Genomic DNA, 72,089 nt, shown 5'->3' with positions numbered 1-72,089 from the left:
CATACAATGATCAAATACCCATCCCTCCACCAGTGCCCATTTCCCCCCACCCCCCCTCCCACCCTGCCTCTGTGGCAGGGCAACAAAAAAAAAAAAAAAAGAAGAAACCCTCTTTCACTGTTGGTGGGCATGTCATCTGGGTCAATCTCTACGGAGAATTTTATGGAAACTTCTAAAAAAGTAAGAAGCAGAGCTTCCATATTATCTAGTGATCCCATTTTTCATTATCTATCCCAAAAATACAAAAGCAGTAATTTTAAAAAAAGACATGTGCATACCTAAGCCCATTTGCAACACTAAATCCATTAGCCAGCATTTCTCACACACACACATATCACTTAATCACTTAACTTCCTGTTAGTCGTCGATTTGCTTGAGTGGGCGCCAGTAATGTCTCCATTTGTCCCTGTCACTTGCTAGTGTAGCCCAATGGCATCTGTTCGCTCTGGGATCATGAAGAGCCTCAAACCGATCGTTCGTGATCTTCACGAAGAAGTCTGACCATCTGGTAGGTGGGCGGCCACGTGGTCTTTTGATATCCCGTGGAATCCAGTCAGTAAGAGCTCTAGTCCAGCGGTCGTCTTTAAATCTCATTATGTGACCAGCCCATCTGATTTCTGACACCTTGGCAAATGAGACAGCATCCCTGATTCTTGATCGTCGATGGATGTCGGAACTCCGGATTTTTTCTCTCATTTGAGAGAAACGTGATATTCCAAGCATAGCTCTTTCTATTCTTCTTTGGGAGACCTGAATAGCATTCTCATCTTGTTTGCGTAGGGCCCAGGTCTCTGAGGCATATGTTAATGCAGGAAGAACAGTGGAATCAAAGAGATGTGCCCGGAGCCGGAGGTTCTTCGTCCTCTTAGCTATTTCTTCGACGTTCTTGAAGGCGTTCCAAGCCGCTCTCTTCCTCCTGCTCAGCTTGGGTGCCAGGTCATTTGTCATGTTGACTTCTCGACCTAGGTACACATAGCTGTTGCATTCGGAGATGGTCGTTCCATTGAGAGCGAATGGGGTGTCAGGAACGACGCTGTTTCTCATAAACATTGTCTTTGTAAGATTCAGCTGTAGTCCTACCTTTCCACACTCGTGGTCAAAGTCGGCCAGCATTTGTGCCGCTTGGCTGATGTTTGGTGTTATTAAAACAATGTCATCAGCAAAGCGGAGGTGGTGTAGTTGCCGACCATCTATCTTCACTCCCATTCCTTCCCATTCCAGTCATCGCATGATGTTCTCGAGGGTGGCACTGAAGAGTTTCGGTGAAATGGTATCACCCTGCCGAACCCCTCTCCTGACATCAACGATCACTTCTTTGTAGAATGGTGAGATCCTGGTAGTGAATCCGCAATACAGCTCACGGAGGATCCTGATGTATTGGGCTTGAATGCCCTGATTGGCTAGGGCTTCAATGACCGTTTCTGTCTCAACAGAATCAAAGGCCTTCTTTAAATCAATGAACATTAAACAGAGCGGCATCTTGAACTCCCGAGAAACCTCAATGAGCTTGGTTATCGTGTGGATATGGTTGATGGTGCTGAATCTTTTGCGGAACCCATCTTGCTCGCATGGTTGTCCTTCATCTAGTGTTCTGCCAATCCTATTTAGGATGACTCGAGTGAACAACTTGTAGATGACAGACAATAGGCAGATCGGGCGATAGTTGCCAATGTCATGGATGTCTCCCTTCTTGAACAGTAGTACGGTCCTGCTGGTTTTCCATTGGGACGGAACCTTGCATTCAGACAGGTAGCGAGTGAAGAGCCGAGCCAGTGTATTGATGAGTACTGACGGCAGGTTCTTCAGGTTCTTCAGGTGTTCAGGTCTGACCTTTTCTGGGCCAGGTGCTGTTTGTTTCTTTACCGACGAAATGGCATGTCGGATTTCGGAAGGGAGAACGTTGGGAACAACATATCCATCCTGTGGAATTTAGTATGTCAGCAAGTGGACACACACATACATATACATATATAAATACATATATACATATACATATGTATATACATATACATACGTGTGTATATATATACATACACAGAGCTATGAAAAGGTGAATTCTTTCTATTTCCTGTAACTAGAATGGAAGTGGAGGACATCATATTAAATGAAATGTCAGATGAATAATCTTACACATAAATGGCACACAGAGAAATAAAACAATGGAATAGACAACATTGAATGAGGATAAATACTTGGTCTTTGACTATGAAACTAAATTACCAAGATGTAAAAGGAAGTGTGAAGAAAAGGAAGGAAGAGGTGGTCTAGAAGTGATTAAAGAACAGAGGTGGAGAGACTTGAACATTTTGGTGGTAACCAAGAAAGTTAATACTGTTGTAACCATGTTTCTTAAACTTCAAAAAAATTAGGTGGGTTTAAATAGAAGAATCCTATTTTAAATATATAATATCATTCCCATTTTCCTTCTATTAAATATCATTTAATTCTATTGTCTAAACTTGCGGTAGGGTGTTTGCCTTGCATGCAGCTGGCCCGGCCAAGCTGTGTTCGATTCCTCCGGCCCTCTCAGAGAGCCTGCAAGCTCCTTGTGACATATTCAATATGCCAAACACAGTAACAACAAGTCTCACAATGAAGTTGTTACTGGGCCTGCTCGAGCAAATCGATGAACAACTATAGGACAGTGCTACAGTGCTACAGTCGAAACTTGCATTGACACATTAGACATGAATCCAATTTTATCAGAAATCCCCTTATTTACTTATTACTAGATACTGATACATAAACCCTAAAGTTGAAATTAATGTGTTTGTTACACATTCCTGTGGTTTTATAGTGATGATTACTGACAAGTTATGTGAGAAAAATCAAGAAAAACTGGTAACTTTGACAATAAAATTTCTTTTAATTAACCTTTCCCAAGTGTCCCTATAAATACACGAATGAAAGCATCAGTTTCATGCCAGGTACTTCCAAATACTTCTGAAGCCTCCAAGAACCTGTCATTCTATTAAGGTAATTTGTAAATCATAAAACAAATCTTATTTTATACAGCATTGGCGTATGGGGAATCACTTCCTACATCTTTCCCTCAATAGTTCAAAATAACACCTCTATTTTTAAGAGACAAAATGGCATTTGTTCGATTTCTGGTGATAGTTTTAGACCCCTAGAAACATAGTCTACTTATGTTTTGTTATGCTTATTCACATTGAAATCTCTTAAAAATGTGATAATAATTTTGGTCACTTATTAATGAGGATTTATAGTCTTGTGAAGATAATTTCCAGGAGAACATAACAAAGCATCTCATTTTAATTATCAAGGAATGTTTATAGTGTGGGAAGTTAAGAAACATAATCAGGGTTATGAAGGAAAGAGGAATAATTTTCACCATGAATTGCACTTAACAACCAAAGACTTGATTAAGCAATTAAGAAAGACCCAATTGTATTTCTAATTTGGGTCAGTGTTTAATTGTCTTCAAAAAAATCAAATGGGCTGCGACAGGAACGATACTACAGCAGGTAAGGTGCTTGCCTTGCACGAGGCCAGGGGGGTTCAATCCCCAACATCCCATATGGTCCCTAGCACATGTCCAGGATTGGTTCCAGAGCCAGGGCCCAAAACAACAATAAAAACAGATGTGCCTAATTTTATGATTTAGATTTATTATATCAATTGAGTAATTTTAATAGCATGGTTGTATTAAAAAATGAATTGTTAAATATCACGAATCACGAATCACAACCATCCTGTTATTCCTCGATTGCCTTGAGCAGGCCCCAGTAACGTCTCCTTCATCCTAGCCCTGAGATTTTTAAAAAAGTGCTATGTTCTAAGCTCTTTAGGAGAATGAGACCCATCATTGTTACTGGTATTTGGCATATTGGGTATGCCACGGGGAGTTTGCCAGACTCTGCCCTGTGGGCAGATTACATTCGGTAGCCTGCCAGTTTGACCAAAGTAGAAATGAAATAATAAGATGTCATAAGATTTTAAATATAAAATCATCTTAATATCTTCAAAATGAAAGAAAAATGAGTTAAAAATAATGATTTAAATCCTCCTATAACTCTCTATAGTCACTGTCACTGTCACTGTCCTCCCATTGTTCATCAATTTGCTCGAGCGGGCCCAGTAACATCTCCACTGGAGACTTTTGTTGTTACTGTGTTTGGCATATCGAATACATCACAGGTAGCTTGTCAGGCTCTGCCGTGCAGGCGAGATACTCTCAGTAGCTTGCCAGGCTCTCTGAGAGGGGTAGAGGAATCGAACTCGAGTCAGCCATGTTGGCTGCGTGCAAGGCAAACGCCCTACCGCTGTGCTATCACTCCAGCCCAGCTCTCTATAGTATATTTGAAAAATAAAAATTAATAGTGGTAAAATGCCATAAGTATCTTACACACTCCCCTGAACACTGAGTCCTAGAACTCTCTCCTGGCAATGTGTCAGAGTTCACTTCTATACAAGAGTAATCCATATGCTTACATTTGAAATCAGAATGGAAGGAGGTAAAACAGATTTGGTCACCTAACACATGCTTTGCCCTAAGAACATCCCTATTAGTAGAAACAAGAAGTTTACAAGAGTTGATTCTGAGTTGTGACTAGGGGCACCAGAGGACTCTTTTTCTCTCTTCAAGGAGAGTCCTGAATATAAGTCAAGGGTCTTTCATTTGTTCAGCAAATTTTGTTTATATCAGGAAATCAAAGTCACACCGTAGGATATACTTTCTCTAAATACATGGGCAGGAATTCATTGTTAATGAGCAGGTGAAAATATTTCATCCAGAGGGCTGGAGAGATAGCACAGTGGGTAGAGCATTTACCTTACACGCGGCCAACCCGGGTTTGGTTCCCAGCATCCCATATGGTCCCCCGAGCACCGCCATCACTAATTCCTGAGTGTATGAGCCAGGACTAACCCCTGTGCAATGTTGGGTGTGACCCAAATAGCAAAAAAAAAAAAAATTCCATCCAGGAAAAGAGGATTGCCCACTTTATGACTTCATGCTCATACCACGGATGGAAAAACAACATCCTTGGATGTTCTATTATTAAGATTTGCACTGTTCTCTCTAAAATAATTTGATACCAAAGCACCACAGATATGATGACTTATGATGCTCTGTGCTCTCTTGCTATTGAATCCTTAAGAAGGTAGTACAGCAATTCACACATGATCTTCCAGAATATTAAAATATTAGGGAAACATACCAAAGCAATGGGTACAGGAAAACATGGCTTTAGGCTCATTCTTGCCTATTTAGTGTTACCCCTAGGTTGTTATTCCAATAAACATCCAAGGACAAATTAAGTACTTCCCTACTCAATCCCTATATTAACTTTAAGGTGGGCCTTCACTCCTCCTCGGTTTGTTCAGCTGCTACCAACAGAGTTTGTGATATTTCATTCTGAAAGAGATGTAGTGAGCGAAAGTTCCTACTTTATCTAGATTCTCCAGATACAGATACTGGAAGCCCAAATTTACTCAAATATGTTCACGAATGTCCAGAAAAAAATTAAAAATTTAAAGCACTAAAATGGGCAGGCATGTTTTATCAGAATATGGCACATTCTTCTGCCCAAGACATCAGCATTTCTAAACATTGCAATAAATCAGAATCTGAGTGGGATTTGATGCAGTGGTCTTGCAGAGGTGGTTCTAATTTGCATGCAGATGAAAAGCACAGTGGATGGCAGTGGACTGAAAACAATACAAACAGGGAACTCCCCCACCTTCCTTGCCACAGACACACTCTGGATGGAAAGCCTTAGGTCCAGGGCCCTGTGGACTCCTCCTCGCGGACCCCAGCCCCAAGATCAGGGAGTCTCACAATCTGATGTTAGTTCTAATTCTCCAATCCCAAAATTACTGTATTCACTAATTTGAAATTCTGTAGCATTATGATACTGACAGAGTTTCGACCTCCATCGAAGATCGAGAATCAGGGATGCTGTCTCATTTGCCAAGGCGTTGAAAACTAGATGGGCTAGACACATAATGCAATTCGGAGACGACCGCTGGACTAGAGCTGTTACGACTGGATTACACGGGACGTCAAAAGAACGCTTGGCCAACCACCTACAAGATAATTAGACTTCTTCGTCAAGACCTTGAATGAACAGTTTGAGGCTCTTCATGTTCCTGGAGCAAGCAGATGCCACTGGGATACACTACCACGTGACAGAGACAAATGGAGACTTTACTGGTGCCTGCTGGAGCAAATCAATGAGCAATGGGATGACAAGTGATACAAGTGATGATACCGATACACTATGTCCTACTCTTTTTATGTTATTATAACAAAACTATAGTTTGTCTTCTAAGCAATATAAATGTTCATTTCACAGTTCTGGAGAATGGAAGAATAAAGTTAGGGTCCCAACATGGCTGGGGGTGGGTGGGCCCTTTCTCCCATTTGCAGACTTTATATTTTCAAATAGCAGAGAAAAGAAGGAAAGAGAAATGTCTCTTATAACTCTTCTTTAGGGGTTGGGAGCCACACATGGCATGTCCAGTGGTTAGTCCTGACTCTGCACTAAGGAATAATTCCTAGAAGTGCTCGGGGTGGGGGAATAAGGGTGGAGGATGGGCATATGGAATGCCAGTGTGAAATCCCTACTTGGTGTGAAATCCCTACCTGCTGTACTCAGGCCCCTTTCCTCATTCTTGTAAGTAGACTAATCCTATGATTAGGATTCTAGGATATGATCACATTTAATGGTAATAATATCACTAATATCACTTCTCTTAGTAGCACAATAGGGGATATGATTTCAACCTATCAGTTCTGAGGGGGACATGAACATTTATTTCACTGTCCAAACACACTGTCTTCCCATTGTTCATCAATTTGCTCGAGCGGGCCCAGTAACGTCTCCATTTTTTTTTGAGACTTGTTGTTACTGTGTTTGGCATATTGAATATGTCACGGGTAGCTTGCAACGCTTTGCAGTGCAGATGAGATACTCTCAGTAGCTTGCCGGGCTCTCCAAGTGGGGCAGAGGAATCGAACCTGGCTTGACCAGGCTGGCTGCATGCAAGAAAAACACCCTACTGCTGTGCTATCACTCCAGACATTTATTTCAGAAAATTATAATAACCAAGGGCTGGAGCTATAGCACAGTGGATAGAGCGTTTGCCTTACATGCAGCCAACGTGGCCGACCCAAGTTCGATTCCTCCACCCCTCTCAGAGAGCCAGGCAAGCTACCCAGAGTATCTCGCACGCATGGCAAATCTTGGCAAGCTACCCGTGACGTATTCGATATGCCAAACACAGTAATAAGTCTCACAATGTTACTGGCCCACTCGAGCAAATCTATGAACAACGGGAGGAGCGCGACCATGATATTAACCATAAATGCATGCTTATGGATGCAGAATATAAAAGTATAACACTTGTCACACCAAAAACATAAGGTAAGAGTGAGAGAAAAGTAACAGGTTAATGCCTTAATTAGTTTAAAATTGATTTCAGTTCTTTCTTTATATCTCATATAATAGTCATGATAGTATAAATCACCACAAGAGGAATTGACAAATATATAAGAAAAATAAAAAAGAAGATTAAAATAATAAACAAAATACAAATAAAGATAGTAAGAAGAAAAAATAGGGATAAAATATTGGCAGGGAAGTTTGTAAATAATAATAATATAGCAAATCCTTGCCCATTGGTGATTAATTATAAATGCATTAATATCACTAGTTAAAAAATAAATAGAAATGCCCTGCCACAGAGGAAGGGTAGGATGGGAGGGATGGGGCGTGGGAGGGATACTGGGATCCGTGGTGGTGGGAAATGGGCACTGGTGGAGGGATGGGTATTTGATCATTGTATAATTGAAACCCAAACACAAAAATTTGTAAGTCTGCAACTGTACCTCATGATGTCTCACTAATAAAAATTTAAAAAATAAAAAAAATTTTTAAAAATATATTGGATTAATTTATACACTGGCTTGGCTCATCACACTCCACCTTTCTGAATGCAAGGTTCTGTCCCAACAAAAAATCAGCAGGTCTGTACTACTGTACAGGAGGGGAGACATTCATGACATTGGCAACTATCGCCCAAGCTGCCTTTTTTCTGTTGTCTACAAGCTGTTCGCTAGAGTCATCCTGAATAGGATTGGCATAACACTAGATGAAGAACAACCATGTGAGCAAGCTGGGTTCCAAAAAGGATTCAGCAAAATCAACCATATCCACACAGTGACCAAGCTCATTGAGGTTTTGCCAGAGTTCAAGATGCCACTCTGTCTAATGTTCATTGATTTAAAGAAGGCCTTTGATTCTGTTGAGACTGAAGTGGTCATCGAAGCCCTAGCCAAATAGGGCCTTCAAACTCAACAAATCAGGATCTTCTGCAAGCTGTAGTACGGATTCACCACCAGGATCTCTCTGTTCTACAAGGAAGTGATCATTGACGTTAAGAGAGGGGTCCGGCAGGGTGATACCCTTTCACCGAAACTCCTCAAAAACGTCATGCGATGACAGGAATGGGAAGAAATGGGAGTGAAGATACACGGTCAGCAACTATACCACCTCTGCTTCGCTGATGACATAGTTCTAATAACACCAAACATTAGCACAAATGCTGACCAAAATAATGAAATAGATGAATATAATTTTTTTCTTTTGATCCATTTCCCTCACCTGAAGAATTTTGGGAATAGACTACAAAAATGAGGTCATAAAATAGTGGAAGACTGATTTAAAAAATCATGTTTAAGGTATCTGGGCTTTACTGTTAGAAATCCAGAATTTAAACTGCTACCACTGATTGGTGAGTCACTCCTGCTTTTAAAAACTTAAACACACAAATTTAATGTTCAAGATTTCTTTTGTATTATAATTTTATCACTTGGTCAACATGATGAATTCAGACAGTCTCTCACCCTGTTCGTTCCATTCTAGGCCATGGGTCCCGATGTGGAGTTCTTCGGCTGATCTTCTCAGTCCTATCTTGGGATTAAAATCACTGACAATGATCTTGTAGAAGGTGTAGTCTTCTTTATAGAACTTCTTCAGCTCCATGTAGAACTCTATTTCTTCTTCATCATAATTGCATGTTGGTGCATAGACAATGAAGATAGAAACTGCCGGCAGTGAGCCACATTTATTCAAGTGTAATCATCCAATTTGGGTTGTTAGGCATTCGAATGAATCAATGCTCATGTCCAAGTTCATTTTGACGAGGACACTGACACCACTGATGCCTCTTTTGTCGCATGTTCCGAGGAACAGTTCTCCAGTGTCAAAAATGGTATGATGTGATTGATGCCTTCTCGTCTCAGTCAGACCAATGATGTCGTACTTGATCTTCTGCACTTGCACCATCAGGTCCTTGATGGATGCATCTGATGCCAGTGTTTCATTCATTCATTCATCATCCTGTTATTTGTCGATTGCCTCGAGCAGGCCCCAGTAACGTCTCTTTCATCCTAGCCCTGAGATTATATTCAAGGCTCTTTAGGAGAATGAGACTCATCATTGTTACTGGTATTTGGCATATTTGGTACGCCACGGGGAGTTTGTCAGACTCTGCCCTGTGGGCAGGCTACATTCGATAGCCTGCAAGTTTGTCCAAAGTAGGAATGAGATAATAAGATGTCATAAAAAGATGTCATGATAAGATGTCACGCGGCCGCAAATGCGGCCGCGCGGTTCCAGGGGCTGGATTTTATAGTCTCTGAGTCTTGGCCGTTGATGGGATTACACGGCGCCAGGGGGCCAGGTGGTGGGTGTGACCCCCGCCTACTGGAATTTGGAGGATCTGGGTGGAGGATGCTCGACTCCAATTCGAGTAGGCTTGGAGATCTCAGCCCCGGAACCTGCGTGGCTTTGTCCCTCTGCCAGTACCTTCATGTGTGCAGAGAGTGGTCTCAGCATGATGGTGGCTGGTCCTGGAGGTCTTCGGCTGCCGGAGCCCTGGTCGGGGCGGGGAGGAAAGCTCAACCCGCTCCCTTCCAAGGGACCCGGCTAGGAACAGCCAGGCGCAGGGGCAGGAGACTGCACTGGTCTCATCCAGGGGATGGATTTTATAGTCTCTGCCAGTGTACGTGCACTGAAAATACAGACACTTTAGTCCTTCTTAGTTTGGCAGCCTAATTCGGCCCTGAGATTTTAATGGGATGACCAGTGATACAAGTAATTTCATGATTAGAGAACATTATTCTATTCCCACCCCCAAAATAAGATTAAGTAATAGAAAGACAAATTGTGCATTCACTTTAATCTGGTTTTATTTTTGTTTGGGGGATCACACATATCTGTGACCAGGTACTACTCTTGCTTCTGAAGTCTGTGATCACTTCTGATGAGGCTCAGGGAAATATATGTGATGCTAGGTGTTGAATCTGGCTTAACTGCCTGCAAATCGAGCGCTTTACTAGCTGTACTATCTCTCCATCCCATGTGCATTTATTTTAATATGCTATTAAACCTTGGGTTACTCTTTGGAGACAAGTTAATGACATACATACAAACAGTAGGAGATAGGTGATAAGCCCAACAGACAGGAACATAACAATTAGTCATGTGATTAAGAAAGAAATCAGTGTTTCTAGAGGTGGCCTTAGACATGGGAAAGGGAGAAAGGCAGCTTTTTCCAGGAGGAAAAGACATGAGGTAACTGGGAATAAGTGAGCACAGGGAATGGCTTCAGCCAGTGTCTAGAAAAGGAAGTTAGAGAGAGGTGAATTACAGAGCAAAAACAGGGGCATTGTGGCCAGGGGAACTGTCCTGGGACAAAGGGGGTTCTGGAGCTATCCTGCTAGACCTAACTTGGGAGATGTGTGTGCACAGGAGTATATGCTCATGTGTACATGTACATGTGGGCACGCTTGCAAGAAAAGTTCAGCCTTACATGTTAGCCCTATCTCTTTTACCTAAAACTGGAACAATTGTATGTTACAGAGAATTTTTTTTTATTTGAACAGAAAGGAAAGTGATGATGTGCAGAAACTAGAGCACAGAAGAGATGGACTATGGGCAAGGAGGAGGTGAATTCTGATCCATCAGCCCTGGGGGTAATGGAAGAGCATTTGACACTTTTCGAAAACTATAAGCCTGATTTAATTTTGACTTATTTGAAAATATGAAGGAAAATTAAGGTGATGATAACTATGCAACAAACTAACCTACAATATATTTATTTCCCTGAAGCCAGTAAAGTCATGTTTTTAAATGTGTGTGTGTGTGTGCTTGTGCACGTGTGCATGTGTGTGTGTGTGTGTGTGTGTGTTTGGTTGTTTCTGTGAAGGAAGAAATCTGGAAAGGCAACTATGTCTCAGGTCCACAAAAGTCCTATTTGAGCTCTTCTCGTGAGGTTTTGTGTCTTATTAAAACTGGGGAGACATTCAGGGCCAGAGGGGACAGTCTACATTTAGACACTAATAAGAATGGCTGTGCAATTGTCCTAGATTATGATTCAGAAGCTGGGCTGGAGATGGGAGAGCACTTGTCTGCATGTGTGAGGTCCTAGGTAATTTTGTACTTGCAAACAAAAGAACCAAGAACTGGATAATTGGAGAAATGTCATATCTGCAAAGGATCATAAGAGCACTCTTCCCCTGGGAATACACAGACACACAGATACACACACACACACACACACACACACACACACATACACACACATGCCAAGTGCATAGTGAGGGAAGCCAAGAAAGTGATTTTGAAATCTGCTCCGAAATCCTGCTGAGCCAGGCAATACAGATCTCTCACTTGCAGAAACCACATGAATATCACCTTGATTACAAACCACCGTGATAAAAATATCATAGGATGGCTTTTACAAAAAACTCCAAGTTATCTTTTCTTCCTTATCTCCTGAGATAAAAATCAGAAGAGAATTTTGGTTAGGTAGAGGAAGGGATTTGCAATGAAACATTTTTTAGGGGATAAGGTGGTATATTCTAACATGAGTACCAAGAATAGTGTCAGGATCCAGAATTAAAGATTGATTTATTTATATCTTAGAAGATAGTCACAAATATTTGTGACAAAGGGTTTTATATCTAAAGGGTTTTTATTGCTATAACATGAAGGTTGTGACCTCATCACTTCTTCCTGATTTTAAAACTGTGATCACATCTTTCAGTCTTATTTTCTATTATTACTTACCAGGAGGCTTTACCACTCCACACATTACTTGATTCATTCTGGCACGGAGGGTTTGTGGGGGTGTATACTTTCAGCCATGCAGGATTGGAATCCAGGACATAGAATTGGAGACGAATGATTCACGAGCTGAATTTAAGTGTAAAGGGCACTGTTTGCAGAAAGCCTGCACAAAACTGGAAGGGATTCATTGGCATTGCAGAAAAAGCAAGGGAACAGGATCTAAAATCAAAAGAGAACAAAAAACCAAGCATGTTCGATAAAATCAAACCTGTTCCTCTTTAGCGATACAGTTAAACCCCCACAAAGTGGAGAGCAGAGTGATAAAGACAGCACGTGTCACTTACTTGTCTTACATGTGACTGACCTGGGTCTAATCCACAGTACTCCATATGGTCCCCTGAGCACTGCCAGAAGTGACATCTGAGTTTAGAACCAGAAGTAAATCCGGAGCACTGCTGGCTCTGGACAAAAAACAAAACAAAACCCCCTCAAAAGTGATGACTCTCCTGCTTGCTGCTGTCTGTCCACCCTCCAGCGGCAAGCAGGTACAAGAGGTAGAACAAGCATCATCCGGCTCTTGTTACCTGCATCCCTTTGCCAGGACACAGGCTGCACAAGGAGACAAGCACCACTGGTGTTTATAAATACCTGACATGTATTTCCTAAGTAGCAGGCACTGTTAGTCAAAGTGGCAGACAGACATGCTGTGCTTTCTATTTTTAATAACTTCTTCTGCCTTCTACGTTGCACTACCTGCTCTCTCTTTTCAAATAACGTAAGACTTTTTAAAGAGACTTTGAAACTTAGAACTTTTGGACCAGTTTCTCCAGTCATGAAAATGGAAACTGTCTCTAGATCACCAGGATTCACGGATGATCCTTACAACAATCCACAAAATGTTTTTGTCTTGTGCCCACACTTGTCCCTAAGAGAGGCTAAAGGTTAGGTTGCTGGCACAGAACAGGAAATCTAGCACTGGTGTCATTGAGGGCTGCAGAATGACAACTGGCTTCTCCTCGTGGGTGGTAGGTTTGAAGAAGTACAGAAGAAAATAGTTGAGTTTTTTAAGCTCTTGAAGGATTGTGCAAGAACAAATTGATATTAAATCTTCTTATTACACTAGGCCAACATATTTTTCATTTACCAACCAGCTATGCGCTTCACAGATCTATCTCCATCCACAGAGCCAATTAACTTTTAGTTCCTTGCCTTCCAGGTTCTTGAATAGAGGAGGGCACTGAAAAAGAACAACAGAAAGAGTTAAGGAAAAGGAATATTTAATGATTCCCCTGCTTTTATATTGCATAACTATTTTCTCATTAAAATGTTAATTTTTAAATGATCCTCATTTATAAATTGTCCTGCATAGTGCATCATGACTTATCACAAATGTTCCATCCCTACCCATTTTGCTTTATTCAGCAGTAGCACAAGCTTTTAACTTTTACTAGAGTCCTTAGAAAGTTAAAGTGAAATTAGAAAGTTAAAGTTGGAAATTCAGTGGGTTTCCCTGGAACATTATCATACCATTTCTATGTTTGACAGGTTGAAAAGCAGTAGAAAATTAACTAAACACATAGGATGATTTGTATGGTTCATATAAGCTTTAATGAGGAAATCTTAAAGACTCCTTTACAATGAGTTAGTTATCCATCAGTTACTACATCTCTGTGAGAGAGGAACCTGGCTTAGAATTCTCAGGTCTCTCCTGAAGGGAAGCTCCTTAATTTCTTTAAAGATTTAAAACTTCCATTTGAGTAATATTACTGAATGACCAGTGGTTATTTTCACCTTATGGTTTTTGTCACTTCTCATTGCCAGTTAGTCCTCTGAATTTATGAAGTGCCCATTTTCCAATTGTACATTTAATTACTTAGCGGGTAGTAATAAATGCTAGGTGTATAGTCTACTTTCAGCCTGAATCTCCCATCCCATCCTGAATGGACCCTTCTAGCACCCATTACTTGTTGGTCCCTTCTCTATCTGAGCTGCCTTTCCCCCCAGCATGTGAGGCCAGCTTCTAAACTGTGGAGTAATCCTCCCAGTACTTATCTCCACTGTTCTTGGATGTTAGTCTCCCATTCTGTTACTTTATATTCCACAAATGAGTGAAATCTTTCTATGTCTGTCCCTCTCTTTTTGACTCATCTCAATGCCTCTACTCCAAACCACAACACCCAAAAGGAGAAAGAGAGCAAAAGGAAATGCCCTGCCACAGAGGCAGGGTGAGGTGAAGTGGATGGGGTGGGAAGGGATGGGAGTGATGCTGGGACCATTGGTGGTGGAAAATGGGCACTGGTGAAGGGATGGGTACTCGACCATTGTATGACTGAAATGCAAGCACGAAAGTTTGTGAGACTGTGGCTGTACCTCCCAGCGATTCACTAATAAGGTAAAGGTAAAGGCCCTCCCGTTGATCGTCGATTTGCTCGAGCAGGCCCAGTAACGTCTCCACTGGAGACTTTGTTGTTACTGTGTCTGGCATATCGAATACTCTCGGTAGCTTGCCGGGCTCTCCGAGAGGGGCGGAGGAATCGAACTCGGGTCGGCCATGTTGGCTGCTTGTAAGGCGAACGCCCTACCCGCTGTGCTATCGCTCCAGCCCAGCGATTCACTAATAAAAATTAAAAATAAATAAATAGATGAATAAATGCTAGATATGTATGCACACCAGTTATAATGATGGACAGAGAACAGTAAACAAAAGAGAATGTTTGATGTGACATAAAAACATTTTAGTAAAATTACCAAGGCAGATGCATCAATATAGGAGAAACAGGAAAACTTGGCACTATCAGTGTTAGAAGGAGGTGTGGTTCTCCAAACCAAACAGAGAACTATAGCTATTTCCTATTCTGATCCACCAATTAAAGATGTGTTACTACTATGGGAACTCATGGGAACTTGGTCGATGAGCAGACTGGCATTGCCTTCACAGATTGTCATAATTTAGCATTACTGATGCTACTTCAATATGCTCTATATTGCTGAACTTTTGTGTTTAGTCCTGTTTAATGGATTTAATTCACCATCAGATACCAAATTTCTTTATCTCTTATGCTTTTTTCTGATTTAGCACACCGATGATATGACTTAGATTTTCCAGATTTTTCATGGAAAGCATCCAAAGGAAAGATTGAGTGACACAGATTTTCTGGACCCTCAAAACCCCATGGCTACATAGCACAGAATATCTGGACTCTACTCATTGGTGGTGGGCAATAATCGACGTGGTATCCATATTCATCCAACAAAGTCAATATAAAGATCACGCAGATTTTACACAATGGCTGCACTTGTGTTGTTTGCAAGGTATGTGAAAAACAAAGTAGTGAAAAATAAACATAGGCACAACTCATTCCTTTGAAATTTTTTTAAATTTTATTTTTATAAAGTTTTTAACAATGATTTATTACATTCAATATTTCAACACCAATCCCACCACCATTACACCTTCCCATAAGCATTACTTCACATTTTCCCGACACCAGCCATGCCTGCCCCAAAGGCAGATCCTAAATAATTTATTTTATATTGCTTGTTATGAATAATAAGTTAAAAATTATCCCAAAAATTTCTTTAAGGACAGTGAGTGAAAATTGTTGTATCTCAACTTGGAGCCATTAAACTCTTATATAAGAGATTACTAATGTGTTGTTATAGGTTGATCCTTATGAAATTATATATATAATTATATATAATTTTATCAAGATTAGTTGTCTTTCAACTCAGATAGAGAAGGGATCACCAAGTATGGGGTGCTTGGAGGGCCTGCTCAGGATGGGAGATGCATGCTGAAAGTTGACTATAGACCGATTGATGACCACTCAATACCTCTATTGCAAACCACAACACCCATAAGGAGAGAGAGCAAAAGAGTATGCGGGGGGGGAGATGGGATGGTGGTGGCGGAAGGAATACTGGGATCATTGGTGGTGGAGAATGGGCACTGGTGGAGGGATGGGTACTCGATCATTGTATAACTGAAACGCAAGCACGAAAGTTTGTAAATCTGTAACTGTACCTCACGGTGATTCATTAAAAAATTTAAAAATTGTACTTAATACTTCTAAGTAAAGATTATAATAAACAAACAAACAAAAACACTAGTTGCCTTATACTTTACACCCCATAAAATGTGGTATGCTACTCTTGGTATATCAGTGGCATAAAGTATGAGATGTCACCCAGCCACAAATGCAGCTGCATTGCAGGAATTCTAAAATTTTTAATATGCTGATAGAACTGGAGTTAAATTTTTAACTGCATGGTGATTTTGGGGTCTGGTGGTATCTCTACAGCTTGTTGCTCTCTTCACAGATGTATTTGTGAATGTCTGATCATGGCCATTAATGAGCTTATACAGCACCAGAGGCAGTTTGTGGGCATAACTGCCATGCTCTTCGAAGAACAAGGAGATGGGCAGAGGTCATCTATTCCTGACTCCATGTGATCATGGATATTTCAGTCATAAAACTCGCATACTTGGGTTTTTCAACAGGTTCATTCTCATGCGTAGGGAGCTCATCCTGACACAACTCATTCTATAAGGAAAAAAAATATGTATATAAGTGAAACTTCATGCTCTCATGAATATCCTTGAAATCCTACTACTATTATTTATATCATTAGATAAAATCCACCACTAATAAATGTAGATACATTTTTAAAACAAGCAATGATTAATTTATTTATTGAGGGTTGTTTGATCACACAGAGCAGTGCTCAGGGAATAATAGATGCTGCCAGAGATCAAAGTAATGTGTGTGTATGTGTGTGTTAAGCAAGGTAGTTTTTATTGAATGAAATTTGTTTAGAAAGAAGGCGTGAAAGGAGAAGAAAAAGGAAAAATTCTCTAAAGAGAATTCTGGCTTCTCCAGAGCAAGCAAGGAAATACAGAAACAAGCAAGTGAAACATATATTCCAGTAGACACAGTCTTGAAGAATAAGCCAATCTCTATATTATTTATCTGGTTCATGTAGACAATTATTGTTCCCTTTATTTCTGTCTATGTTACTTTCCCATATGGATATTTTTTTCCTGTCTTATTGGCTTCATTTCTTCTCAGGACAGTCTAAAAAGGCAACGCCTAACATTTCCTCTTTCTGAATCAAGATTGTTTATGCACTTGTCATTTCCCTAGAGATTTAGAAGATATCTTTCATCTCATATTTACTTGCATATTTACTCACAATACTTTGTTATTGTAAAGTTCCAGAGACATAGTCATTGCAAGGTGCTTGTATGTGAGGATGAGATTGGATAGGGTGCTGCATAAGGTCAGTAAGAAATTTTATCTCAGAAGGTTATGGTTCTGTTGAACGAAAGGACTGAATCTTAGTTCAGAAACAGGTCAGTATAAGATAAATGCATAACTCTCCATTCTGGGTATATTAAGAGTAGCTAGCAGATGCCATAGATCTAAAGAAGTAGGAATATAAGGCATATAAATGAGTTACATAAAGAATAAGGAAGGATTCAAGTCCTATACGACTATACACTGAACTTAGGAGATAGAAGCGCGACATCATTTAATTCTTAAAACCCAACAACTGTAGAAAGCAAATCATTTCACAACGCTTTTTCAGCATGTCTGATTGGGGGGGGGGGGTACGTAAACTCTAAATAATAATGGTGCATCTTTTATCGAAACAATGAATCTAGTCAAAGTAGATAGAGTGTTAACTAGAACTCATCTGCCTCACAGGAATTGGGAGGGGTGGGAGGTGGGGTTCTATTGGGGTTCGCGGTTAAAAATAAGTATTGGTAAAGGGAAATGTGTTTGATATTTACATGACTGAGACCTAAACCTGAAAGCTCTGTAACTTTTCCCATAGTGATTCAATAAATAAATAAATTATAAAAAAAAGAAGATGCAATGGGAAAGGGATATACACAGGCAAATCTCAGAAGTGGTTTCCAAATACACACAGAAATTCCTCTAACCTTTCTGTTCTGAATGAATGATATGCTGTAATTTGGACTGTCTTTCTGACTGGAGTAGGTTGATTGCTTTTGACTGAGGGAAAAAGGGGAATTTAAAGCTGCCCGTGCATTCCTTACTTCCTAAAGAATCTGGTTCTGAGAGAAGCACAAACAAATCTCTGAACCCAGAGGCTCTTGGCAGAAATGCCTCCGGACTTTGCATTAGGCCACCTTCTCCGGGCCACTCCAGATGGAAGCAGGTGCTGTTTCTCTGCCTGTTACTCTGGAAGCCCGATGACTTCCATCTTCCAGAACTCATTGGAAAACCCAGGTATGGGCCAGGAGTGCTGATACACTCCAGGCCTCACAGGACAGGGGAGGAGACAATCCTTCTCCCTCACCCCAGTGGGACCCTGAGATGACCCATGAACGGTCCCTGGCTACTTGTTAAGCTCCTTAATGGCCATGATTCCAGAGACACACAAATGATTCTCTGAACTGGGTGGCTCTTGGTAGAAATCTCTCCATATCCTAATTATTAAAATTTTGGAATTCAAGACCACGCAGCTACTCTCACAGCCTTGACATCATATGCTACTCATAACCAGTAATACAAAACAAATTGTCTAACATTGCCTTTTCAGCAGGTCTGAGTGTTGGGGAGAAATTCCAAATAATAATTATAGGACTGGTGTCAAAATATTGAATGTAATCAAAGTAGAGAGTAATGTGGAAACTACCTGCCACACCGGCAGGGGTAAGGGTGGGATAGGGGATATACTGGGGCTTTGGGTGGTAAAAATTGTGCACTGGTGAAGGGATGAGTGTTTTATCATTGTATGATCAAGACTCAAACATGAAAGCTTTGTAACTGCTCTCACAGTGATTCAATAAATAAATTTTAAAACATAAATTAAAAAAAAATAAAGAAAGAAAGAATCTGGTTCTTGAAGGAAGCCCCTGGTAGAGTCCTTCTGACTACTTGCTATCCAGAAAGAACAAATCACTTCAGTGCTTCAAAGTGTTTTTTCAGCCCTGGAAGCTCTGTTCTGAGAGTCCACTAGAATGGTAATTCCTAGAATTCCCTCCTGTACCTGCTGAAACAGACTCTTTAGGTAAGACTCAGTCTGACTGAAATTGTACAAACTACTGAACTATATCTAGATGCAGCTCTTGATTTTATGCCCAGTTCACTATTTGACCAGGTGCTCTGATTTCCTCACTAGTCAAACAAAAATGATCATTTTTATTCTGGCTGTTATTTCACATAGCATTAAATTCCCTTTGAAAATGTTCCAGGTCTCCCCAGAGACTATTACTCGCTTCCAATGGCCCCAGGGGAGCTATTCCTCTGGCCTTCAGCCATCATCAACATCTGTATTCTTATTTTGTATAGTTGGGCATTGAAATACTGTCTTCCAAAGAGCATCATTTTATTTTCTCACCCAGAATGACCACAACCTCTCTCTGGCAATTACGTACAAGGCACTGTGTTAGGACTGCAGAGGACAAATACTTTGAGTAAATTGCATTTCTCTAGGAAACACGTAGAAGAGTACAGAGAATGCACAACACAGATTTCATGACAGGGCACATTCACTGACAGAGAATAGGTTTTGGACCAGACAATGGGAGAAAAGCTCTCTCTGACAAAGGTAGTCAGGGATACCATCCATGGGAGAAAAAGATAGTTTGGGCCTTTCTCTGTGTGCAGATGTGAAGAGAACAAAAGGTATTCTGCAAATGTTATGCATGAAACTCATTGATCAGAAGGTGCAGCTATATGCTAATAATCCCTAAGGTCCAATGCTATTACTATATGACGTGCACAGTGATGGGTCAGATGTAAACAGTGACATTGGAAAGGACTATGAGGCTGAAGCCAGAATACCTTTTTGCACATATAAAATGAAATGTTGAATGTTTTTATTACCATTTACTTAAAGGAAGACAAGTCTGCCATGCATATATGCAATTTGCAAATTGCTTTACTCCAAATAATAGCTTATTTTCTAAGTCAAAATGAAGTCAGTCAAGTGAAATACAAGTACAAAAATGTTGCAATTCCTTTGTGTGGGAATTGCTATTCAAAGAAATTACCCACCTTTTGGGGTCTCCACAGATCTCCACAGGGCCAGAGCGATAGTCCATGTTGCACTTTGTCAAACACAGGAGCAGTCACATTCTTGGGCATTTTCCTGTGCCATATTCATGCACACACCATCTGAATACACAGGCTCAGTGAACATGATACCTGTGCTAGAAAATGAGTATACACATTCTATGGTGCACATGGGAGCATGACCACCCCCAGCTACGACAACATCTCTCATCCCAACCCATGAGATAGAAGCCCATTTTTACCCCTACAGAGAGATTTACATAACATAATCATTATACAAATGGTCAGGGTGCTGGTTTAAAAAAATGAAAATGATGACTGTGGTCTCTTGAGATGTTCTTTAGGAGGACATGAGTCATTAAGAGAATTTATGGAGGCCAGAGGTCTGGAGTGATAGCATAGCGCCTTGCACACAGCCAACCTGGCAGACCCGGGTTCAGTTCCTCCGCCCCTCTCAGAGAACCCGGCAAGCTACCGAGAGTATCTCGCCTGCACAGCAAAGCCTGGCAAGCTCTCCGTGGAGTATTCAATATGCCAAACACAGTAACAACAAGTCTCACAATGGAGAGGTTACTGGACCTGCTTGAGCAAATCCATGAACAACGGGAGGACAGTGACAGGGACAGGGCTGGAGGCTAGAACTATAATACAGTGAATAGGGCTCTTGTTTTGCATATGGCTGATCCAGATTTGATATCCGGCATCTCATATGGTTCCCTGAGTTCTCCAGGAGTTTTTCCTGAGCTCAGAGGCAGGAGTAAGGCCTGAACACCCTCAGGTGTGTCTGCAACCACCCCCAATTTCTTTAAAGAGAGTTTATGAACAGAAATGAACTTCCCAAATCAAGCGAATGAGACAAACAGCAGCAGATTATCTTTTGACTAGCCCCATGTCCTGGGACTTGGGGTTTGCATTCATTTTTCTAAAAATAAGAGTCAAGTGATACTCATGGTTAAAGTTTTTATTTACTTCTATGGAAGTATCTCAGGCAACATAGAGTTTCCAAGGTACAATTTAAACTATAGTAGGTAGTTTTAAAAGCTTATTCTGGAATTAATTTTTTACATGCCTTAGATTTGATCTGGGAATGAATGGGAGAATAAAGTGGGTGTTTAGGTGTAGGAAAAAGATCTTTTGAAAGGAACAGTCCAGATTTTGTCCTACCACTGAAATTTCTACTTGGCTGACTGAGACGTCTGCATGGCTCACCAGCTTCAGTCAAAACAAAACAAACAAGAAAAATTCTTAGACTGATCCTAGAAGAGCATTCCCAGAAAATGTTTCTTTCCTCTGCTGGCCCCCACACATTTGCAATCCCATAATCATAACTGTCTTCAATAAGGAGCCTGGGGATGGATGAGTCTGGACTTGTGCATCAAGCCTGCCAGGTTCAACTGACAGTGGGGAGGAGGGGAGGTAGCATGGTAGAGAGTACTGCTCAACCTCCTTGTACTCTGTGTGGAGAGAGAAGCAAGAGGCAAAGACCTAACTTGTATTCTCAACCCAAGGCATGGGTGAGAGTGATAACCTGAACAAAATTGGTATCCTGAACCAAATACATATCCTTTGACAGGTGATGGGAAAGATTCGAAGGATATCATCTTATGCGACATCTGCTTTCAAATAAGAAATTGTGCAGGGCCAGAGCGATAGTACAATAGATAGGGTGTTTGCATTGCATGCTGCTGGCCTGTGTTCAATCTCCAGCACTCTATAAGGACCTGAACACTGCGAGGAGTGATTCCTTAAATACAGAACCAGGAGAAATCCCTGAGCATTGTTTGGTGTGGCCCCTGCCAAGGAAAATGAAAGGAATTGTGCTACTTTGGTGTAGGTATAAGGGCAATTATTGAATGACTGGCTGTACAACAATGGTGTCATTAGAAGTAGCTGGTTGACTATTGAGCATAGCACACTGTCCAGTGATGTTTCACCCAAGTAAAGGAACATCAGTCAAGTTTAGATGCTTGCCAATAAATCTAAGAGAGTTGGTTATTGAGAGGGGTGGATTATTTTGGTGTCAAATGAAATAGCCCAAATTCACTAAGTGAAATAAGGAAATCAATGGTAAGCTGTATGTGGAACAAAGCTGGGCATTTTTTATTGGTAGAAATGACTAGTATAGCCACTCAGGCTCTGAAAAGTTTTAAAATTAGATAAAAATATAGTATCTCTCTGGGAAAGACTTCACCATTTAGGGTGTCTGTATTGCTAAGAATTTAGCTTCTTTACAGTAGTTTTTCCTAAGGACTATCAGTGTAGGTATGCCTATATGAATATAAAATGAAATGTCAAGTCAAAATATTTCAAATATTTCATTTCAGGGACTGAAGAGATAATATACTGGGCACTTGCCTTACACAGAGCTGACCTGAATTTGACACCTGGCACTGCATTGAGTATCTCCAAGCACCATCAAGAATACAAAGTCAGGATTAAACTCTGAGTGTCACTGGATGTGACCCTAAAATTTCAATTTTCAAATATATGAACATTGTATAAGTGTCTTATGCAATTGCTTCATTATTCTCTTTCTACCATGGAATACAGATTTATACACCTTCTCATAGCCCCGAGAATTAGTAAACTTTTGAAGTTTGGCTAACTTTATAAGTCCATATATTTCATTTATAAATTTTTATATTTTGACTGTATCATGGAAATTTCATCTTTGTCACTTTCTTTTGACTGGAACCATCCTTCAGTTCCAACCCAATCCAGGCACAACTTCCCAGGTAACTCTAGTTCAATCCAGCCATCACATATTCCTGAGCATTGTCAGAAATGACCCCTGAGCACAGAACTAGAAACAAGACCTGAGAACTGTTTGTTATGACACAAAGACCAAGATAGATAGGTAGCATACTGACATAACACATAGATATCATATATGTATTTAAATATATATGTGTGTGTGTAGGCTGGAGTGATAGCATAGCTGGTAGGCGTGCACGCAGCCAACATGGTTGACCTGAATTCTATTCCTCCGCTCCTCTCGGAGAGCCCAGCAAGCTACGGAGAGTATCTCACCCGCACAGCAAAACCTGGGAAACTACCAGTGACGTATTCAATATGCCAAACACAGTAACAAGTGTCACAATGGAGATCTTACTGGCCCGCTAGAGCAAATTGATGAACAACGGGAGGACAGTGACAGTGATGTGTGTATGTGGGCATTGAAATATAACAATGTTTAAACACCAAGAGAATTTACTAGGGAAATATTAGCTAAGATTGTCAAGTACCTATAGTCTCACAGTGAAATATTTGTACATGCTCATAAAAATGTATAACAGGGGCCAGCAGGTAAGGTATTTGCCTTGCATGCAATGTATCTCGGTTTTGATTCCCAGCAATCTATATGGTCTCCTGAGCCCTATCAGGAGTGACCCCTGAGTGCAAAGAGAGAAGTAAGTTCTGAAAACTACATAGGGGCCCCCCAAACTACATAAGAACATATGTAGCAAAGAGTTACATTCGTTCCTCAGTCACAGGATTTTAGTAATCTCTTCAGAGATATAACTAGAATAAATATGGAACAATTTATATGAATCAGACTTGGTCTTATATGCAGCTTGGGACTTCGGGGAAATTAATATATTTGACCAAGGCCCATCTACTCCAAATCTTCCTGAAGGAGGGAGATGAGCTTCAGTGCTCAGAGGAAAGAAAGCCCCACCCTGATCTCCTAAGGCTGTAACTTTAAAGAGAACAGCATTGACTCCGAGTAACTGGCAAATAAGACAGGTGAAAAAAATATATGTTTGTACTGAGCAAAGTGATTTCATAACTTTAATATGTGTAAGCTTTCCCCAACCTTTGTCTACAGTACAGCTTTGATACATTTACCCAAAGCGTGGGACAGGATTCTGGAAATCAGAAACACATTGTAACGTGCCATCAGACTGACAGGATCTTGGTGCAATGATGTGGAATACAGTCTCTGCTCATTTTCTTTCTGGTTGAAGAGCACTGCAGTAAGAAATAAGACCCTCCATTGCTTACTGCGTTAGTGTCCCCAAACAGATCAGCAGGCACTGCACAGGAGTATGAACACAACTCCAGATAAACATACTAGCTGGTCTAAATGAAAACTGACGTTCACAAATATAGTTTATCTCTTCTTTGCAAACTTCACTTTAGAAAGGGGAACACCAAGTGGAGGGTGTTTGGAGGATCCTCCCAGGAGGGGAGATGCAGGTTGAAAGTAGACTGGACTGAACATGTTAGCCACTCAATGCCTCTTTTGCTGATCACAACACCCAAAAGGAGAGAGAGAACAAAAGGGAATGCCCTGCCATAGTGGCAGGGGGGGATGGGGGGATGGGGGGATGGGGGGAAGGGATATTATCCTGGTGGCGGAAAATGGGCACTGGTGGAGGGATGGGTATTTGATCGTGGTATGACCGAGATCCAAGCACAAAAATTTGTAAATCTACAACTGTACCTCTTGGTTTTCCACTAATAAAAAAAAAATTACTGACACCTGAAAAAAAAAAAAGTGAAGTTGCTTACAAGTGTAGAAAAAAGACATCGGAATGTCACCAACTGTCCAAGCATACACTATTTTCCCAGGAACAATGGACTAGAAGGACTTGAATGACCAAGATGGACTTGTGTACTGTGAATCTTCTAAATGTAAATGGGAATGCACTGACAAGTCTTTATTCTCTGTTCTATACATCAAACAAATATAACCCCATAAGTAACTGCATAGGAAAAGTTTCTGAATGAATTTCAACATCCATTAATGAATGGGAGAAGGCAAACAAGGAAAGAAAATCTCTTTTTAAAATTAATTTTCATTTTCATAAAGTTGTTTACAATAATGGATTGCATTCAATATTTTAACACCAATCCCACCACCATTGCACCTTCCCTGCACCATTATTTTGAATTTTCCCACCACCACTCAATCCTGCCAAAAAGTCAGATGCCAGATAATTTTTCTTGTATTACTTGTAATGAATAGCATAAGATGTCACACAGCTGCGAGAGCTGCCTCGTGCTCCCGGAATGCTAAAATTTTAGATAATTTGGGTCTGGAGAAATCTCTGCAGCAAGCTGCTCGGTTAGGAGATTTTTTTGTGTGTCTCTGGATCATGGCTGTTCAGAAGCTTAAATAGCCATAGGCTATTTAGTTTGTGGGCGTGACCTCCAGGGTCCCATGGGGATGGGGAGATGAGAATGGGCGGCCCATCCCCTATCCCTTGAAGCCTGGCATTTGTCATCACTGAACCCATGTACCTGCACTTCCCATTGGGTTCTGGAAGTTGGCCGCCACTGGGATTCTTAGGGCCAGGTGGAGGGATGACGCCTGCTCCTGTCTGAGGCACCCCAGTGAAATCAGTCTGGCTTAAAATCTGGAGGCATCTATGCAGCCAAAGACCTTTTATTTTGCAGACGTGATGAACTTATTCCCCATCTGAATTCTGTATATACATTTACATTTGTCTTATTTATCTCTTAGGTTGTTTTTTTAAATTTTTATTAGTGAAACACTATGAGGCACAATTATAGACTTACAAATTTTTGTGCTTGAGTTTTAGTTATACAATGATCGAGTACCCACCCCTCCACCAGCCGCACACGCTAGGGGAAAAAGCAGCTCAGATAGAGAAGGGAGCACCAAATAAAGGGTGTTGGGAGGATCCTCCCAGGATGGGAGATGCATGCTGAAAGTAGACTATCTTTGAAAACTATGAATGTTTTTTTAAATTAGCATCTTGTAGTCCGATGTGACATATTTTTCCTCCTTTAAAAATCTTTCTCTACAGTCTGAAGCAATAATACAAAAGGTATGACATTTGCCTTAAAAGTGGCCAACTTGGGTTCGATCCTGGGCATCCCATATGGTCCCCCAAGCACTGCCAAGAATAATTCCTTAGTGAAGAGCCAGGAGCAACCCCAGAGCATGGCCGGGTGTGACCCAAAATCAAACAAAAACAAACAAAGAGAAATCTTTCTCTATGAGTCTTACAGGCAACTAAACAAGACTGAGCCTCTCAAATGAATCAATACATGCCTGATTTGAAAGTCACGTGATATGTCTTTATCACCTGCCTGTAGAAATTTCAGGCTTCATCTCTGCTTACCCATGCTATAATATCTAGAGAGACTGGGTTATTTTGCAAGTCTGATTGGTTTTATAAAGTAGGCATTTTTGCAAATAAATTTCATTTAAGCTTTACCAAGAAATTTGGAGAAAATGGTTCTTATTAGGTAAGTCTTATTTTTCCTTTTTGGTGCATTTTTCTTTTTCTTTTTTTTTTTAAGAAAAAGGTAATTACCATAGAATATGAAATTAAGATATATGCATGCCATTAGACTGGTGACAATATTATGTGCTCTTTTGTAAAGCACAAGAGTCTTGCTGAAGCAGGCTGTGTAGTTTTGTTACTAGTCACATCTCAGTTCCCAGCCAGGTGTTGGACATGGATGGAACATGGTACATGCTGGATGGTTAGTGAAGCTCAGTGGGTAGATACCCCAGAGGGTGCAACACCCCATTCTAAAGATTGTGGGCAGGTGACAGAAAAACTGGAACAGAAATCATTCTGTCTTTGCTTGGAGGTTTGATTTAATGGACATAGACCAGTATTCTCCAGACACCAATTGATATTCTATTAAAAAATTATTTTTATTGAATCACAGTTACAATTTTTCATGATTGAGTTTCAGTTTTATAATGTTCCAACACGCATCCTTTCACCAGTGTACATTTCTTTTCCACCAGTTCAATGTTCAATGTCCCCAGTTTCCCTCATGCACCACCTCTCCTCTCCTGCCTCTGTGACAGGCACTTTTCTTCTCTCTCTGTGTGTCTCTTTCTCTGTCTCTGTCTGTCTCTGTTTCTCTGTGTCTTTGTCTGTCTGTCTCTCTCCCTCTTTCTCTCTCCTTTTAGGAATTATGGTTTGCAATACAAATACTGAAAGATTATCATGTATATCCCTTTACCTACTTTTCAACACTTCTATTTTTGAAGCAACATCAGTATTTACTGATCACTTGATCACTTGATACCCCGTTACTCATCGATTTACTCAAGCGGGTGCCACAAACATCTCCATTCATCCCTGTTGCATGCTAGCGTAGCCCAATGGCATCTGCTCGTTCTAGGAATATGCAGAGCCTCAAACCGATCATTCAGGGTCTTGACGAAGAAGTCTGACCATCTTGTAGGTTGGCGTCCACGCAATCTTTTGACATCCCATGGAATCCAGTCAGTAATGGCTCTTGTTCAGTGGTCGTCTTCAAACCTCATTACATGTCCAGCCCATCTGATTTTTGATGCCTTGGCAAATGAGACAGCGTCCCTGATTCTTGATCATGTAACTAAATTATATTCTGATGCATCAAAGCAATTTTTCTCCAAGTATACATGTTATTTATTTCAATATTTTATTGAAATGAGGATAGGAGTACCTTACAGTGGGTAAGGTATTTGTCTTGCACACCTCCAACCTCAAATCAATCCCCAGAATCCCATTGGTCCCGTGAGCACTGCCATCTGTAATTCCTGAGTTCATACCCAGGAGAAATTCCTGAGCGTTTCTGAGTATAACCCAAAACAAATCTAAAAATTGATTATTTTATTAAAATGACGCTGCATTAACATGTTTCACTCATCTGAAACATTATAAATCAATACCAGTACATACCACATTCATTAAGTTCCCCACTAAAAGTCCATTTCTATCCTTCACCATGTAATGAAAATCTTTCATGTTTATTTAAAAATAAACAATTTGATATATAAATATATATGTATATATATACTCTAGTATTACATTTGAATAGAAATAACAGTTGCTGGAGGGCGGGGTGGGGGGGCAGTTGGCCATACTCAGGCTCTGTTCAGGGTTTACTCCTCATTCTACACTCCTGGTGGGTCTCAGGGGACCTTATGGGATGCCAGTGATGGAAACCAGGTCAGCTGCATACAGAGCAAGCATCTGACCTGCTACACTCTCTGGCCTCAGTAGTAACATTTTAAAATCTCTACTAGAATCAATTGAAGGCCTCCTCCTGCTCTTTTCTGAGGTCTGTACTCCACTGCCTTGCTCCAGGTCCCTTATTCATCTCTTTCAAGTTCGGGAATGTGTCACAATGATTACCAGGATGTCGTGCTTCTTCCAACCCTCCAAAGGATGAACTAATGCATCATTCTGTCATAGTAAGTCTCTTTTTTTGGCCTCTCATAAGACATTACGTCAAGTGTGGGAGAAAGATGACTTTTGGAAATATGAAGTTTTGGGTACCAGAATCTGTCACAGTGTCCTTGTTTCTTTCATGTTTGTTGTTGTTTATAAACTTTTCACACTCACATAGATCTCCTGCTAAGTCCTGGTTATTGTATTTTCTTTACTGAGAGCAATTTTTTTATTCTCAACTATTTTTGATAAGTCATTTACAGAAAAAATTGATTATTTCTAAGAGATTGCATAAGAGAAAAAAAGGACACATCTCCGCACCACCACCACTCCCCCATCCACACACACATACACAGGCACACACACACACACACACACACACACACACACATGCCACCACCACCAACAACACCACCCCACCACCACCTTTATTTTAATTCTAGGGTGCCACCTGCTGACCACTTTGCTTCTTCGAATTTTTTTTATCTCTCAAGTCACATATATTGACAGAATTCATGATAGAGAAAAGTCAGTTTGATTAACTACATCAATCTCCATCTTGGTATTTAACCAATTAAAACTTACGTAGGTATAACCTACAGTTTATGAAGCAAACTCATAAGAATAATACTTCTAACGAGAAAAAGAAACACTCTCAATTTGGCAGAAAAACAAGAAGAGGATATTTAGAAATAGATCTTGCAAGCATACTTACAGATCATGAACCCATTTTTTAAAAAGAAGTTTTTTAACCACAAAATTTAAAGTCTAGGAGTACAATTTTTTTTTTTGGCTTTTTGGGTCACACCCGGCGATGCACAGGGCTTACTCCTGGCTATACACTCAGGAATTACCACTGGCGGTGCTCAGGGATGGGATGCTGGGAATCAAACCCGGGTCAGCCACAAGCAAGGCAAACACCCTACCCGCTGTGCTATCACTCCAGCCCCTGGGAGTACAACTTTAAAATAGCAACCAAAGGTTGAGTGAAACACTCAATTTCAATTTCTTGGCTTATTTAAAAACGTTTTCTTCTGCAGAGAAACAGACACAAAACCAAAATGTTAAATTAAAAATTAAATAATCTTATGTAGCACTGTAGCACTGTCCTCCTGTTGTTGGCAGATTTGCTCGTGTGGGCACCAGTAACAACTCACAACAAATTGTGAGTCTCACAATTTGTTGTGAGTTGTTACTGTTTTTGGCATATCAAATATGTCACGGGTAGTTTGCCAGGCTTTGCTGTGCGGGCAAGATACTCTCGGTAGCTTGCTGGGCTCATCCAACAGGGGAGGAAGAATCGAACTCGGTTCAGCCGCGTGCAAGGCAAACGTCCTACCCTCTGTGCTATCGCTCCAGCCCATAATCTTACGTAGTATTATTATATATCATATATAATAACATGCATAATAATAATATGATAATATATAAATTAAATAACTGTCATAATATAAATTAAATAATCACTTATCACTTAATCCCCATTATTCATCAATTTACTCGAGCGGGTGCCAGTAACGTCTCCATTCATCCCGGTTGCGTGCTAGCGTAGCCCAATGGTATCTGTTCATTCTAGAAACATGCAGAGCCTCAAACCGATCATTCAGGGTCTTGACGAAGAAGTCTGACCATCTTGTAGGTGGGCGTCCACGTGATCTTTTGATGCCCCGTGGAATCCAATCAGTAATGGCTCTAGTCCAGCGGTTGTCTGTAAACCTCATTACGTGTCCAGCCCATCTGATTTTTGATGTCTTGGCAAATGAGACAGCGTCCCTGATTCTTGAGCGTTGACGAAGATCAGAACTCCGGATTCTATCTCTCATTTGAGTGAATCGTGATATTCCAAGCATAGCTCTTTCGATTCCTCTTTGAGAGACCCGAATAGCGTTCTCATCCTGTTTTCGTAGGGTCCAGGTCTCTGAGGCATATGTTAATGCAGGAAGAACAGTGGAATCAAAGAGATGTGCTCGTAGCTGGAGGTTCTTTGTCCTCTTAGCTATTTCTTCAACGTTCTTGAAGGCATTCCAAGCTGCTCTCTTCCTCCTGCACAACTCAGGTGCCAGGTCATTCATCATGTTGATTTCTCGACCTAGGTATATATAACTGTTGCATTCGGAGATGGTGGTTCCGTTGAGAGCGAATGGAGCGTCAGGAACAAGGCTGTTTCTCATAAACATTGTCTTCGTAAGATTAATTAAATAATTAAATAATGTTATGTAAATATTATTGTTTGTCTGTTTTGTCTAGAGGCTCAGTTTGAGTCACATTTGAAGATGTTCAGGGCTTAACTCCTGACTGTGTTTAGGGATTAGTCCTGGCAGGGTTTGGGGGCTATATTTGGTGCTGGCAATCAGAGTCAAGTCCGGAACATGCAAGGTAAATTCTCTTCATGCTGTATTCTCTTTTCTGTCCTCTAAATATTTTTGCTATAATAGAAAAGAAAAGAAACCTATAAAATTGTATTTTAATGTAATCCCAATTAAGTACATTAAAAAATAATGTACACAACCTTTCAGAACATTTCAAATGTTCTGAAAACATTTCAAAGAAACTGGATGGCAGCCTGATTTCAGTTTTGTAAGTACATATATTGTCATATATTTTTTCACAAATATATCTTTCACTTTTTAAATGAGAATGCTTAAATATTTAAAGTGTTTTAATTGGAAAAAAAATGCTTCCCTTAGGAAAATAAAATTGTGTACTTTTCTTCCCCCTAGTGGACTGAAGAGGAAATACATCTAATATCTAAATATTTTCCTTTTTTTTTTTTGTAATTGCATCACCGTGAGATAACAGTTACAAAGCTGCTTCTGATGGCCTTTCAGTCATACAATTTTCTAAAATCCATCCATTCACCACTGAATATTTCCCACTACCACTGTTCCCATTTCCCTCCCGCCAATCACCCACTACGACCCCACCCCAGCCTATTTTTCTTCTTTTTCTTCTCTCCTCACTCTCTCTCTGTCTCTGTTTCTGTCTCTCTGTCTGTTTGTACGTCTGTCTGTCTGTCTCTCTCTCTCTGCTTCCTTTTGGGAAGTATGGTTTGCAATACAGGTGCTGAAATGTTATCATGTATATCGAGCAAATTGATGAACAACGGGAGGACAGTGATACAGTGATACAGTGATTCCTTTACCTACTTTTAGCACTCAGTTTTTGTCCAAAGTGATCATTTCCAACTATCAGTGTTATACTGGTCCCTTCTCTATCCTAATTGCACTCCCAGCCCCCAAATTGTGCAAGTTTCCAACACTGGACAGGTCCTCCTGACCCTTGTTTCTACTGTCATTCGGTGTTAGTTTCATACTATGATACTACACATCTTAGAAATTATATTTCAAAGTACTTGAGTGGGCAAGAGAGGAAAATGGCTAAGACTGAGGCGGGAGACTGCCAGCCCACCAGAAACCCTCTGCTGGTCAAACACAACAATCACTATGAAATTTGCTTATAAATGATGGTCATGGAGTATCATGCTAAGTGAAATGAGTCAGAAAGAGAGGGACAGACATAGAAGGACTGCACTCGTTTGTGGAATATAGAATAATATGAGACTGACACCCAAGGAAAGTAGACACGGGGCCAGGAAGATTGCTCCATAGTTGGAAGCCTGTCTCATGAGCTGGGGAAGAAGGCAGCTGGAATAGAGAAGGGATCACTAAGTCAATGATGGGTGGAGGAATCGTTCAGGATGGGAGATGTGTGCTGAAAGTAGATAAAGGACCAAATGTGATGGCCTCTCAGTCTCTATATTGTAAACCATAATGCCCAAAAGTAGAGAGAAAATATGGGGGAAATTTGTCTGCCATAGAGGCAGGGGGAGGGTTAGAATGGGAGGTGGGATACTGGGGACATTGCTGGTGGAAAATGTGCACTGGTGGAGGGATGGGTGTTTGATCATTGTATTGCTGAAACTCAAACACGAAAGCTTTGTAGCTGTATCTCACAGTGATTCAATAAAAATAAGAGAAAATATAGAAAAAGAAATAACAAACTCCCCCACCTCTCCAACTTTGAGTTGATAAAAGGAAAAGTCTTTGGAAGAGTAGAAAGACACTTGACATCCCAAATTTATCTGATGGAATGTGTTACATTATCCTTTTGTGCCAAAAGGTGGGCATAGTTGCACTTTTTTTCATTTTTTTTTTTTGCTGCCATGAAAAAATATTTACCTTCTTATTGGCTTATTTTGAGAAATGCATACCCCTTTTAAAAGGGGATTGGTATAAAGGGGTCTGAACAATTCAAAAGGTAATACCATACTATTTTTTCGGATCCCTGCACCGAGATTCAACAAGAAAAATCTTTTATGTGGATGGAAATGGAAAGTATCCTGCTAAATGAAGTGAATCAGAAAGAGAGGGACAGACATAGAAGGACTGCACTTATTTTTGGAATATAAAATAACATAATATGATTTTAATATCCAAGGACAGTATAGACAAGGGCCAGGAAGATTTTTTCATGGTTGGAAGCCTGTCTCATGAGCTGTGGGAGAAGGCATTTGGGATAGAAAAGGGATCACCACTAAGTCAATGATGGCTGTAGAGATCGCTTGGGATTGGAGATGTGTACTGTAAGTAGATAAAGGAAGAACCAGCCCCTAGAAAGCCGGTTTTCAACCCCTGATCTGCGTGGGACGGGCACAGAGGCCCAGCTCTGGGCAACAAAGCTGAACGGCTCCAATTCCAACAGGTACAGCCCGCCCCCAAGGGCCTGGGTCCCTCCCTGGGCACGCGCAGCTAGAACCAGCCCCTAGAAAGCCGGTTTTCAACCCCTGATCTGCGTGGGACGGGCACAGAGGCCCAGCTCTTGGCAACAAAGCTGAACGGCTCCAATTCCAAACAGGAGACATTCCCAACTCTTCGCCCAGTGCCAGGGAATCTTTCTGGAGCCGCGGCCGCATCAGCGGCCGCGAAATATTTTCCCACTACATATGCCATAGGAACCATAAGCTACCTTCTTAGATGTAAACTTCTCTATTTTAGCTCAGCCACTAGAAACACAGTAGCCAATAACTCATAAGCCTATCTTAACTCACACTGCATATCAAGCAGAATAGTAACAGTGAACATGAAGGACTAAACCACACCTCTCACAATGGTAAAGCAACGCAAAAGCCCACCAAACTTTCATATTGAAGAGTCTAGCCCAGATGACACCAACAGTACTGTAGTGTTAGACAACCTCTCTGACAAGGAATTCAGAAGGGAGCTACTTAGGATGCTTAGGGAATTAAAAGAAACAATGGAAAGCAATGCCAATAGAAGACAAGAGGATCTGAAGGCAGAAATGAGGAAAATGCAATCAGAAATGTCAGACCTGAAAAATCTCGTAGGCGAATTGAAAAGCTCAGTGGAAGGCCTCAGCAGCAGAGTAAGAGCGGCTGAGAACAGAATCAGTGAGCTCGAAGATGAAGTTCAGAGACTCTCCAGAAAAGAGCAGAAAATGGAAAAGAGACTCACAATTCGCGAACAGATGGCAAGAGAAGATCGGGATGAAGCCAAGAGGGGTAACATAAGAATTATTGGAGTCCCAGAGGAACAGGAAGAAAACCTCGATGAAGAAGAAACTGTCAAAGAAATCATTGCTACAACATTTCCAGAGCTGAAGAAAACTTGTGACCACATTCAGGAGGCCCGAAGGGTACCAGCTAGAAGAAATCCGAATAAAAATACCCCAAGACACATTCTGATCAAAATGACCAAAACCTTAGACAGAGACAAAATTCTGAAAGCAGCAAGATCGAAGAAAGAAATCTCTTACAAAGGAGCATCCTTAAAATTCACAGCTGATTTTTCTGATGAAACCCTCATGGCCCGAAAACAGTGGTGGGACATAGTAAAAAAACTCAATGAAATAAATGCCTCCCCAAAAATACTTTTCCCAGCAAGACTCTCATTCATAATAGAAGGAACAACACACAGTTTCACAGACAAACAACAGCTAAGGAACTTCATAGACTCAAAACCATGGTTACAAGAACAACTAAATGGGCTACTTTAAGGCAAGAAAGGCCCCTCAAATACACCAAGTTTTAACAGAACAATGGGACAAAATCCCATAACAATAATCTCTCTCAATGTCAATGGGCTAAACACACCAATTAAAAGACATAGAGTGGCAGGATGGATTAGAAAATTGAACCCAACATTCTGCTGCCTGCAAGAAACGCATCTCAATAGTCAAAGCAAACACAGACTCAGAGTCAAAGGCTGGAAAACAATCCTACAGGCAAACAGCTCCCATAAAAAAGCTGGGGTAGCCATCCTTATATCAGACCACATCGATTTCAGAGTGAGGAAGGTCATAAGAGACAGTGAAGGCCAATTCTTATTGATCAAAGGATCTGTACAACAGGAAGAACTTACAATAATAAATGTATATGCACCTAATGAGAGACCAGCAAAGTACTTAAAACAACTACTCATAGATTTGGAAAAAGACATCGATAGCAACACAATACTAGTGGGAGACTTCAACACTGCTTTGTCACCTCTTGATAGATCAACCAGACTCAGGCTTAGGAAGGACATACTTCATTTGAGGGAAACAATGGAAGAAAGGGACTTAGTAGATATATACAGGACACTTCATCCACAAAAAGCTGAATACACATTCTTCTCAAGCGTACATGGAACATTCTCCAAGATAGACCACATGCTGAGCCACAAAACATGCCTCCATAAAATTAAGAAGATAGAGACTGTATCAACAATCTTCTCAGACCATAATGCGCTGAAATTAGAAGTAAATCACACACAAAAACAGAAAACTAAATCAAACACCTGGAAATTAAACAGTGCGCTATTGAACAACGAGTGGATTAGACAGGAAATCAAAGAGGAAATCAAAAGATTCCTAGAAACGAATGAAAATGAGAACACGAGTTACCAAAACTTATGGGACACAGCAAAGGTTGTGTTAAGAGGAAAGTTTATAGCTCTTCAAGCATTCCTCAGGAAGGAGCAGCGAGCACACATAAGTAACCGAACCTCACAGCTTAAGAGCTTGGAGAAGGACCAAAAAAAGGAGCACAACCCGAACAGGAGAAAGGAAATAATAAAACTCAGAGCAGAGATTAACGAGATGGAAACCCAAAAAACAATCCGAAAGATCAATGAAACCAAAAGCTGGCTCTTTGAGAAAATTAACAAGATCGATAAGCCTCTAGCAAAACTCACAAAGAAAGGGAGAGAGAAAACCCTAATAAACCGAATCAGAAATGAAAAGGGGATCATTACAACAGAAACCACAGAAATTCAGAGGATCCTCAGGGAGTACTTTGAGAAGCTTTATGCCACGGAACATCAAAACCTCGAGGAAATGGATAAATTCCTAGACTCCTACAGACTCCCAAGGCTGAACCAAGAAGACCTGGAATACCTGAACAGACCTATCACCATCAAGGAAATTGAACTGGTAATAAAAAGTCTACCCAAGCACAAAAGTCCTGGCCCGGATGGATTCACTAGTGAATTCTTCCAAATCTTTAAAGAGGACTTACTCCCAATGCTCTTTAAGCTTTTCCACGAAATTGAAATATCAAAAACACTTCCGAACAGTTTCTACGAAGCAAATATCACACTGATACCAAAAACAGACAGAGATACCACAAAGAAAGAGAATTACAGGCCGATATCCCTGATGAACACAGTTGCAAAGATCCTCAACAAACTACTAGCAAATAGAATCCAACTACTCATCAAAAAGATCATACACCATGACCAAGTAGGATTCATCCCAGGGATGCAAGAATGGTTTAACATTCGGAAATCAATCAACATAATCCACCATATCAACAAAAGAAAAGATAAAAAGCATATGATCATATCAATAGATGCAGAGAAAGCATTTGATAAGATCCAACACCCCTTTATGATGAAAACCCTAGCCAAAATGGGTATAGAGGGGACCTTCCTCAACATAATTAAAGCCATCTACCACAAGCCTACAGCAAGCATCATCCTCAATGGGGAAAACCTGAGAGCCTTCCCTCTAAGATCAGGGACGAGACAGGGATGCCCACTCTCTCCACTGCTGTTCAATATAGTACTGGAAGTACTTGCAATAGCGATTAGGCAGGAAAAAGATATTAAGGGCATTCAGGTAGGAAAGGAAGAAATCAAGCTCTCACTATTCGCAGATGATATGATACTCTACTTAGAGAACCCAATAACTTCCACCAAAAAACTCCTAGAAACAATAGACTCGTATAGTAAAGTTGCAGGTTATAAAATCAATACCCAAAAGTCCATGGCTTTCCTATACGCAAACAGTGTGAGAGAAGAAAGCAACATGAAAAAAACAATCCCGTTCACAATTGTGCCCCAGAAAATCAAGTACCTAGGAATCAGCTTAACTAAGGAAGTAAAGGACCTGTACAAAGAAAACTACAAAATGCTACTTCAGGAAATAAAAGAGGACATGAGGAAATGGAAAGATATCCCCTGCTCATGGGTCGGGAGACTTAACATTGTCAAAATGGCAATACTACCGAAAGCATTGTATAAATTCAATGCAATTCCTATAAGGATACCCATGACATTCTTCAAAGAAATGGAGCAAACACTCCTGAAATTTATATGGAAAAATAAGCCCCCACGAATAGCTAAAGCAATTCTTGGGAAAAAGAAAATGGGAGGAATCAACCTCCCGAACTTCAAACTGTACTACAAAGCAGTAATAATTAAAACAGCATGGTACTGGAAAAAAGGCAGAACTGCAGGCCAATGGAACAGGGTTGAATACACTGACATCTCCCCTCAATCATATGCTCATCTAATCTTTGATAAAGGTGCAAGTAATGTGAAGTGGAGTAAGGAAAGTCTCTTTAATAAATTGTGTTGGCATCACTGGACGGCTACATGCAAAAAAATAGGCTCAGAACTCTGCCTAACACCATGTACAAAAGTAAGATCAAAATGGATTAAAGACCTCAACATCAGACCAGAAACCATAAGGTACATTGAAGATAAAGTTTGCAAAACCCTCCATGACATTGAAGCTAATGGTATCTTCAAAGATGCCACGCCACTGGCCGAGCAAGTGAAAACAGAGATAGATAAATGGGACTATCTTAAACTAAGAAGCTTCTGCACCTCCAAAGAAACAGTGACCAAAATACAAAGACAGTCTACAGAATGGAAAAGGATATTCACCGAATACACATCTGACAAGGGGTTGATATCCAGGATATACAAAATACTGGTTAAACTCCACAAGAAGAAAACATCCAACCCCATCCAAAAATGGGGCAATGAAATGAACAGAAACTTTCTCAAAGAAGAAATCCGAATGGCAAAAAAGCACATGAGAAAATGCTCTACATCATTAATCATCAGGGAGATGCAGATCAAAACCACAATGAGATACCATCTCACACCTCAGAGACTGGCCCACATTCAAAAGAACAAAAGCAACCGATGCTGGCGCGGATGTGGCGAGAAAGGGACACTCCTTCACTGTTGGTGGGAATGTCCACTGGTTCAGCCCTTCTGGAAAACAGTATGGACGATTCTCAAAAAATTAGAAATTGAGCTCCCATTTGACCCAGCAATACCACTCCTGGGAATATATCCCAGAGAGGCAAAAATGTATAGTTGAAGTGACATCTGCACTTGTTTGTTCATTGCAGCACTCTTTACAATAGCCAGAAACTGGAAGAAACCTGAATGCCCAAGAACAGATGACTGGTTAAAGAAACTTTGGTACATCTACACAATGGAGTACTATGTAGCTGTTAGAAAAGATGAAGTCATGAAATTTACATACAAGTGGTACAATATGGAAAGTATCATGCTAAGCGAAATGAGTCAGAAAGAGAGGGATAGACATAGAAAGATTGCATTCGTCTGGGGGATATAAAGTAACAAAGTATGAGATTAATACCCAAGAATAGCTGAGATCAGCACCAGGAGGATTACTCCATAACTTAGAGGCCAGCCGGGTATCCTAGAGGAAAGGGCAGCTCAGATAGAGAAGGGAGCACCAAATAAAGGATGTTTGGAGGATCCTCCCAGGAGGGGAGATGCATGTCGAAAGTAGACTATGGACTGAACATGTTTGCCACTCAATGCCTCTTTTGCAGACCACAACACCCAAAAGGAGAGAGAGAACACAGGGGATTGCCCTGCCACAGAGACAGGGGGGATGGGGGGATGGGGGTGGGAGGGATATTATCCATGGTGGTGGAAAATGGGCACTGGTGGAGGGATGGGTATCTGATCATTGTATAATTGAAACCAAAGCACAAAAAATTGTAAATCTACAACTTTAAAAAAAATAAAATAAAATAAAGGGAAAAAAAAAAGAAAGTAGATAAAGGAACAAACATGATGGCCTCTAAGTATCTGTATTGCAAATCATAAGGCCCAAAAGTAGAGAGAGAGTAAGAAGGAAATTGTTAAAGAGGCAGGTGTGGGGTTGGGTGGGGGTAGCAGGAAGGATACTGGGACATTGGTGGTGGAAATGTACACTGGTGGAGGGATGGGTGTTTGATAATTTTATGACTGAAACTCAATCATGAAATCTTTGTAAGTGTACCTCATAATGATTGAATAAAAATGAAAAGAAAAAGAAAAAGCTTTCACATTAATCAGCAGGACTCTTCCATTCGAGAGAATAATTCAGACAACTTTTCTACAATGTGGTTTCGATAGCCCAAGGATGACTGGTTAAATTGACAATGATAACAGCTTTCCATGTCAGGATACCCCATTTCTGGCTGTAAGGACCCTCATGGCCACTTCACCTGTCATAGGAGACAGCATTAGAGTTGTTTCTCAAAGTCTGGGAACAAGTCACACTGAACTAACCAGTTGTCACTTTCCATCCCAGCTTTGTGCCTGAGACAACTCACCAAAATTGTGCTATCTTTTTGTTTCTGTTTGTTTTATTTATTTTAAGGCCACACCCAGAGGAATTCAGGGCTTACTCCTGGTTCTGCATTCAGGGACATCACTGAATTCTATAGGGTGTCAGGGATTGAGCCCAGGTAGGCAGTGTACAAGGGAACTGCCTTAATTGCTGTACTATATCTCTCACACACAGGTTGTGCTGTTTTTAAAACCAAAATCTTTGGTTTTAACAACCCAAGCAAATTCATGAGTCACATTCTTTATTAATGTAGAGGTAGTCATACATTCACTGTCTCCCTACACCCTTATACCTGAGCCATATCATTCAAAATAGAGGGACCAATCAACATCCCTTCAGGTTAGCATCACATAGAACTTTTACCTACCCCACAAAACAGAGCACACACATAGACACACACACAATGCATAAACACACACAATGGCAAAAAGTAAAACTTCACGAGTCAGAAAGACAACTTCAGCTGGGTCATGAAATTGGAAGCTGCAGTCACAGCTTCAGATGTCAAACAGATTTACTGTTCTCACTCCCCACCCAAAGGTCACTGCACAAATGCACTAGAACAGGAGTCAGAACTGACTCTGCACACTGAATATGTGATACTGCAACTCTACCTGGATTTGTTGCCCACCAGGGCCAGTAGGCACTTGACTTTAGATTAATGGAAAATCAGTGCAGGGCAGAAAGTTCAAGCTGTGCCTGTGGGGATTGTGACCTCTGCAAAGCCATGAAGGCTGGGTAATGAGAACAATGGAAACATGGCAAAAATAATGATCGTAGGAAAAGTGTTAAATGAAAACCTGCCACTTAGTTTGCATTTGTAAGCAAGTCCTGAGCACATAGCAAGCATGATTACTCCTCGAGGAAGCTGGGAAGTCAATAAATGAAGTAGCACAGCAAACGGAAAGGATGATCAAAATGTGTCTATGTCTTAGAAAGATAACAAATGGATCTCATGGTCATGGTCCTCCCGTTGTTCATCGATTTGCTCGAGCAGGCCCAGTAACATCTCCTTTGTGAGACTTGTTGTTACTGTGTTTGGCATATTGAGTACAACACGGGTAGCTTGCCAGGCTCTGCCGTGTGGGCGAGATACTCTCGGTAGCTTGCCGGGCTCTCCGAGAGGGGCGGAGGAATCAAACTTGAGTTGGCCATGCTGCGTGCAAGGCAAACGCCCTACCCACTGTGCTATCGCTCCAGACCCAATGAATGGATATGGGTTTTAAAAATAAGTATGAAGGGAAGCACTAGGAAAGCACGTTCAGAAAAAGTAACTAGTTTGAAATATTAGAAATGGCCAACAGCTAACGAAATTAAAAATAAAAACCTCTTGAAGGATTGGATAACTATTTCTCTCTTTGAAAAAAAGAAAGATCGAGTAAATCAAAAGATAAAACTGGGTAGAGAGAGAAAAGAAAAATAAAGTTTTTAACTGTGTTTGCAAAAAAATTGCATGGAGAAATATCCAGACCGGAAAAAGAGCTAAACAACACGGTAAAGAAAAATCAGTCTAAATATATTGGCTTGAAACCAAAGTGCACAAGGAATAGAAAAGAAGTTGTTAAATCTACCATAGAAAAAAAGACTCACGAAAAGCTGATAATTAGTATATTTTTTCATTCATTTCAAAAGATGCCTGAAAGGATGAAAGAACTTCAATTAGAGCATAAAAATTCACAGCTGAATTGAATTATATGCCTTGTAAAATTTAAGATGTATTCTTAAATATGATAGCACATATCCTATTATATCATTACAAGAATGTTGTTATTTTACTAAAATGTAGGTCATTGGTCTGTAGCAATAATACAGCGGGTAGGGCACTTGCCTTGCACATGACCGACCCAGGTTCACTCCTTGGCATCCCATATGAACCTCTGAGCAGCACCAGGAGTAATTCCTGAGTGAAGAGCCAGTAATAATGTCTGAGCATCACTGGATATAGCCCCCAAACCAAAAAGTAAAATAAAATAAAATATAGTTCCACCAAAATAAAAATGCCTGATTCTTACAAATGAATTCTGAAATAAACACACAGGAATAATTCTATATGCAGAATAACAAAGCGCCAAGAGAAGATCCTATGAGCATCAAAATCAGATGCAGGCAATTGATATATGAAACCCATTAATTCAGAATAATTAAATTTCTTCCGGAAACCTTGGAGAAAAGATTGGCAGAACTAGGAGGTGGTTTTCATTACAGAGCAAGCAACAACGATGCCCCCAATAAGGCACTTTTCTTGGATGAACTCCCCACCTTATTGTAAAGGCATCATTACAAACTTTTCATTAAACTGAAGGGGCACGTATTCTTTGAGAATGAAGGTTTACTCGGTTGAACGATCTAGAGTGAAATTTAGGAAGATGTTATAACATAAACCCAGAATGAAAAAATGAGGAAATACTATGATTTAGGGGTAAATGGGTTAATTGAATTCTCAGTGTTTGCAAAAGGTGGGATTGCTTATCTGCTTCGTGTCTAAAAGGAAATCTCAGGGCTCAAAGTTCTAAATTGGAAAATTCCACTCCTCTCTCTTGAGGCTCTTGGAGGGATTCAGAAAAATCCTAGCAACCTATTGTTTAGAATCTGGTGTTTGGATTTCTCTCTCACAGTCAGGGATCAGCCCTCAAAGCAGCAGAGAATGCCAACCCATGCCCAATTAAATTAACACTCAAAATGAAGTTCATGAAGAACAAACATTTTATAACACATAAGAACAATGTATACTGAACATGAAATTAAGTCTTAACTATCATTTACTTTATTTTTGAATTTCATTTTGTTTTGGAGCCACACCTGGTAGTGCTCATGGCTTATTTCTGGTTCTGTGGTGGGGATCCAGGGATCAATCCCGAGCTGGCCACTTGCAAGTCAAACACCCTATCCACTGCACAGTCCTGCCCCCAACTTTATAATGTTAGACATTGCCAAGTTAAGATGTGTTTTTAAACAGATGAGGGCCACCTCCAAAATAGAATATATAACATGTGATATGGATTACCATAATCAGTATCTTATTTCTTTGAACAGTTTGGCTATCATTTAAAATAAGCCAGTTTTGTAGATAATTACATCTTTTTTCAAGAGGCATTTACTTTCATGCCATTCTATCCCTCAACCCTCAAAGAATGAGTCATTTTTCTCAGTCTTCAAATTGCCTATAGAAATTTTATGCACAGTTCCAGAAACACTTTTTTAGTTGAATCTATTATTATAGTGCATGAATAGAACTTAGCATTTAAGCATAAAAGAGAAATACTCAGATAAGCTCCAAATACTCCAAAATCTACATGCTAATTATTTGTTCTATACTATTTTAAAAAGTAGCTTACTCAAAAAACCTTTCCTTAAAATTTTCTGGGATGACTTGAGTAAGGACAAGAGCATCAGAAATGAAACAAATATTTTGTAAATTTGCTTCTAAATTCCAGTGAGCTGATTCTAGATGAAAAACTAATAGCTATTTTGTTTGAAAGAAACGTTTGAATTTAAGCACTGCAAAAAAGGTAAGTTGGAAAAATCTAAATAAATTAAAAGAGTAGTAAAAGCAGAGGAACCCAAGTGTGTGGGACCCGGGGCTGAGATCTCCAAGCCTGCACGGTTTGGGACTAGGCCTTCCAGTAGCTAGACAGTTACACCCATCAACTGCCGTGTAACCCCAACAACGGCCAGGATCCAGAGATTATCACACCAAGCTCCTGGAAGAGAACAAAGCAGAGTCTCCTACCCCGTGCCTGACGCTCCTCACTAGGGCCCGACAGCTGATGACCTCCGGGACACAGCCAAAGCCATGCTGAGACCACTCTCCACACACTTGGATGAGCCTCACACATAAAGGAACCGGCACAGGAACCCAAGTGCCGGCAGAGGAACCAAGGTATGTGGGTCCCAGGCCTGAGATCTCCAAGCCTGCTCGGATCAGGGCTGAGCATCCTTCACCCAGATCCTCCATCTTCCAGTAGGCAGGGGTCACACCCACAAACTGCCCTCTCCCCCGTCCCCCTGCCAGCGCTGTGTAATCCCATCAACAGCCAAGACCCAGAGACTATAAAACCCAGCTCCCAGACATCTTATTATCTCATTCTTACTTTGGACAACCTGGCAGGCTACCGAATGTAACCTGCCCACACGGCAGTCTGGCAAACTCCCCGTGGCGTACCCAATATGCCAAATGCCAGTAACAATGATGGGTCTCATTCTCCTAACCCTGAAAGAGCCTTAAATATGGCACTTTTTAAAAAATTCTCAGGGCTAGGATGAAGGAGACGTTACTGGGGCCTGCTCGAGGCAATTGACGAACAACAGGATGATCGTGATCTTGAGTAAAAGCACTTACATGTTTTTCATTTGGGTACTGTGTTCATAAGGCAGAGATTTGAGTATTTGTGAACTTGCCAAGCATAATTCTTACATAATGACAATGTATTTTTTAAAAGAATAATTTAGTATCATAGTGAGTTTAAGAAAGAACAAACTGAAAAAGCTCCTAGAAACAATAAGCTTGTATAGTAAAGTGGCAGGCTACAAAATCAATACACAAAATTCCTTGGCTTTCCTATGTACAAATAATGAAAGAGAAGAAAGAGATATTTTTTAAAAATCCCATTCACAATAGTACCTCAGAAAATCAAGTACCTCAGAATCAGCTTTTCTAAAGAGGTGAAGGACCTATACAAAAAATTACAAACCACTACTTCAAGAAATGAAAAAGGACACTAGGAAATGGAGACACATCACCTGTTCATGGAAAGGGAGGATTAGCATTATCAAAATGTCAGTACTCGCCAATGCCGTCCCTTCAGAATACTAACATTTTTCAAAGAAATAGACAAAGCAATCCTTGAAATTCATATGTAACAATAAACCCCATGAATAGCTAAAGTAATCTTTGGAAACAAGAGGATGGGTGGCATCACCTTCCCCAACTTCAAACTGTACTACTAAGCAGTAGTAATTAAAACAGCATGGTATTGGACTAGAAACAGACCTGAAGATTCTTGTAACGGAGTTGAATGTTCTGTTATGGACTCTCAAATATATGATCACTTGGAGCGATAGCACAGCGGGTAGGGCGTCTGCCTTGCATGCAGCCAACATGGCTGACCCGAGTTCGATTCCTCCGCCCCTCTCGGAGAGCTCGGTAAGCTACCGAGAGTATCTTGCCCGCACGGCAGAGCCTGGCAAGCTTCCCGTGACGTATTCGATATGCCAGACACAGTAACAACAAAGTCTCCAATGGAGACGTTACTGGGCCCGCTCGAGCAAATCGATGAACAACGGGAGGGCCTTTACCTTTACCTTAATCTTTGATAAAGGAGCAAGAAATGTAAAGTGGAACAAGGAAAGCCTCTGCAAAAAGTGGTGCTGGGAAAACTGGACCGTTACCTGCAAAAAAAAAAAAATGAACTCTGAACTCTGCCTAGTGCCAGACACAAAAATCAGGTCAGAGTAGATTAAATCCTCAATATCAGACCTGAATCCATAAGGTACATGGAGGAAAATATAGGCAGAATCCTCCTTGACATTGAAGTTAAAAGCATCTTTAAGAATAAAACACCACTGACCAACCAAGTGGAAACAAGCATGAGCAAACAGGACTGCATTAAACTAAGAAGCTTCTGCACTTCAAAAGAAACAGTGACTAAATACAGAGAGAGCCCACGGAACGGGAAAGATTTTTTACCCAATACCCATCTGACAAGGGGTGAATATCCAGGATATACAAAACACTAGTAGAATTGTACAATAAAAAAACCTCCAATCCTATCCAAAAAAATGGGGAGAAGAAATGAACAGAAGCTTCCTCAAAAACTAAATACAAATGGCCAAAAGGCACATGAAAAAAATGCTCTACATCGCTAATCATCAGTGCGGTGCAAAACAAAATAACAATGAGACATCATCTCACAACACAGAGATTGGCACGCATTCAAAAAAACAAAAGCAAACAGTGTTGGCGTGTATGTGGGGAGAAAGGGATGCTCCTACACTATTGGTGGGAATGTGAACTGGTCCAGCCTTTTTGGAAAACATTCCTTCCAAAACTTGAAATTGAGCTTTCACATGACCCCTCAATACCACTTCTCGAAATACATCCCAGGGATGCAAAAAGCACAGTATAAATGACATCTGCACCTGTACGTTCATTGCAGCACTGTTCACAATAGCCAGAATCTGGAAACAACCCTAGTACCCAAGAACAGATGACTGGTTAAAGAAACTTTGGTACATCTATACAATGGAACACTATGCAGCTGTTAGGAAAGATGAAGTCATGAAATTTGCTTATAAGTGGATGGTTAAGGAGACTATCACAAAAAGTGAAATAACTCGGAAAGAGTGGGACAGATATAGAATGACTGCACTCATCTGTGGAATATAAAATAAAATAATATGAGACTGACACCCAAGGACAGTAGTCACAAGGGCCAGGAAGATTGCTCAATAGTTGGAAGCCTTCTTCATGAGCTGGGGCAGAAAGCGGCTGGAATGGAGAGGGGATTACTAAGTCAGTGATGGGTGGAGGAATTGTTCAGAATGGTAGATGTGTGCTGAAAGTAGATAAAAGACCAAACATGATAGCCTCTCTGTACCAAAATGCCCAAAAGTAGAGAGATAATAAACTGTCTGCCATAGAGGCAGGGGGAGGTTTGGTATGTGGGTGGAGATACTGGGGACATTGATGGTGGAAAATGTGCACTGGTGAAGGGATGGGTTTTTGATCATTGTATTGCTGAAACTCAAACACGAAAGCTTTGTAGCTGTATCTCATGGTGATTCAATAAAAATTAGAGAAAAATATAGAAAAAGAAATAACAAACTCCTCCACCCTCCAACTTTGAATTGATAAAAGGAAAAGTCTTTGGAAGAGTAGAAAGACACTTGAGATCTCCAGGGGACAAAACATCCCAAATTTATCTGATGGAATGTGTTACATTATCCTTTTGTGCCAAAAGGTGGGCATAGTTGCACTTAAATTTTTTATAGACTAATAATAGAGAGTGAGTGAGATATAATTTTTTTTCAGATTGATGAAGGAAAGATTGATGAAGGCACCCAAAAGCCTTTATGGACAGCATGAGAGGTCCATTTGATCATTGGAGAAGAAAATTCACAGTATGGTGCGATGACATGACTGGGTCTTTCACTCGGGTAATCTTCAGCTTCTTGACTTCCATCACCACATAATCAGAAATTATGGACAACGTTGGGAGCTTAAAAAGATAAGTGCAATCTAGGGAGAAAGGGACCATGCACTATCAATGATGGGTATTTTGTGGAAGCAGGATGCTTACATGAGATAGGGGAAGGGGCGTCTAACTGTGGACTGATGATTAATGACTTGGGCTTAGTTTCATGAGAGAGATATTTTTTCAGTAGTCAAACTAGAAGAAGAGGTCAGCCTCCCAATAGGTGGTGATTGGAAACTAGAGGCACACAGGAAAATTTCCCCCCAAAATTCAATTTATGTCATTATCAAATCTATTATTTTTTAATTATTTTTTGCTTTTTGGGTCACACCCGGTGATGTACAGGGGTTACATCTGGCTCTGTACTCAGGAATTACTCCTGGCGGTGCTCAGGGGACCATATGGGATGCTGGGAATCGAACCCAGGTCAACCATGTACAAGACAAATGCCCTACTCGCTGTACTATCACTCTAGCCCCTGTCACTATCAGATCTAAAACGATTTATGCGGGTAGTCTTCTAGGATGAAGCACAAAAAAGCAATGTCAGGGAGGTCTTAGAATAGAGACATTCAGGTGTATTGGATCCTGGCATATACAGAAGTCACCAAATATGATGACAGAGGTTATGGGGAAGGAGGTAGAATCAGATGATAACCTTGAAGGAATATTGAGAATCATTGCATGGAATCATGAGGTCAGCAGGGCTAGTTTTAAGACGAGGACTCTGGAGTTGGGGGCATGATGAGCGAGAAAGAAGGCAGGTTATCAGAGGAAGGAGCTGGAAGACACATTTTCTACCTCAGCGCTCCAGTGTCAAAGATGTGTTTGGCTTTTTGTTTTGCTTTTCAGCCACACTTGATGATGCTCAGAGGATACTCCTGGATCAGCCCTCAGGAATCATTCCTGGTAGTGCTCATGTGGGATGGTGGGAATTGTACATGAGCAAGGTCTTGCCCACTCTACTATGACTCCAGCCCTGGGAAAGAAGAGTTTAGGAAATAGGAAGGAAGAGGTTGGAATGGGATTTGCTTGATATGGTCAAAGGAAAAGCAATTATCCTAAGGGACAAATGGGTTTTGGAGTCAAAAATTAAAAGCAGAGTCTGAAGCGATAATACAGGGGTCAGACTGGACATGCCTTGCACATGGCCAATTCAGGTTTGATCCTTGGCACCCCATATGGTTCTTCTGACTACCTCCGGGAGTTATCTCTCAGCACAGAGCCAGGAGTAGACCCTGAGCACTGCCTGGAGTGCCCCCAAAACAAAAAGACAAAAATTGAAAACAAGTAGCAATCTCATCGTGAGGAGAAACAGAGGGTGCGGTCAACTCTGGCAACTGGTTCAGATAGAAAGGGTTCATGAAGGTGACAAGACCTCTACCAAATGTGAGAATGGATGCAGGAGGAAGCTTGAGGTGCATGGAGATGCAAAGTGCTAAAGACTAAGTACTGCTAATCTACAAGGAGCATTGAACTCATTAACCCTAGGTAGGCCTTCCTTTTGAGAAGCGAGGCCCTCTAGTGGCCAGGGGAGGGACTTGAACTAAAACCTGAAAACTGCAATGGAGCCCACATTAGAGAGACAAAGACAGGGTGTGAGACAAGGTCCAGGGCTGTGTCCTCAGCTACAGGAACTTAAAGAAACCTTGAGGTTCCCAGAAATACTGCAGTAGCCTACAAGATGATCAGAAATGGTTAGCTTGTGATACAAGGCATGCTAGCCTGGTATGTTCTCTGAAATAAACACATATTCTTCAGAATCTTGTGTGGTGCAAGATTTAGGTTAAACATTTGGCAGTTGAAAAGTAATGATCTTTATTTTGACTGGGAGGTGTGACTCTCCCTGGGGTCTTCTGCCCTAGACACTTCAGTTGTCACAGAAATCTGGATCATGCTCAGTCCAAAGTTTCTTTACCCAGGGGATCCTCTTCTCCCATCCCATACCTTCTCCTCCCCCCTCCCTTCCCTTGTTCTCCTTCTCCCTCTCTCTTTTTCTCCTCTCCCTTCCTCTCCTCCCCTCCCCTCCCCTCCCCTCCCCTCCCCTCCCCTCTCCTCTCCTCTCCTCTCCTCTCCTCTCTTCTCCTCTCTTCTCCTCTCCTCTCCTCCCCTCTCCTCTCCTCCCCTCCCCTCCCCTCCCCTCCCCTCTCCTCTCCTCTCCTCTCCTCTCCTCTCCTCTCCTCTCCTCTCCTCTCCTCTCCTCTCCTCTCCTCTCCTCTCCTCTCCTCCCCTCTCCTCTCCTCCCTTCCCCTCCCCTCCCCTCCCCTCCCCTCCCCTCTCCTCTCCTCTCCTCTCCTCTCCTCTCCTCTCCTCTCCTCTCCTCTCCCCCCTCTCCTCACATCCCACTCCTCCCCCCTTTCCCCTTTCTTTTTCTCAAAACAAATTTTATTTATTTGAACTTACTTATAAAGATGTGAGGAGAGTCCGTCGCTCCCGCGGCGCGCGGCGCTCTCGCTCGCCTCCTCCTTCGCCGCCGCCGCCGCCGCCGCGCCCCTCCCCCGCGCAGCAGCCGCCGCCGCCGCCGCCGCCGCGAGCCCCCCCGCCCGCCCCGCGGCTGATAAAGGTGCAAGTAATGTGAAGTGGAGTAAGGAAAGCCTCTTTAATAAATTGTGTTGGCATCACTGGACGGCTACATGCAAAAAAATAGGCTCAGAACTCTGCCTAACACCATGTACAAAAGTAAGATCAAAATGGATTAAAGACCTCAACATCAGACCAGAAACCATAAGGTACATTGAAGATAAAGTTGGCAAAACCCTCCATGACATTGAAGCTAATGGTATCTTCAAAGATGCCACGCCACTGGCCGAGCAAGTGAAAACAGAGATAGATAAATGGGACTATCTTAAACTAAGAAGCTTCTGCACCTCCAAAGAAACAGTGACCAAAATACAAAGACAGTCTACAGAATGGGAAAGGATATTCACCGAATACACATCTGACAAGGGGTTGATATCCAGGATATACAAAATACTGGTTAAACTCCACAAGAAGAAAACATCCAACCCCATCCAAAAATGGGGCAATGAAATGAACAGAAACTTTCTCAAAGAAGAAATCCGAATGGCAAAAAAGCACATGAGAAAATGCTCTACATCATTAATCATCAGGGAGATGCAGATCAAAACCACAATGAGATACCATCTCACACCTCAGAGACTGGCCCAAATTCAAAAGAACAAAAGCAACCGATGCTGGCGTGGATGTGGCGAGAAAGGGACACTCCTTCACTGTTGGTGGGAATGTCCACTGGTTCAGCCCTTCTGGAAAACAGTATGGACGATTCTCAAAAAATTAGAAATTGAGCTCCCATTTGACCCAGCAATACCACTCCTGGGAATATATCCCAGAGAGGCAAAAATGTATAGTCGAAGTGACATCTGCACTTGTTTGTTCATTGCAGCCCTCTTTACAATAGCCAGAAACTGGAAGAAACCTGAATGCCCAAGAACAGATGACTGGTTAAAGAAACTTTGGTACATCTACACAATGGAGTACTATGTAGCTCTTAGAAAAGATGAAGTCATGAAATTTACATACAAATGGTACAATATGGAAAGTATCATGCTAAGCGAAATGAGTCAGAAAGAGAGGGATAGACATAGAAAGATTGCATTCATCTGGGGGATATAAAGTAACAAAGTATGAGATTAATACCCAAGAATAGCTGAGATCAGCACCAGGAGGATTACTCCATAACTTAGAGGCCAGCCGGGTATCCTAGAGGAAAGGGCTATTCAGATAGAGAAGGGAGCACCAAATAAAGGATGTTTGGAGGATCCTCCCAGGAGGGGAGATGCATGTCGAAAGTAGACTATGGACTGAACATGTTTGCCACTCAATGCCTCTTTTGCAGACCACAACACCCAAAAGGAGAGAGAGAACACAGGGGATTGCCCTGCCACAGAGACGGGGGGATGGGGGGATGGGGGTGGGAGGGATATTATCCATGGTGGTGGAAAATGGGCACTGGTGGAGGGATGGGTATCTGATCATTGTATAATTGAAACCAAAGCACAAAAAATTGTAAATCTACAACTTTAAAAAAAAATAAAATAAAATAAAGGGGGAAAAAAAAAAAAAAAAAAAAAAAAAAAAAAAAAGATGTGAGGAGAGAGGTCAAGGGACAAAATGTTCAAGAAAGAACCTGAGCTTCTCCTGGGTAGAAAATTGAATAGATGTACAGAGGCAAACAAGTGAATTTTGTTTTCGAGGGAGAATGCTGGCTTGAAGAACAAGCCTACCCTGTGATTCAAGTGATGACTCCCACTTTCTCTCATCACAGTTGGAGATGATGGAAGATCACAATGAAGCCCCAGGACAGCTCTGTAATATTAAAAGGGCTGTAATACTTCAAGCTCAACAAATTCTCGATTTCTGCATGGTGAGGATATGGGTTAGATTTCACTCTTCAAACATCCCAGCTTGAGGAGGAAACTTGTGGAATACTCTAGAATGTTATTATGTTTCTGACCACACCTTGTGTCACAGATTTAAATGATATTCAAACCAGAAATCACATCCACCTACATCAACTCAATATGTCTCTGTGCTTATATTTTCTGTTCCAATAAAATGGTAAGTCAACGATTATAACATGCAAAGTCATGTCTTCAAGGAACTCATTGTCAAATAAGAGATTCTTTATCCAACCTTTTTTCCAATGCTGCAAAGAACGTGTATAAGCCTTTGCAATTTTCTAGGGGACAGGGAGGAGGGAGTTTGTGTTAGAGTAATAATGCAAAGATTACTTGGTTAATGACAACAAATGAAAAGTATTTGTTCATTTTAAAGTCCTCTTTTACACCTCCTAGTCAAATAGCAAATGGAGTTCAGCTTCTTGTTTGCCTCTGTACATATTAAATGATGTAACAGCTTCTTTAAAATCAATGCCTCCTGGACTCTGTATGCAATAGTGATCACATCCAAATCCCTAGAACATTCCAAGTATGCCTGTTAGCCTAGCTAGGGTACTACTGAATCCCAGAACTATGCCAGATGATGCCAACTTATGACTCAGTGAGTCTGAGCTTGTCATTTTGCTCATTCCCTGCAGAGACTGTAAGCGCTTATCGCATCACCAGAGACACGGGTGGATTCATCATACCATCAGTTGCCATATTTATTGAAAAAGCATATGTCAGTCCTCTTATTCTTAGTTCTCCTCATGTCACTAAGGAGACTAAATTTTTTGGCTTTCCCTGGATATCGGACGTATCACTAATTTGACTCAGATATTAGTAAATATTTTTAGTTTTTGTTTGTTGGGGGCCACACTTGGCAGTGCCCAGCGTTGATCTTGGCTCCACACTCAGTGATCACTCCTGGCAGGGTATAAGGGAACATACTATCATCAAGTATGACACTGACCGATGCATATTTCATGATATGTTAAAATATCACTTTGATCCCACTCATCAGCCGACACTTCTCTATTTATTTTTACAACAGCTTTTGGTGGATAACATATAATGATTATATACATAGAGGTTTCTCTCCCTCACTATCTCTCTTTATATTCTCATCCCTCTTACTTTTTCTCTCTAATACATACTCATGCATACATGCATGCAACCAAAATATTGGCATAATTCTGGTAATGATAAATGGTCATACTAAAGAAGTTTTTTTGAATTGGGTGACAAGAAAAACAAAGGTGTCAGCGAATGGGTGTTTACCATTTGAGCCCATCAATGTCTTGACAGAAATAAATGGCTTTTCATGCTAGAGAGATAGAACATTACGTATCATGAGGCCAGAGTGACGGTAAAGCAGCCTTGCATGTGGATGACCAGGATTCGATCCCTAACATCCCATGTGGTCCCCAGAGTACCGCTCTGAGTAATTTCTGAGTGCAGAGCCAGGAGTAACCCCTAAGCATCACTGGGTGTAGGACAAAAAAAAGTAAAGCATGTAAGAGATCCTGGTATAAATCTCCAGCATCACACATGGTCTGCCAAGTACTGCCAGAAGTGATCTCTGAACACAGACCAGGAATGATAACTAGCATCTCTAACAATACTAAATCTTTGGTGTGTTGGAGAAGGCTAGAGGGTTCTTTTGGTGGCGGGACTGCACTGGAACTTTGATGATAGGTGTAGTCAATCCTACACATATACAGAAGGGTTAAGTTATAGCTCTGAAATTTAATAATATTGTAAAATAGTGGTAAGTCAATTAAAGGCATGAAAAAAGATTCCAGCAAGTTTAATAAAGTCCCTTCACAAATGTATGGATGGAGATTGGAGAAACAGCACAAAATAATGCGTGTATCGGGGTGTAAAGATTCAATGTGGAAGGAATAATCAATATCTCCTAATACCCAACTAAGGGTATTTGGAAAATAATCAACAAGACTTGTGATTTGCAGTGTTGGGACATAAGGATATGACAGTGAGTAACTTGGCTCTGAACCTCAAAACTCCCCACCATGGTCTTCTTTAGTCACTCCCGACACAGTCAGGGGTAAGGCAATCTCCCTGAGCTCAGAAAATGTAGGAAGGTAAAGATGATTAGTGGGTCAAATGGCCGATCAAATTCTAATTTTTTGAGAGTTGTCCATACTGTTTTCCAAAAGGGTTGGAGCAGCCGGCATTCCCACCAGCAGTGAAGGAGGGTCCCTTTCTCGCCACATCCGCACCAGCATTGGTTGCTTTTGTTCTTGTGGATGTGGGCCAGTCTCTGTGGTGTGAAATGATATCTCATTGTGGTTTTGATCTAAATCTCTCTGATGATTAGTGATGTAGAGCATTTTCTCATGTCCCTTTTTGCCATTCGAATTTCTTCTTTGCGAAAGTTTCTGTTCATTTCCTCACCCCAGTTTTTGATGGGGTTGGGTGATTTCTTCTTGTGGAGTTTAACCAGTACCTTGTATATCCTTGATATCAACCCCTTGTCGGATGTGTATTTGGTGAATATCCTTTCCCATTCTGTAGGCTGTCTTTGTATTTTGGTCACTGTTTCTTTTGAGGTGCAGAAGCTTCTTAGTTTAAGATAGTCCCATTTGTCTATCTCTGTTTTCACTTGCTCGGCCAGTGGTGTGACATCTTTGAAGATACCATTAGCTTCAATATCATTGAGAGTTTTGCCGACTTTGTCTTCAATAAACATTATGGATTCTGGTCTGATGTTGAGGTCATAAATCCATTTTGATCTTACTTTTGTGCATGGTGTTAGGCAGAGATCTGAGCCCACTTTTTTGCATGTAGCCATCCAATTTTGCCAGCACAGTTTAACTGAAGAGGCTTTCCCTGCTCCATTTCACTTTTCTTGCCCCCTTATCAAAGATAGCACAGCGGTAGGGCGTTCGCCTTACAAGCGGCCAACATGGCCAACCCGAGTTCGATTCCTCCGCCCCTCTCAGAGAGCCCAGCAAGCTACCAAATTTGGTATTCGATATGCCAAACACAGTAACAACAAAGTCTCCAATGGAGACGTTACTGGGCCTGCTCGAGCAAATCGACGATCAACGGGAGGGCCTTTACCTATCAAAGATTAGATGATTATATGTTTGAGAGGAAATGTCAGTATATTCAACTCTGTTCCATTGGTCTGCAGCTCTGCTTTTGTTCCAGTACCATGCTGTTTTAATTATTACTGCCTTGTAGTAGATCCCAGAGAGGCAAAAAGGTATAGTCGAAGTGACATCTGCAATTTTTTGTTCATTGCAGCACTATTTACAATAGCCAGAATCTGGAAAAAACCTGAGTGCCCAAGAGCAGATGACTGGTTAAAGAAACTTTGGTACATTTACACAATGGAGTACTATGTAGCTGTTAGAAAAGATGAAGTTATGAAATTTACATACAAGTGATACTACATGGAAAGTATCATGTTAAGCGAAATGAGTCAGAAAGAGCGGGAAAGACACAGAAAGATTGCATTCATCTGGGGAACATAAAGCAACAAAAAGGAAGACTAACACCCAGGAATGGCTGAGATTAGTACCAGGAATTTTGCTCCATGAATGGAAGGCCAGCCACACGTTCTAGGTGAAAAGGAAGCTCAGATAGAGAAGAGAGCACCAAATGAAGGGTGTTGTGAGGACCCTCCCAGGGTGGGAGAAGCATGCTAAAAGTAGTCTATAGACCAAACATGATTGCCACTCAATGCCTCTCTTGCAAAACACAGTACCCAAAGGAAGAGAGAGAGAACAAGGGGGAATACCCTGCCACAGAGGCAGGATGGGACGGGGGGATGGGGGGTGGGGGGGATGCTGGGACCTGTGGTGATGGATGACGGGCACTGGTGGAGGGATGGGCACTTGATCATTGTTCAACTGAAACCCAAGCACAAAATTTGTAAGCCTATAACTGTACCTCATGGTTTTTCACTAATAAAAAAAGAAAAAAAGAAAGTAAAAAAAAATTAAAAAATTAAAATTAAAAATTGCCAGTGTGACAAAAAAAAAAGATGATTAGTGACAGGAGGTGGCCAGCACATCTTCTCTCCACGGTTGTGTTCTGTCCTGCTGGTTGCTAATTTCTCCATCATTGTTATCAGGCTCTAAGATGATTGTGCTAATCCAATGTTCAAATAGAATAGCATTCAAAGTAACTGTTACCAGCAGAAATAATCTTAGAAAAAAACATGCCTTTCTGTTATACTCAGGAGATTAGCTTAAGAGCCTCTGTCAGCTCAGTAGCATGAAATTCCTATGAACCAAATAAAATATTCTTCTCTGGTCCAAATCCAAGATAAAAATTAACATAGCTGACATAGTGCTCTCTAGTTTTCAGCCATACCACTTAGCTGAACACCACCCCATCTGATTGCTCACACAAATCCATTCAGGGGCTCATCACTTGTGTTAGTTCCATGGTTACTAGGACCCTGAGTCCTGAACACTCTACTTAAGCGGGAAAAATACTTAGTAGATTAAAATTGTGTTTCAACTTTGTAAAGATACACAGGTTCCTGAAAGCAACCTTCCCTGCATTTGTAAATTAGCCCAAAGTCTGAAAATACCCCAAAGTCATTTCTTGTTGTGTTACATTTCTGTTGTGTTACAGCTAGCATGGATACTAGCTGTATTTAAATTTAAATTAAAGCTTTATTTAATGCCCCACACAAATGGCATTAAATCATCACTGTTAAGGAATAATAAATATAACTATTATGGTGTATGGTCTGTTGGTTGGTTCATTTTTCTGTCGACATGTGCATTTATGTTTAAAACATGTCAAATCTGTGTGAACTACAACAGATTCCTCTAAAGTCAGAAATTCCATGAATGTCTCCAGTCACAGTGGAGCAGAGCCTAGTCTGAGGCAAGGTAAAGTAACCAGTGAAGGCGGTTCTGTTAGGGATGAGGAGGACACAAATTTAAGAAAATTTTTACAGCTAATAAACTAAACAAGATTCAAGTTGGTTTCCTTCATTTTCAGTAATACCAATGGATTTTCTTAGAAAATGGAAGCCAGATTATTTAAATTCCAGAAATACCAGGCTCCATGACATTAAAGTATGTGATTTTACCAAAAACCCTGTGATCTCCAACTGATTCAACACACACAAAATGATCCAAATTCATTTAACTATGGAGTTGACTTGCTCAACTAATTATAATGAAAATTTTTGGAAAGGAACAATGTTCTCTGAAAGGGATTTTGAATGACAGAACTCTGAATTTTCTCAGATCCTCAATACAAGTGTCAAAACCCGACTCTATAGAGACCACCAAGAGTTCAGCATTCACAGTTGGCAAATTCCCATCAGAATCAATTCCTCACAATAGCCTGTGTACAAGGCTTTTGATAACTCCTCATGAGGAACAAATGCAAATATGGACAGCATGTTACATCTTATAAATCGATGTGTAAGCAGGAATATTTCGAAGGCTGGTGGATTATTCTTGCTCCTGAGACAAAAAAAAAAAAGAATGACAGAATAGAGCTGAACTTACAAAAGAAAAACAAACAAACAAACAAAAAAGGGATTTATTTCTCCAGACTAGCAACAATGCTGTGAAATAGGCCTCTTAAAATGGCACAATATATTTTTTATAATCTTCCATCTTGGGATGTAGATGAGCATTTTGGAAGCTTGTTCTATATGGAAAACTCAAAAGAGTAAAATCATTAGAGTAGTAAAATGTTTTCTTCAGTTTCACTGAAGAAACTTTGTTTGGGTGGAGAAGAAAGACATTACCAGAGTTTGGAATGAGCTTGTCCTTCTGCTTCCCACCTCGCACCCGTCATCTGGCCAATGCGGCACAGAACCTCCAAGTGCTGGAAGCTACGGCCCACACTGGGGAAAAAAAAAAAGGCTTTTGGTACTGATTCCCCATCAAGGGACAGAAAAATACAAGAACAGTTGTAACTAATCAGTGAAGACACTAACAGATGGATTAACATATTAACATCTGGACAGGAGCAATAGTACAGGGAGGGTGTTTGCCTTGCACGCAGCCGACCCAGGTTCAATCCCTGCGTCCCATATGGTCCCTTGAGCATCAGCAGGAGTAATTACTAAATGCAGAGTCAGGAGCCTTTCTGGGCGTGGCTATAAAACCAAAACAAATAAAGACCCCCACAAAATATTTAGAGCTAATCTGCTTCATTCTAAGAAAAATCTTGCATGGGCCTTGTAAGAGTTAGCAGGAGTTTTGCTGTGCAGTGATCTACATCACTAGGTATGGGGGTGCCTTCTCTTACGAAGCTCTCTGGCAGACACAAGTCTCCAGCATCGGCCCCCCGAGGAAAATGCTGAGTAGAGTAAGGCTTCAGCTAAATCAGGGAAAAGGCACTCAGATCCTTCCAGGTCTTGCCCCTTCCCCACTGACCCCCACCCCAGCCTTCGTCACACCGTTGTCTTACCAGCCTGAGCCTTGTGTCAGTGTAAAAAGAGTGTCCCAATACCAAAAATTTTCAAATTGACATCTGTACAGAAAAGAGAAACATGTTATGGATACTAGCCGTATTTAAAAATGAAAAATGAAGAGCGAGAACTTTAAGAGTTTTTCTGATGGCCTTGGAATTGGTAAGGAAAACATGTGATAAAAATGATCATTAGAATGTCATGAAACCTAGAAGCCTTTAGCTCCAGAAAGTGCCTCATAGAAATAATGGTTATAGATTTTCAAAGCTTCCCCCTCCCAACCACAGTTGGGACTGACAGAGGGCCCTGAATGTCTGGATTGTTTATGGGAATCAGACAATCAAACATGTGGTGACTTATAATCCTTTGATAGTTTGCTAGTAAACTTGCAATATCCTGAAAGTATGGTGGTCTACTACGCATATTTTGACAAATCTACCTTTCAGGGTTCTGAGTGAGGTTGGAGGCCTAGATTACTCTTGGGCCCTTTTTTTCCACCCACAAATTGTGGAAAAGGCCAGCTTGGGGCCCACACCAGGGGACAACTGAAGACCTTAAATCTGGGTAATGTTGTAATAAACCATGAAGTAACTGTCACTCTTTCAGCAATATATTTGCAAAGAATAAAGGGACAATATTTAAAAACAGATAACTTTGGTGGTTCCCTCCTCTTGGAGTTTAATTTGCCTCTTATTATAATAGAAATCATCAACATAAGGAGTTGAAAAAGGACATGCCAAATTTTTGCATCTCCAAAGATAGAAGCAATTATTTACTTAGTATAAAGAGAAAAACATATCAATGGTTTTTTGGTCTTAGGGTCTTGTTTATTTATCCAGAATGTTTATATCAACTTATCATGTGTCTGGTTCACTGTGTGCAAAATAAAAGTAGTAGGCAGAAAGGCTAGTCCTTGCAGAACTGCTAATCTTAAAAAAAAGGCAGTAAAATGAAAATCAGAAATCAGAGCATGTTAAGCATAGCTATTGATAAAACATCCTAAAAATACATAAAAGTTAGTGAAAAAGTTAGCCCTGAGTGATAGTTAGGCTGTAGGAAAGCAAGCTTATTCCTGGGTCTCAGAAGTCAGCTCTGAACCATGTCTAAGGAATGTCGTTAGGAGTACACAGAACAGGAGGAATAGGAAACGTGAGAGTAAGAGAAGTCAAGTGGGCGGAGAAGAATATTGTAAAGATTGTCATATGAGCACCTGTGATAGATTCTATAGGGATTCTGAGGATGCAGGAAATAAGGTAGATCACATTTGTAGCATAGGGTTGCTGGGATGTTTGTGTAATCCAGGGCCCAGGATATAGGTGTGGGGATGCTGATCTACCATTCAAAGGGCAAAAGAGTCTTTGAAGAATTCCTATAGGCAAAATACACACTGGAAGGTAGTAGAGCATTCTGGGGGGAAACAAGTGGAAAATATTTGGGGCAAAGAACAACGTTGTTTGGGAAAAGGATTCTCAAAACATCAAAGAATGGTCTGGACAAAGAGTGAAAGTACGTTAAATGTGACAAAGGATAAGGAAGATGAGAAAGAAAGAGCTATGAAAAATCCATCTGAAATATACAGTGCTATTACTATAGGGGAGGGAGATTGGGCCACACCAAGTGGTTCTTTGGATCTATTGGCTATGTTTGAGGGAGCATATGCACTCAGGAGGGTCAGATAGGATTGGCCACGTTCAAGGCAAGCACCTCGACACCTATATCGCTCTGGTAAGAGACAATGGTTTTTTTGAAATGTAGGAGTACTGCTCTTTATTCAGCCACTAATTAGCTGATTGAATTGGGCATGAACTCCACCTTACTTTTAGTTTTCACTTTTTATAATTTTATTTATTAAATCACTGTAAGAGCAGTTACAAAGCTTTCGGGTTTAAGTCTTGGTCATACAATGAAACACCCGTCCCTTCACCAGTGCCCATTCTCCACACCCAAAAACCCCAGAAGACTCCCATCCCACACCCTCCCCCTACCTGTGGGGCAGATGATTTCCACATTACTCTCTCTACTTTGATTACATTCAATATTTTGACACCAGGCCCACCATTATTATTTGGGATTTTACCCCAACACTCAGATCTGCCGAAAAGGCAACAGTAGACAATTTGTTTTCTATTGCTGGTTATGAATAACATGGTGTCGTGTGGCTGCAGTAGTGGCTGTGTGATTTTGAAATTCCGAACTTTTAACAATTAAATCTGAAGGGCTTTCTGCCAAAACCTGCTGGGTTCTGAGATTTGATTCTGAGTCTCTTGGATCATGGCCGTTAAACAGCTTGATCAGGATCCAGAAAGGCCACTTGTGGGCAGCGATATGGGGTATCGTTGGGACAGGGAGGAAAGGACCGGCTCCATCCCCATCCCTCAAGGCCCTGTATTTCTCATCACTGAGGGCCCAAACCTGGCTGTCCAATGGCCTCTGGAGGATGGCGGCCACCGAACTGCCTACAGGGAGCAGGTGGAGGGACAGCACCCTTTCCCCCCTGGAATGGTCTGGCGTCAGTAACATACTGCGGGGTCCAGAAGCTTTTTTTCCAAAAGCCACTGGTTTCCGAGATTTGTTTCTGAGTCTCTGGGATCATGGCCATTAAGCAGCTTCATCAGGAGCCAGAGAGGCCATTCGTGGATGGCGACTCAGGGTTTCATTGAGATGGGGAAGAAAGGACTGGCTCCACCCCCATCCCATGAGACCCCATGTGTCTTGTCACTGCGGGCCCAAACCTGACTGTCCAGTGGTCTTTGGGGGGTGGCAGCCACTGGGCTGCTAAGGGGAACAGGCCAAGGCGCAAAACCTATTCCCACGTGGGGTGGCCCAGGGCCTGTAACCTCGCAGGGACTGGACGCATTTCTGCCAAAAGCCGCTGGTTTTCGAGATTTGTTTCTGAGTCTCTGGGATCGTGGCCATTAAGCAATTCGATCAGGAAACAGAGAGGCCATGCCTCCAATTATGTAGATGAGCCCCAGGTGGTTTGTGGGTGTGTCTCCCACATACCTAACTTTTGGCCGTTCACTTTCTTGGTAAACTTTGCCCCAAGTTTTTGGAGTCTGGTCAAAGGCACAGCAGCAATTTTGGGGTATCTGAAAGTCTGAAGGTGCCATCAGGCTGCTGATGCACTCGCCTCACAGGTACAGATTGACCTGCTGGTGGCACCAAACCACCTGAGACAATGCTTTTTAACCAAACGGTGTTACAAGGAATAAAGCACATTTAGAGAAATGAAAAGCACATTTAGAGAAATGAAAGAGATGAACCAAGTTTTCTACTTAAATGCCATTGTTAAAATCAAATGCTCAATTTGAATTGCAGAACAATTATAAGGACACAGATTTTGACTAGATATTATATTTGGAAATGTGTTGTGATTATTAAAGTTTTGGGTATGCGCAGTCAGAGTTTAAAATGAGGAAAACCAAGAGCATTCTTCTTGATCAGTTTTCTTTCCAAACAAAATTCTGCACACTAGTATCTGTGACAGAGCATCCATATAGAGAAGTTAACTAGAAAAATAACAATATTGACTATGATGTTGTCAGGGCTTCTGTAAATCATGGAAATGTTTGCATTTGACTGCTCATTTTGAAGGAAGCTATTCATATCCAAGAGAATCCTAAAGAACACTGCTTTGGATTGTTTTCTTGGAGACCCATGTTATGTTGCTAGTCAACAGCTCTGCTTTGACAGTTTTCGTTTCCTATAAATATAGATACCAATGAAAGTGTCTAATGTTTCCTGATTCAAATCCAGATGAAACAGGTGTGTTAATTGATGAGTCATGCTGTTAGCAAGCAAGACTGAGAGATGGCCTTAGAAGTGCTTAGCAAAATAAAAGCAAACTAAGAGGAGGGATGATAGCTCTCTGGAATTTGGAGATTCCTGTAGATTTTGATTCTTGCTTTCTCACTTTTGCTAAAAGCAATAGCATTACCTGAGGTTACAAAGAAAAGTTCTGCATTAATAGATGAATATTTTTTTTCCATTCATCTGTCCAATAAACATTTTGGTTATTTCTACATCTTGATTTTCAATGTGAGAAATAGTAAATGTATATTATTTAGCCTTGGGAAAAAAAAACATCAAGACTGAGGAGAGATTTCAAATTATTAGTGTCCATGTTTTGCGTGCTAGAGGCCTGGGTTCACTCTCTGAACACTGCCAGGAATGATGGCCAGCTTAGAGCCTGGAGTAACCCCTGAATAACACTGGATATGACCCCCGAATTTTTGAAATAATTTAAAATAGATATAAGTAAATCTTACCACAAGAGACATGAATTAAACCTGAAGACATTAAACTATGTGAAATAAGTCACTCACAGAAGGACAAATTTTGTTTTTCCATTATCTACTTCTCTCAAGTCAATCTTTTAAATACTAACTTCCAGGGACTTGGTAGGAAAAAATAGAAAATTGCTGTTCAACAGGTATAAAATGTATAAATATATTGTTCTAGAAGTCTACTGTGTAATACGGTAGCTACTTACCTACTCTGTGTAAAGAGTAAGTAGGTTGTTCTTATGCTAAATGTTTCATTGTAACAGAAATTCTAAAGGATAAGCTTTTGATCAGTCCAAGATATTTCCTATTTTCCTTGTGATTTTGTTTTCCAAGATATTTTATATATAAATTATATAATACAAAAGTTTATTTACATTCCTTTTGCAAATTTCATTTTATATTATCTTATTTATTTTAATTAATTTACTCATTTATTATTTTATTAATATACAAGTATGCTAGTATCCATGTAAGTATACTAGTATACACATTCCATGACAGTTTTCCAAGTAGGTATTAAAGCATCCCAGAGGAATGTGTTCTAATATAACATATAAATGCAACTTTATTAAGCCCACTTCATTCTCTATACACATTTTCACAGTTAAATTTATTATGGAAATAATAAAAATATTTCACTTCCTAAAAAATCTTCATCTTAAGGCAGTGATTTAAGGGGGTATTTAAACATGATTAGTGTTAACAGCAGCTGGTGAGTCTCACAAGATCACAAAGTTATGGTCACACATCCTATTCACACAATTTATACAGAGAAGCTGTGGGAGAAATCCTAAAACTGGAAGGAAAAAATCTGCAGTCCTGTCTCCAGTTTCTATTTTATTTTCGTTTCAAATTTTATTATTTTATAATAAAATTATAAAATAAAAGAAAATTATAAAAAAAACTATATAAGAAAGTTTATAATATTTTGTTACATTTAATATTAAAACACCAATCCCACCACCATTACACCTTCCCACCACCATATGTGGGATGTTTCCACCCCAAACCCCAATCCCTGTGCCAAAACAGAACCGAAATCTGTAAATAAATATACATATATATGTACATATATATGTATATATTTCTTTTATAATTGGTTGCCTACCATTTGAACTCCATCAAATGTGGTGTGGTACTCTTGAAGTATGGGTAGGGTGTGTCATTAGTGACAACATACTGACATAACAACAACAAAAATGTACATGTTTAAGTAGAACTGTTTTACAGTTATTTTTTGTAGTTGTCGTGGCTGTTCAATATCTTTGTATTTTATTTTAAAACACTAGATAAAAACAGAGGGAACTTTTCTAGTGCACAATGATAAACCCAAATTAGAAGTGACCCTATAGCAGAGAACTTTGCAAGATAAAACTCTGAATCACATTTGTTGGAAGAACAAACGTGGTTTCGTATTTACAGGGGCAAGTTAATCATCAACTTTTTTGGATGCTCTCCTTCCCTACCACCTTGAGTAATGTTCATTCCATGCCCTTGACCTGCTTTTGCCCACATCCATCCACATCCCCACCTTGGCACAGGCACCTGGCAAGTGAGGCTACTGGCTGATGAGTCTATTCCACAGAGCCTGCCATGATGTGGAAGAGGGTTTCTTCAAGGATGACTGATGCAGTCACTCTGTGAAATGTAGAGCTGATCTCATCTTTCCAGGAACACAGCAAAAGAAGCAACTAGAGACAGCTAAGATGACAGCAGCTTTGGGGGCTCGGGTGACAATTGGCCCTGACCACATGTTTCTGTTACATATGAGATAACAAACTTGCTCATCCTGATGAACTAAAGGGATAGAAAAGGATAATGATTCATTCTGGTTTTTCCCAACTCTTCTTTCTGTATAAAAAGACCTTCACTCATCCTTTTTCCCATTCTTCTAGAGAGAATTTCTGAGAACAGAAGGCCTTGGTGAAGCTCTTAGAAACTGTGTCAGATCTTGAGAACACAGTTGTTGTCATGTTTATGACCATGGAACATTTATGCTAATCCAATTTCTCAAGAAAGATTGGAACCAAAATGGCTCTCTGTCTGTCTTTTGATGAGAGATTGTATCATTGCCCAAGAAACACTTATTCCTGTTACTCTACACTCCACCTGCCTTGAAAAAATGCATATCCTTGTCCCATAAGCTTGGAGATGAGTGATTTGCTTTTATTTCTAGGAACATGAGTGGAAATTTATGTGCCTGTTTGAGTGGAGATGTGACAATTGAACTTGTTAGAATTCCATTGTGAGACTTGTTACTGTTTTGGGCATATCGAATATGCCACGGTAGCTTGCCAGGCTCTGCCATGCGGGCAGGATACTCTCGGTAGCAAAAACGGTGTAAATAAAAATTCATACAACAGAAAACCTAAAAAGACAAGAATGTGATTTCCAGAGTTGGAATGCAATATTATGTAAAATGGTCAAATTTTAACAAAAAATAATCACGATCATGATCATGACCATCCTGTTATTCGTCGATTGCCTCGAGCAGGCCCCAGTAACGTCTCCTTCATCCTAGCCCTGAGATTTTTTAAAAAGTGCCATATTCAAGGCTCTTTCAGAGTTAGGAGAATGAGACCCATCATTGTTACTGGTATTTGGTATATTGGGTATGCCACGGGGAGTTTGCCAGACTCTGCCGTGTGGGCAGGTTACAATCCTTAGCCTGCCAATTTGTCCAAAGTAGGAATGAGATAATAAGATGTTGCTTCCAGGAGCTGGGTTTTATAGTCTCTGAGTCTTGGCCATTGATGGGATTACATGGGGCCAGGGGGCCAGTTGGTGGGTGTGACTCCCACCTACTGGAATTTGGAGGCTCTGGGTGGAGGATGCTCAGCCCCAATCCGAGTAGGCTTGGAGATCTCAGTCCCGGGACCCGCATGCCTTTGTTCCTCTGCCGGTACCTTCATGTGTGCAGAGAGTGGTCTCAGCATGGTGGTGGCTGGTTCTGGAGGTCTTCGGCTGCCAGAGCTCTGGTCGAGGCGGGGAGGGAAACTCAACCGGCTCCCCTCCAAGGGCCCCCGGTGAGGACAGCCAAGCGCGGGGGCAGGAGACTCTGTGCTGTTCTCTTCCGGGAGTTGGGTTTTATAGTCTCTGGGTGTTGGCCGTTGATGGGATTACACAAATAATCAAAAGAACAAAAAATAATCAAGAGAAAAATAATCAAGAAAATATCATTCATACTCAGGTAAATGATAAAATGGTCCATGAGGAAACCCTTTGAAATACTCAAAAAACATAAATATTGTTTTTATGTATAGAAAAAGATGAAGAAAGTCTATTACAAAAGTAAAAACAGTATGAGAGTGTCTCTTCTTGTAGAAAAGACTAATAAGAGAGAAACTAAGAAAGAAAGTCAAATGGAAATTCTAGAATTCAATGTAACACAACAGTAATGTGAAAAGTCAATCAAGTGGAATAACTTAGCAACATATTTAGCAGATAGACAAGAGAATCAGAAAACCTTAAGATATATTAATTGATTTATAGATTCTGTAAGAAAAATTATTGAAGGAAACTGAACAGTCTTAGAAATCTGTGGGAGAGTGTGAAGTGCAATGCCCACTTAAGGTGAGCCAAGGTTTGAAGGAAAAAGAAGACAGAAATTCTCTTTGAAGAAACAGTGGCTGAAATCTCCAAATTTGAAGGGTGGCATTAATCTATACATCTGAGCAACTCAATGATCTCTATGTAAAATACATTAAAAGACATTGAGACTCACACAGTAAAATCAAAGTAAAAATCAGTCAAAGACAATATTGGAAGAAGCTGATCAGTGTACAGGAAAGAACTTCCAAAAAAATGATGACTGACAGCTCACTTAAAACAATGAGTCCATAAAGGTGAAAAACATAATCCAATCCAAAGGTGAAAAATCAGGGAGAATTACCTACCTAGTAAAACTGTCTTTTACAATAAAATCAGGCATCTTGAAATAAGAAACAACCAAAGAAACTCTTGCTTGCAGACCATTCCAGGGACCTAACCGTCTGAAATGGAAGAAAACTGTCTACGACCATACCACCTTGAACAGGTCTGATCTTATCTGAAATGTAAGAAAATTGAACCCTAACTCAAATTTATGCTAAGAACTAAGAAACATTGATACAGGTAGCTAAACAGGTAGAGATAAAGATGACACAATGCACTTTCCTGTAACTCTCTTTCAATCTGATTTAAAAGAAAACTGCACATTTAGCTTGAAGGACTCACAATGTTGAAACAGATGGAAGGTGACAACAGAAATGATATCTGGTAGTTAATTTTGCTGTATTTTAGAATTAATTTGGTAGTAATATAATCTAATTGTTATAAATAAAGGTGCCCTGAGCATGGCAAGAAGAGAGTCCCAGGGAAATGTTCTGACTTATCTCAATTGATATAGCATCTGTTTTCTTTTCTTTTCTGTTTCCACACTAACAATTTACCACAAACTGCTTTAAACACAAATTTGCTGTCTTACCTACAATCTGGGCTGGAGCAATAGCACAGTGGTTTGCCTTGCAAGCAGCCAACATGGTCGACCTGATTCAATTCCTCTGCCCCTCTCGGAGAGCCCGGCAAGCTACCGAGGGTATCTTGCCCTCAGGGCAAATCCTGGCACGCTACCTGTGACATATTCGAAATGCCAAACACAGTCACAATTGTCACAATGGAGACTTTACTGGGCCCACTCGAGCAAACTGATGAACAACGGGAGGACAGTGACAGTGGCAGTGACCTACAATCTAGGTCGGAAGTTCAAAATCAGTGCTGGTGAGCTAAAATTAGCATGCCAACAAGACTGGATTCCTTCCACAGGCTCCGAAGAACATTTCTTGCTTTTCCCAATTGAGAGAGACTGCCTCCACTGACTGAGAGCAGTCATTGCTCCGATATCATCCTCTACTGCCATTGTCACCTCTTCTCTGAAACTGAGTCTCCTGTCTCTCTTTTATAAGAACCTTTGTGATATCACTAGGTCTGGTCCATGGAGCAAACACACCACTCTTGCCCATCTCAAGATCCGAACTTCAGCGTAGAGAAAAGGTCTCTTTTGTCATGTAAGTTAATACACTAAGTTGTTCCAGGAACCTGGACATGAGCATCTTTGGGCATCTTTTTGCAATGAATCCCACTGAGTCCTGGGGTTCCAAGATGTCCCTGAGTATTACTAAAGTACAGCCAATCGGGGTGGGGCACCCCAGACTATGGGAGTATGCAGCCCCCATCTCCACCCTACTTTCTAGAGATTGTCGTAGTTTGAGATCTTTGGGTCAGGCCTGCATTATTTTTCAGAAGTCCCTGCCCCCACCATGCTCCTTAGGAGTTCCTCTGGCTGTACAGCATGTAAGAGGTCATCCATAGTCCTCACAACCTTTGATAAAACACAGTGGTATCTTCTGAGAAGCTTCTAGACTTGCTAGGTCACACAGTAACATGGGAAGGCCTGAGTCCCCACCAGACATGTTCACAGACTCCCATTGCAGTGCTTTCGACAAAACATATCAAGCAACTGACTTCCATGGAAACTGACCCCGCTGATCTGTTTTCTGTTCAAAGCAAACAGATCCTGGCTGAGGGACAGTCATATAGGAAGTGACTTGAGTGGAAAACTAACAGATGTCTCCAGGGAAGCAATTTTATGTATAACCTCCTATGCAACCTGTCAGCTAAGACTGGCTTTTGGACTTTTAGACAAAATGAAAATCATATTTAGAAAAAAATGAGGGATTGTCAGATAGTTCAAAGACCAGGGCAATGCCCAGCATATGCTCACTAAGTTTTGAATGCTGCCACGACATAGAACAGTGGGCATTCCCAGGTAGAGCTCTGAAAACCCCCAGCACTTCCAGGGTTTTACAAGGTGCTGGCACTGCAGCACCACATCCTTAGGCCTTTCATTGGACCAGTGACCCGTCAGACCCAGAAGCACCCAACAACTGTGAAAAAAATTAAGTTTTGTGGCATTTAAAATTCTAATTTAATTTTTCTGAAACAAATGATGTGGTTACTCAGCCTTATTCATTCCCTGAAGACTCCCTGTGGCTGCTCCCAGACTATCAGCAGTATTAACAGAGACCTTAATGCTGAGGAAATAGAAAGTCGTTCCACTATAAATTGTTACAGAAAAAAGAAAAATATGTGCTAACACCCGATGTAGACCCTTGTCTTCAGCCTTGACTGGACAATGCAACACACAGAGAGGTTTTCAAAGAGGTTTTGTACAGAGAGTGTTTTGTACAGACTGGCAAAGTTTTCCAGACTGATTGATCTAGAAACCAGAGCTCATAAATTTCATGAGCCAACAGCAGTTTGCTACCTCATTCTACATTTATAAGATCAAGTCACCCCTCCTCCTCCCTTTTGCCATTCTCCCAAACAACCTCCTTGACTTCTAGACATCTCCTTTATTTTTATTCTCACTATAAGAACATTTTCAGACCAGAGTGATAGTATTATTAGAGTGGATAAGGCACTTGCTTTTCATGCAGCTGACATAGGTTTGATCTTCAACACCCCATATGCTACCCTGAACACCACCAGAAATTATCCCTGGGCCCGCTCGAGCAAATCGATGAACAACAGGAGGACTGTGACCCTGACCGTGACCACCAGGAGTACCCCCCACAAAAAAGAATGCATTCTTAGCAACTTTATACATGCTTTCATATACACACGTATACCCTTGTATGCTCACACACATGTGTATATCATGCAAACTCAAAATTTTATTTACGCCTGGACACACACATGAACTCACACATGTACACATCAAATGCTAATCACACATATCTTTCACATGCACACAAGTGTACACATACATACACACCTGCACCTTTCCAGGTGGAGACCTCTTGCATACAGACACGCATGTGGTTTTATGAGCTCAGAAACATGGAAAGCAGACTTTATTAAATTAAGATTCTAGGTCCAGATAGAGTACAACATGTAAGACGTTTGCCTTGCTTGTATTCATCCCAGTTACATTTCTCAGAAACAACTGCGTTTCCCTGAACAGCAACAGGAGTGATCTCTGAGTAAGACCTAACTAGGGCCACGTGGGACCCCAAAACCAAAATAAATTTAAGTTGCAGAATCCTTGTCAAAATACCACAGGACTCTTCTCCCCTAACTGGAATATCTCTGCCTTCATTTTAAGTAAGCAGGTACTCTTTGATATTGAGCCTGTTTCTTCCGGTTTAAAAAAAAAATTTTTTTTAAATCCACTTCTCTAACATTTGAACCTCTGGGTGGCAGCAGAAACTCACAGTTGAAATGTTTCTTATTAAAGGAGTGTGTTCCTGGTCTATCTGTGTGACAGAGAGAGAGAGAGAGAGAGAGAGAGAGAGAGAGAGAGAGAGAGAGAGAGAGAGAGAAAGAGAGAGAGACAGACAGACAGACAGACAGACAGAGACAGCAGCGAGAGAGACAGAAACAGAGACAGACAGCGCGCGCACGTGCGCACACACCCCCCCCCCCCCCACACACACACACACAGAGTCGACTTTTAATGAATTGTGGCCCCAGACGGGTGTTTTGGGGAGACACCCCAGTCTTGTACACCCCCCCTAGTGGAGCAAGTATATCACACAGAACCTTAAGCACCCCCCGATGAGGGCCAACCACACTCAGCAGTGAAAGAGAGAACCATGCACTCTGAGGCATGGACAGGAAGTCCACTCACTGCCTGCAGTAGATCACTGGTTCAGGAGGCCCACAGGTCAGTGCCAAGGGCCAAGCAGCATAGCTGAGGACAGACTCTTCTTGTGGAACTTACTTGCCCTTAGGCGCCATTGGTCCACACTGCTCAAGGATTCAGTTTGTCACCTTCCCAGGCTCTTCAGTGGTCCCAGCTGCCTGGGAGCAGCTTGATAGCAGCTCTCTCCCTGTGAACCTGGATCTGCCTGGCCCTGCCACCCTCCAAGGTGACACCATCCCAACCACAAGAGAAGGCATGGCTTTTTTTTTTTTTTTTTTTAGTTTTTAGGCCATACCTGGCTGAGCTCAGGAGTTATGCCTGGCTCTGTGCTCAGGAATGACTCCTGGCAAATGACTCCTGGCAAGTTTGAGGGACCATCTGGGATGCTGGGGCTTGAAATGGGGTTGGAGGCATGCAAGGCCAGCACCCTAACCTGCTACACCATCTCTCCAATCCAAAGAGTATATTCTGGCCCATTTTCTCTCTTGTATCATTGAATCTGGCAACCTCACTAAGCTCCAGGTAACTGCTCCAGAGCATGGGCCTCATGCTTTGGCTGCACAGAGAACAGAGGTGAGTGAGTGGAAAGCAAAGCATGCTAGTGTCAGAACAGAACCACGTCATGCAACTCCCCAACATTGAAACTCTAGACTGGCAAGAGGTGAAGAGCAAGGGGTGACTCTAGAACACCGCCCCCCCGCCCCCCTGCCAGATAACCTCTGCAGCCTGATCAGTTTGTCTTGGTTTGTTTGGGCGTCTGGGAGACCAGCCATGTACTCAGTCATCCACATTCTGGGCAGGGGTGGACTGGTCCCGCGCTGCCCTTTTCCCTGGAGACAGACCCTCTGGTGCCAATGTTCCTTTGACTGTGAAAACTGCCAGCTCCCCAGCTTTCTGTGCATGGCTTTGCCTGAAAGGAGATGGCACCCGGAATCAGAGCTGGCTCTGCAGACCCCAGCACGATCATCTTGACTCTGAATCATTTATGTCATGTGCTGTACATGCACAGCTGCTGTTTCCCTGGAGCTTAGCTGCAGGGAAGACCCTTCCTTTGGATGCATGCACAAGCATGAGAAGATTCCCACGAGACTCTTCAATATGTTTTCAGTTCCATCAGAACTTACGTTCTCAAAGAGGCATCCCAGGACTTCTTAGTACTCCCAGGGGTGCCAGGCATGTGGGTATATGCAGTGCAGCAGAAGGGTTCTCTCTAGACAACTACACCCCAAGAAAATTGCCTTCTTCCCACATCCCCACAGGCTCAGGTGCCAAAGAGGCGAGATCTAGAATGATTCAGGCTCAACTGATGTTTCTGATCTACCCAAGGAAGCTCAGCTGAGGGCTAAGGGACTCATACACACTGTTTAAGGGGCAACAGCTTCAACAACAAGGCAATCCCATCCATTTTTCTCTAGCCAGAGAAAGGTAATTAGCAGAAAGATGCAGGACCTGTGATAGGGATGAGTGAGGCAACCAAGGGACATACTGAGGTCTTCGGTAGCTCTGAGGCAGTTTGACCACGATGAGTGTGCCAATGTGTATGTGGACATGCAGGCCCAAAGGCAAGCTCAGAAGCAGTTTGTTCTCTCAAATTTTGACCACCTTCCTGAAATATTAAGTAGGAAAAGGAACCATCTACTTGCCACAATTCCTCTTGTTCACTTTACCCTCCCATTAAAAAAATACTATTTGATTATAACGACACATCAAAGTTACAATGACAAGAGGTGATGGCCAGGTGTGTCCCTGACATGGAGGCCACTGAACTCCCAGTGGCCCTTCGCAAGGATGCTCCAGCTGCCCCTGAATCAGGACCACGAAGCCCCAGGGCTTCTGCTTACAGCAGCCCAGCAGGAGCCTGGCACGTGCACAGACTCCCTTAGAAGGCATTTGCAAGTTTGCCTCCACTGGAAGTTTCACCAGGGGTCTGCAAGAGGACTCCTTTGCATCAGCTGCCATCCTCACCCTAAATAGCTATTGCCACAAAAGCAGAGAGAGAGAGAGAGAGAGAGAGAGAGGTGTACAAGTGACAAATTTCACAGGGTCTGACCATGTCCAGCAGAGCTTTTGTGTGCAGAAATCTCCCAATCTCTGCAAACATCCACAGGTGGGGGGCAGGACCCGTCGAGAAGGACCCAAAGTGGAGCGGGGTGGCACCTGTCAGACTCGAGCTGCCCACAGAGACAGAGCGGCGGCCAGGAGGAGACGTCTGTGTCTGCTGGCTTAGTGGTTTGTAAATAATGAGCTCCTGGTGGGAGGCCTCTGGGTTTCGGAGCATATGCTCTGACAGATGGGACGCTCATCAGCAAGTTGGGGCGCGCACTCCGAGTCCTGCCAATCAGCGGCGGCTAGTGTCTGCGAAGTGGTCTGGGCAGCGACTCCAGACACATTTCAGTGCAGGCTGCTTTGACCACAATGATCGTTCTAGCTCCTCCCCTGCCCCAGGGGCCTGGGGAACCCCATCAAGGCATTAGGTCAGTTCAGAGATCATTCATGGGGGTCACCAACACACTGAAACAAGATTCATCGTTTTCAGAGGGTGATTCTGAAAACACTGTACCTGAAAATCTGTTAGAAAGGAAATTTTCCCCCCTCCCACATGGCTGAGTGGGAAACTCCAGCGTGGGAGCCCACAGTTTGTGTCATAACGAGTCCACAGTGAGGTCCTGGACAAGTAAAGTTTGAGGAACTAATTCATCCTCTACATAAGGACCAGAACATTTTTTTAGATTTGTTTGGTTTGGGGGACACAGAGCCCTGGCAGTGCTCAAGGCTCACTTATGGCTCTGTGCTCAAGAATCACTTTCAGAAGATTGAACCTGGGTCTGTCACATTCAAGAGAAGCGTCCTACCCTGCACTATAGCTCGGCTTAGGATCAGAACTCCTTTACTGTCTTCTCTCTACCCATCTTGTTTAGACCTA

This window comes from Sorex fumeus, unplaced genomic scaffold, assembly GCF_029834395.1.
Source record: "Sorex fumeus unplaced genomic scaffold, SorFum_2.1 ptg000063l, whole genome shotgun sequence".
Taxonomy (NCBI): Eukaryota; Metazoa; Chordata; class Mammalia; order Eulipotyphla; family Soricidae; genus Sorex; species Sorex fumeus.
Note: the sequence above shows the minus strand (reverse complement) of the source record.